Below are 72,089 nucleotides of genomic sequence, written 5' to 3'. Positions count from 1 at the left end.
CATACTGATTGATGGTGATAGACTTCTCTTTAAGTTCCGCTAACTTTGAGAACGGTGCAAGGACTCCACTCAACTCTTTCAGCTGGTTCTATTCACACGTGTTCAAAACCACATTCTCAAGTTTACGCTGCACATTTCTTTGAGGGCCTTGTGGTCAAGAGCTACGAGGGCCTGCACTTGTTTGAATGTGCTATTAAAGCGAGTAGCATTTGCTGCTGGAACAAATTTCCCCATGCCAAACACAGCCTCAAACCTGTCTTTAAATGGAGTTCTACTATGTAGCAGTGTACTGAATGAACCTTGATGTCTTGGTAATGGCTAATGAAATGACCTTGACTTCTTTCATCCCATCATGTATCACTAGCAGTAGGAAGTGAGCAAAACGGGAGAGTCGCCGTCTGGATCTCCGGAGGTTGATGTTCACCTCATCCCATGATACAACCTCCCATAGGTGTTCATCGTCCAGGTTCCCGTCTTTACTGTGCTCCTCCTGCTGTGGCAGCTTTACTTTGAATGCACATTTCATATTTCATGTGTTATCTGTGATAATAGGATACTTTATTTGTGATGTGATATTCATCTGTGATTTCATCAAAGCTATAGCTAGCTATTTTCTCTGCGCTATGCCGCCCAGTGTACCGCCTGCAATCTAGGAGGAAGGGACTCCAGCTCATTTCTATTTGGGTTTTACTGTGAGTGGTAACTCTGAAGAAAGAGCACAAGAATTTGGATGACGAATTTTCTGTGCAAATGCTGCCACACTTGGCTGTGCAGTATCTGGTGTCTGCTGTCCTGCCTTGTACTTCCTGAATCTGAAAATAAATTGAAAAAAATATTCTATACAATTTCTGGTAATATTAACATCAAATCTATGAACCTTAGCTAAAGTCGCAGCACCAATTTTAATCACACGTATTGCAACCGCATTGCATAAGTTGCAATAAACTGTTAAGTCACATAATGATGAACACATTACGCGAGAAGCAATGTTAATATATGTCTTAATTTAAAATGCAACTCTGGGCCCGAGGCAGAGATGGCGGAACAGAGTTTTGACTGGGGGTTCAGGATTGTTTTAAAGCCTAGTTTCGATATGTTTCTGTTTATTTCTGACATTTTGGTAGGCTATTTGTTTGTCAACTTGTCTATAATTAGATACTCTTCTGTCATTACTTGTTGCCCCAGAAGACTCATTATAAACTGTGTGGTACGAGCCATGAATGCTGATTGGCTGACAGCCGTGGTATATCAGACTGTATACCACGGGTAAGACAAAACATGTATTTGTATTGCTCTAATTACCTTGGTAACCAGTTTATACACTGAACTCAAATATAAACGCAACATGTAAAGTGTTGGTCCCATCTTTCATGAGCTGAAATAAAAGATCCCAGAAATTTTGCAGGAATGTCCAGCAGAACTGTTGACAGAGAATTGAATGTTCATTTCTCTACCGTAAGCCACCTCCAATGTCATTTCAAAGAGTTTGACAGCACGTCCTACCGGCCTCACAACCACAGACTGTGTATGACGTCATGTGGGTGAGCGGTTTGCTGATGTCAACGTTATGAACAGAGTGCCCCGTGGTTTTGGGATTATGGTATGGGAAGGCATAAACTACGGACAATGAAAACATTTACAATTAATCGATGGCAGTTTGAATGCACAGAGATACCATGACGAGATCTTGAGGCCCATTGTCGTGCCATTCATCCGCCGCCATCACCTCATGTTTCAGCATGATAATGCACAGCCCCATGTCTCAAGGATCTGTACACAATTCCTGGAAGCTGAAAATGTCTGTTCTTCTATGACCTGCATGCTCATCAGACAAGTCACCCATTGATCCTGTTTGGGATGCTCTAGATCGACGTGTACGACAGCATGTTCCCGCCAATATCCAGCAACTTTGCACAGCCATTGAAGAAGAATGGGACAACATTCCACAGTGCACAATCAACAGCCTGATCAACTCTATGTGAATGAGATGTGCCGCGCTGCATGAGGTAAATGGTGGTCACACCAGATACTAACTGTTTTTCTGATCCACGCCCCAAACTTTTTTAAAAGGTATTTGTGACCAATAGATGCATCAGTATTCCCAATCGTAAAATCCGTAGATTAGGGCCTAATTCATTTTTTGCAATTGACTGATTTCCTTATGTGAACTGTAACTCAATAAAAGTTTTGAAATTGATGCATGTTGTGTTAATTTTTGTTCAGTATCTTAGCAATAAGGCACCTCTGGGGTTTGCGGTATATGGCCAATATATCACGGCCGTGGTAAACTTGATTGCTGACAGTCCCAATTTTTTTTGCTTATGTCAACAATGGACTCATGAAACAAATACTAAAAGATTGTTTTTGGGTGCAGTTTTTCTTTAACAGTTTAACAATCCTTTAAATGGAACGCAGTCGTCAATGGTTTTAGCGGAACTGGGGGGGTCTCTTTTCCCCACAGCAGCAGGCTAATCGAACGCTCTGCACTTTACTGTGACATTTTCTATATCATGACCTATTGGCATGTAGCTTTGCAGGCTAGCTACATCTCCTTTGCTAGCTAACCAACTAAAGCTAGCACACAATGCACAATCACATCAAGCAACTGAAGTGACAGCAAACTATGAGCACTTTCGTTTGTTTTAACCTTTATTTCTATTGACATTTCTTTAGATATATCCATTTATAATGATCCTGATAAATGAATTCACCTGGCTCAGAGAAGCTGTCAGTCTCTTCACATTTATATGCATGGCACAGTGTAAATCGCAAAAAAACTGAAACATTGTTCCACAGGTGGGAGAGGCAGATGGCAAGGTTCAGACAAACACCAACTGTTGCAAACCAAACATTTATAAAAGTACCGCCATCAAAATGCTATATCATACACTACAGTTGGGTGAAACATGGGAAAGTTATGCTTCTTTAACATCTGAGAAGCTTGTTAACCCACTAGAGACAAGTAGGAGAAAAATGGTCACAAATGTTAGCCTAGTGGCATGGGACTATCTAATGGAACTGTTAACAGGCATTACCCGGAGAATACATGATTGTGGTGCTATAACTCCTTGCTATCTACCAATCAGAATCCTGGATTCAAACAACCTGTTTTATGATAATGGTTTTACAGGCTGCGGAGATGCATAACGCTGCTGTAAAAATGCATTGAACATTCACGTCTGATACTAGACTAGGCTACACATACAGTAAGCCTATACACAAATGTGGGTCACGGAGACATGGCCACGTGTAAATGTGCACATAGCCTACCTTCGCAGGGGGGGAGAAATACCTCAAAGGAATATTTTTAAAACTTCATATTCATCTACAGCACTACCCCAACACCAATGCATTTGAAAATGGTGCATTATCAGTAAACATTTTTGACATCATTTTACTAACCTATGCCAACTCATAGTTGGTTAAAATCCCAATAAAGGTTACAACAGATGATGTAAAAGTGATGTCTAAACTACTGGTAAAGCTTAAGTTATGACATACAGAAATCTGGTCTTCATAGAAATCCGCCGTTTTCACATATGATGAATATGAAGTTGACACGTTTTGGAATGTCAGAAGAACGTTGTTATTTAGTGTTAACAACAAACTCAAATCAAACAAAGAAAGAGAAATGTAAATGGAGTGAAGAGAAACCTGTTATCAAAATGATGAAGGCTAGCCTTACAGGGGAAACCCAACTGCCTTCAACTAGGTTAATTGGTTATTCATAAGAGGGCATCTCTTGTAACTCAGCAAGTAGCACTAAATAGCAGTACATGCAGTAACACATCTTACACAAGCACAATGGAGTGAATCGTCAGCAATTTTTCACTAATGAGATTTGGCACACACACATGATCTTTTCGCTTGACCGGCAGGCTTGCTAATCATGGTGAGGCCTTTTTAGATGAACAAAAAAACGATTTGTTCTCTGACTGTTTGTTCCATTTGCCTTGCACGTTAAACTAATAGAATACAGAGACGCATGCATGTGTTTCATCACGTGAAAGTTGTGGGGGGGGGGGATACTATTTTATAATTGTAGAACATTCCCACACCTCTCTATATTGTCCCTCTCCTTGTAGTTTTTCCGAACTTGGTGGACGTCATCCCAGCCAGTCTTCACGTCACTGTGATCTTCTTCTGCGTAGTGCTCATCTTCTTCTCCTCTGTGGCCACAGGCTTCTTTATGTACAATGCCTTTGGTAGTCCCTACGAGACCCTGCACGGACCCCTGGGACTCTACCTCTGGAACTTTGTCTGCTGTAAGCACAAAAAAAAAGTCATAATTTCATAACTCACATCACAGGTAGGCAAACAGCTCTCTTACACACGTGCATTCCATCTTCAGATATAAATAGCTCGCAGTATGCTACACAGGAACCACGTTTATTGGTTCTAACATGTCTCCTTATGTTCCGATCTTGTCCACATTATGATTGTGCCCACATTTGCAGACAGGTGTAGACAATTAAAAGATGCATTGTGATCTTATTGTGATCAGATCTTCCTGACCACCTCCGGATGTAGTCAGGCACGGATATGTGTAGCCGGATCTGGACATTGAAATCATTTAAATAATAATTCTCCCGCCCTCAAATCATTGACAGGTGGCACCATTGTGTCTTAAAACAAATAAATAAATATTATTTTCTAAGAAAAGCTGTCAAATAATTTGCATACAGGAAGGGATCAGGAATTCTGGTCACGATGTGGATACAGTGTGTAGACTCATTTCTGAAAATGTGGGCCCAATCAGAATGTGGGCAAGATCAGGATGCATGTTAAGCCCCAGGTATGAATGGGGCAATAGAGCAGTGGTTCTCGTACATTTTGACATTTTAGTCATTTAGCAGACACTTATCCAGAACCACTTATAGTATTGAGTGAAAACATTTTCATACTGGTCCCCCGTGGGAATGAAACCCACAATCCTGGCATTGCTAGAGCCATGCTCTACCAAATGAGCTACACGGGACAGCCGTACCCCTTGGGGGTACTTGGCCTATCCACAGAAGGTACTTGAGAAGACTCATGAGACCATACGCTTACTGGTAAAATGCACATGAAAGGGGTACTCTGGACAGAACAAAATGTACTTTGTTGTAAAGTAACCAAAACAAATTGAGAACCACTGCTATAGAGAACATGATTGGGTCCAACAAAAGTGTCCTTCAACACTTCAACATTAGTTAGAAATGCATATCAGAGACGTTCAAACACAACAGCCAAGCCATGAGTGGTTGGCTGTACGTCACTTTCCTTTTGCCTTTTTCAGCTTTAAAACCAGTATCCGGTAACCTACCATTTATTTAATCAGGACAGTGGGCTACTTGACCTCCCATCCAAATAATGGCACCAATTAAGAAACACAGCAACAGAGTTAAAGGAGTTATTTCTCAGTTATCTATAACTGAGACCCTACCTTTAGAGGGCCTATTAAATCGAAACCGCTTACCAGGTTTCAGGGGCAAAACTAAACAAACATTTTTATACACTAGAATGCAAGTTTGTATTCATCTGATCAGTGAACCTATATTTACGATGATGTAAAACATGTCACATGATAATTAATCTCTCGCAGCAGTGAATGACCAAAGCTGAATTGTTTTGGTAACCTGTTTGGGATTGCAACTACTGTAGCGTTCACATATTTCCTTTTAATGTGGCGTGGGCAGGAAGTAGTATTCTGCCTTATAGGAACAGGATCATTAGGCTGCCTTTGACTTCTTATTTGAACTCCCAGTGTTGTCAACTGTAATAGTGTAATATTGCCTGTCTGTCTGTCTGTCTGTGGGTCTGCCCATCTGTCTGAACAGGCCTCTGCAGCTGCCTGGTGATGATTCTGTTTGCCTCCGAGGTGAAGCTCCACCGGCTGTCCGACCACATCGCCAACTTCAACGAGAGCACGTTTGTGTACAAGACGCTCACAGAGCAATTTGACCACTCCTTCTGGCTCATCTTCCTCACCTTCCTCGTCCATGGCCTTAACATCCTGCTGATCCGTGTGGCCGGGATCCAGTTCCCCTTCCAGGAGGCCAAAGAGTCGGACGTGAACACCGGGGCATCAGATCTCATGTACTGACCAGGGCTTTTGTTTGTTTGTGTGGCCGCTTGCCGGGCCCCCCCACTATAGTGACACTGAGCCTCAGCTATTAGCGTGTCTCAATGGGAGACTTGGGGCCATAGCTTTTATGTGCCCATGTGCTGTTGAAAGGTCCAAGCAAATGTGACCCTCCTGAACCGCTTCTTTTCCGAAATCCAGTGACAAGCTGTCAGTCCTTCAGACGACAACTGGAGACGTGTCCCTGGATCTCTGTAAGGGAAGCTGTTTTGAAACTTTGAGTGAGTTGGGTCTTGTTTTTCTTTCCGTTGTTAATTGGTAGTATTTCGTTAGGTGGTGGGCCAATTAAAGGCCAGGATTTCACTCAGCTGTTGAAAAGCAGAGACTTGATTGGTTCCACTCCATCATGTTTTTACGTGCATTGGCAGTCCTTCCCTTGGCAGTCCAAAGCTTTATCAATGAAGGTGGACCGTTCAACAGTGTGTCACGATTGATTGACCAGAATAGGTACCATGTGTATTATGGATTGACGATATCGTAGCCTTTCAATTTTGCCCCCGAAATGTATTGAAAGACCACAGCTGTATAAAGTAAACCGAGCAGTTTCTTTAGCCCTTTAGCCCTGAATATTGGTTTTTACTTACTCAGATTAAGATGTTGCTTCATTGTTTGATCAGATGATGTATTCAGAATCATGTGATGTGCCAATTTTTATGATTTTAATGATGATCATTCCTAATACAACATTTATTTTATGAAATGTGTAGAGCTACTTAGATTTGTTGTAGATTTATATGCTGTTATTGGTGTAAGTCCGAGGTATATGTATTCTCTGTCGTAGGAAGAACAATTGTATACATGTCCATCTACAGTATCTGTGTAAATGTTCCTTGAAGTATAGCTATTTTTGATTGATTGATCAAGTCATTGTATTTCACTATTTAGCATCTTTCTAAGGCACTGAATATTCAAAAACAAATCAAATTTGTAAGTACATTTTATCAGAACTATGAGGTTCCAGATTATTCAAAATCAGTTGAGTTTCAGAAAATGACAAATGTCTTATTTCTTTCCCTTAATTCCACAATGTGGCAATATCTACATACACTATAAAGTACATCAGTAGACAGACCAAATCTTAAGTTAAAACTGAAAAGGGAATTTAACAAATAGGACAGTAAATTTGTACGACAACATCTACAGTGAAAGCAAAGGGTTGTTTTCTGTGTGTAATACAATACAGCACGAACATGTTGCATTGAAGCGCATTAAACATCATTGACATACATGAACACATTCAAAGAGAAGCCACTCCCATCAGTGCCAAACAGTGCAATAGTGTCCAAACAAAATTCAAACACCATTCAAAGTTGTCTTCTATGGGGGCTGTGGTTACGTGGTCATGAATATGCAACAGGTTCCCATAAAAACTGCCAGGTTACATTGGCCTTCTGACAGAAAACCTTCAAATGCTTCATTCAACTTGATTCTTCCCCAGCAACAAGCTTCTACAAAAGCAGCCCAAATAGACTGTCCTAGAGCCTTCCTCACCTAGCTGTTTTAAGTCTACATAGTAGCACTGTGACTCAAGGTAAGTTTTTCTTATTCTGAATTCAATTGTGTACAAGTGTCTCCCATGTTTAATTCATGGATGCTAAATTGCATCTTAATAGAGCCTAATCATTGCATTGACTTCATTGCACTTTAAAATTGAGCCGCATGAAGTGAATCAGATTTTTATGGTTGATTTTTACTTACTCTGATTTTGAGATATTCTGCATTAAACAACAGATTCAATAATTCAAGTAGTCTAATGTCAAGATGAATCCACGTACCAGCTATATGCCCATTTCCCCTCAACCCGAAATGAATGGAAAGATGAGCATAAAAAAGCATGTGGTGCTTATCTAATCCATTCATTTTGGATTGTGGGATGTGACTGGAGCTACTAAACAAACTGGGACGTCGACTTATCTCAACAGAAGACCACCTTTGAGGTCTGAAAACATCAGACAAACTTAGATTTTGGAGTGTAGCCTAATGGCATTTGAATTATGGTAATTCAACTAGGTAAGACAAAATTAAAGTGGTTGCAACTCCTCAAGAAAATTGTTGGAACTAAAACTCAAAACACTTCAACGTTTCAAGTGGAAATATAACACTGTACAGGCACTGGTCAGCTATCAAAGATTTCACACTATCTGACTTGATGGTTTTCAAAACAAATGTTTAGTTATATAATTTAGCGCAATAGCGTTTACTTGTTTTATTGGGTTACAAAATATTCCACATGTGGTAAAGGGACGAGGCACATCTTGTTATTTTTCTTGTTGCATTCACAAGTGCTTTGAATGCAATGACACTTCATCATACAGGGGTACTCCCACAGATCATGTTTAACAATAATATTTCATTAAGTTCTGCAGGTGCAAAACTCCAGTGACTGGTTCGTTCATTCAGTAAGAGGGGGGGTAGTGACAGAGAAGTCATTTCTGTTTCCTTTTTTAGCCTCACAAGACATTCTGTATTTACTTTCTAATTGGACAGGCTGGTAAGGTGTCTTACCTGAGGGGAGTGGTGGAGGCCTTAGCCAAGCAAACTGCTTTTAAGTCACAATCATGGTCTTCACTGTCCTCTGCAGTGGGGAGAAGATTTGCAGGGTTAAGAATTGTGCATCGTTTCAGAGTAACATGGGACATTGTCAACAGAATGTTCTGATAGCCTAGCAGTCTCGCAGGTGTCAAATGAGCCATTCTTGCCTGTGTAATAATTGCGTGCACAGCATGAGGCACATGGATGGTTAGGGGAGACATAGCCACAATATCAGAACATGCCAAAACAGACTCAGCAGCAGTCGCTACCGATCTCAAACAGGAAACCCTTCCCTTGAATCGTATAGAATAATAACCAAAAGGTCTATATCCCACACATCATGTGTCAAAACTGCTGACATAAACCCACCCGTCTCAGAAACAAACAGATGAAAAGGTTTTGTATGGTCTGGCAGGCCCAGGCAAGGGGCGGACATCAGAGTGTGTTTCAATTTTACCAATGCCGTCTCAGTCTCATCCGTCCAGACCACAATTTTACTCGCCTCTATCTTTCTCCCATAGTTCAAACATAACAGGATTGTATTTATCTCTGCATTGTCTTTCAACCAAGGACGGCAGTAACTAGCCACATCCAACAAAGACATCATGTAACAGGTTTAGGCAAAACTTGAATTGTCTCTAATCGATCTTTGGAGATGGTGCGACCTTCAAAAGTAATGTCATGACCTAAATAAGGCCCAGCATAACTGCATTTTAGTTGGGGAAACTTTACGACCATTTTCTGCTCAGAAAATCAACAATGCTCAAGTGTCCTCGTGAAATCTCTCCTCTGACTGTGAGCAAACCAACAAATCATCAACATATTGAACCAAAATGTTTACAACAGGGGCAACAAAACCCTCTTAGCTTCCAAGCCATTTCTTGGGCAAAGATCAATGGTGATTCAACATAATCCTGGGGCACTACCGTCCAAGTCAACGCAAGAAACGCAAACTAGAATTACTCCTGTGACTCTTCAGCCACAGGGATACTGAAAAAAATGAGTTGCCAAATCAATCAGTGAAAAACAACAACTACCTGGAGTCACCTGGGATAAAATGGTAACAGTGTTAGGCACCAGGGGTGCTCTAGCATGTACAGCATTGTTTACTATTCTAAGGTTTTGCACAACACGATAATCACCAGCTAGTTTCACAACAGGTAAAATTGGTGTGTTACAGGGTGAATTCAGACAGGGAATCAAAGCGACCTCTTTCAACTAACTCACTGTGAATTGGAGTAACACCCTTTTCAGCTTCTTTGCTGAGAGGGTACTGAGCTTTGTAAGACCTGTGGGTGCTTTTTGGAACGACCACAACTGGTGCAGTTCCGTTAACACCCACATCTTTCCATTGATTTCCAGGAGCTTTTGATAAGCTACAATGGGGAAGAGAGCCAGGGACTTCATACAGACTTCTCTTAGTATCTATCAACAACACTCCAGCTGCTACAAAGTCTTCTCCTCTGTATATCAAATTCATGGTTATCTCAACTTTCTCTTTTTGGTTTAACCATCTCTGTTGGTATTCAGGCTCGCTTCAAAATAAGGGAACAGCAGCAGTGCAATGTACAATGTTCAGAAACTTCCCAGTTAGCCTGCAGTGGTGAAGAGAGGGATTGCTCTCTCAGCTGTCCCTCAACATGTTGATCATTTACATGCTAAGTATAGTAACAGTTCATTAGGCAGAGGGAGATTCCATTTTCTCTCGATCCCAATGACAATCTTTCTTCAGTACATGCAACAGATAAATTAATTTTACACATTGAATCTCTTACTTATACATTCAGGCAGATGAATATAGGAATTGGTGTTTCCATTTCCACTCCCCCTAAGGTCAAACATTCTTCAGAGGGAATTCCAGACCCTCCAACTGTGCGCATTGTTTTCTTTGAGGGGAAAACAGATAGCCCCAGAAACCGTGGCCCCAGTGTCCACCAAAAATTACCTAAAATGTCAATCAGGAGGTTTTGGGTTGACATGGTGGTTAATTTGAACACTTGACAGGTTTCTTCTGCTTCTTCTTCATTGTTTTCTTCATTAGTGTCTTCTGTTTCCACCTCATCCTATGTTTGGTAGCCCCCTTGACCTCCTCTTCCAAATTTTATTTATTTATTTATTTAACCATTATTTAACCAGGTAGGCAAGTTGAGAACAAGTTCTCATTACAATTGCAACCTGGCCAAGATAAAGTAAAGCAGTTCGACACGAACAACAACACAGAGTTACACATGGTGTTATGCAGGTGAATGAGGACCCAAAAGCGACTTGGCGAAAACAGAGTCTTTAATCCAGTAAAGTAAATATACAATCATAAAGCACAATTCCACTCGTAATGACAAGAACAGACTGGAGACTCGATCATGAACTGCAGGTTGCCTCGGGAAGGCACTTGAACGTAGCAGACTCAGACACCTGCTCACCACGCAGCATCTGAGGGAAACACGACATGACAGGGCGATACACAGACACAGCACGGTGAACAATAGACAAGGATCCGACAGGGCAGAAACGGAAAACAAGGGGAGAAATAGGGACTCTAATCAGGGAAAAAGATAGGGAACAGGTGTGGGAAGACTAAATGATTGATTAGGGGAATAGGAACAGCTGGGAGCAGGAACGGAACGATAGAGAGAAGAGAGAGAGGAAGGGAGAGAGAAAAAGGGGAACGAACCTAAAAAGACCAGCAGGGGGAAAACGAACAGAGGGAAAAGCAAAATGACAAGACAATATAAGACAAAACATGACAGTACCCCCCCCCACTCACCGAGCGCCTCCTGGCGCACTCGAGGAGGAATCCTGGCGGCAACGGAGGAAATCATCAATAAGTGAACGGTCCAGCACGTCCCGAGACGGAACCCAACTCCTCTCCTCAGGACCGTAACCCTCCCAATCCACTAAGTATTGGTGACCCCGTCCCCGAGAACGCATGTCCATGATCCTACGTACCTTGTAAATAGGTGCGCTCTCGACAAGGACGGGAGGGGGGAGGGAAGACGAACGGGGTGCGAAGAAAGGGCTTGACACAGGAGACATGGAAGACAGGATGGACGCGACGAAGATGTCGCGGAAGAAGCAGTCGCACAGCGACAGGATTGACGACCTGGGAGACACGGAACGGACCAATGAACCGCGGAGTCAACTTACGAGAAGCTGTCGTAAGGGGAAGGTTGCGAGTGGAAAGCCACACTCTCTGGCCGCAACAATACCTTGGACTCTTAATCCTACGTTTATTGGCGGCTCTCACAGTCTGTGCCCTGTAACGGCAAAGTGCAGACCTCACCCTCCTCCAGGTGCGCTCACAACGTTGGACAAACGCTTGAGCGGAGGGAACGCTGGACTCGGCAAGCTGGGATGAGAACAGAGGAGGCTGGTAACCCAGACTACTCTGAAACGGAGATAACCCGGTAGCAGACGAAGGAAGCGAGTTGTGAGCGTATTCTGCCCAGGGGAGCTGTTCTGCCCAAGACGCAGGGTTTCTGAAAGAAAGGCTGCGTAGTATGCGACCAATCGTCTGATTGGCCCTCTCTGCTTGACCGTTAGACTGGGGATGAAACCCGGAAGAGAGACTGACGGACGCACCAATCAAACGACAGAACTCCCTCCAAAACTGTGACGTGAATTGCGGGCCTCTGTCTGAAACGGCGTCTAACGGGAGGCCATGAATTCTGAACACATTCTCGATGATGATTTGTGCCGTCTCCTTAGCGGAAGGAAGTTTAGCGAGGGGAATGAAATGTGCCGCCTTAGAGAACCTATCGACAACCGTAAGAATCACAGTCTTCCCCGCAGACAAAGGCAGAACGGTAATGAAGTCTAGGGCGATGTGAGACCATGGTCGAGAAGGAATGGGGAGCGGTCTGAGACGACCGGCAGGAGGAGAGTTACCTGACTTAGTCTGCGCGCAGTCCGAACAAGCAGCCACGAAACGGCGCGTGTCACGCTCCTGAGTCGGCCACCAAAAGCGCTGGCGAATAGAAGCAAGAGTGCCTCGAACACCGGGATGACCAGCTAACTTGGCAGAGTGAGCCCACTGAAGAACAGCCAGACGAGTGGAAACAGGAACGAAAAGAAGGTTACTAGGACAAGCGCGCGGCGACGCAGTGTGCGTGAGTGCTTGCTTAACCTGTCTTTCAATTCCCCAGACTGTCAACCCGACAACACGCCCATAAGGAAGAATCCCCTCGGGATCAGTAGAAGCCACAGAAGAACTAAAAAGACGGGATAAGGCATCAGGCTTGGTGTTCTTGCTACCCGGACGGTAAGAAATCACAAACTCGAAACGAGCGAAAAACAACGCCCAACGAGCTTGACGAGCATTAAGTCGTTTGGCAGAACGGATGTACTCAAGGTTCTTATGGTCTGTCCAAACGACAAAAGGAACGGTCGCCCCCTCCAACCACTGTCGCCATTCGCCTAGGGCTAAGCGGATGGCGAGCAGTTCGCGGTTACCCACATCATAGTTGCGTTCAGATGGCGACAGGCGATGAGAAAAATAAGCGTAAGGATGAACCTTGTCGTCAGACTGGAAGCGCTGGGATAGAATGGCTCCCACGCCTACCTCTGAAGCGTCAACCTCGACAATGAATTGTCTAGTGACGTCAGGAGTAACGAGGATAGGAGCGGACGTAAAACGTTCTTTTAGAAGATCAAAAGCTCCCTGGGCGGAACCGGACCACTTAAAACACGTCTTGACAGAAGTAAGAGCTGTGAGAGGGGCAGCAACTTGACCGAAATTACGAATGAAACGCCGATAGAAATTAGCGAAACCTAGAAAGCGCTGCAACTCGACACGTGACCTTGGAACGGGCCAATCACTGACAGCTTGGACCTTAGCGGAATCCATCTGAATGCCTTCAGCGGAAATAACGGAACCGAGAAAAGTAACGGAGGAGACATGAAAAGAGCACTTCTCAGCCTTCACGTAGAGACAATTCTCTAAAAGGCGCTGGAGAACACGTCGAACGTGCTGAACATGAATCTCGAGTGACGGTGAAAAAATCAGGATATCGTCAAGGTAGACAAAAACAAAGATGTTCAGCATGTCTCTCAGAACATCATTAACTAATGCCTGAAAAACAGCTGGCGCATTGGCGAGACCAAACGGCAGAACCCGGTACTCAAAATGCCCTAACGGAGTGTTAAACGCCGTTTTCCACTCGTCCCCCTCTCTGATGCGCACGAGATGGTAAGCATTACGAAGGTCCAACTTAGTAAAGCACCTGGCTCCCTGCAGAATCTCGAAGGCTGATGACATAAGGGGAAGCGGATAACGATTCTTAACCGTTATGTCATTCAGCCCTCGATAATCCACGCAGGGGCGCAGAGTACCGTCCTTTTTCTTAACAAAAAAACCCCGCCCCGGCCGGAGAGGAAGAAGGCACTATGGTACCGGCGTCAAGAGACACAGACAAATAATCCTCGAGAGCCTTACGTTCGGGAGCCGACAGAGAGTATAGTCTACCCCGAGGAGGAGTGGTCCCCGGAAGGAGATCAATACTACAATCATACGACCGGTGAGGAGGAAGGGAGTTGGCTCGGGACCGACTGAAGACCGTGCGCAGATCATGATATTCCTCCGGCACTCCTGTCAAATCGCCAGGTTCCTCCTGAGAAGTGGGGACAGAAGAAATGGGAGGGATGGCAGACATTAAACACTTCACATGACAAGAAACGTTCCAGGATAGGATAGAATTACTAGACCAATTAATAGAAGGATTATGACATACTAGCCAGGGATGACCCAAAACAACAGGTGTAAAAGGTGAACGAAAAATCAAAAAAGAAATAGTCTCACTGTGGTTACCAGATACTGTGAGGGTTAAAGGTAGTGTCTCAAATCTGATACTGGGATGATGACTACCATCTAAGGCGAACATGGGCGTAGGCTTGTCTAACTGTCTGAAAGGAATGTCATGTTTCCGAGCCCATGCTTCGTCCATGAAACAACCCTCAGCCCCAGAGTCTATCAAGGCACTGCATGTAGCACCCGAACCGGTCCAGCGTAGATGGACCGACATAGTAGTACAGGATCTAGATGGAGAGACCTGAGTAGTAGCGCTCACCAGTAGCCCTCCGCTTACTGATGAGCTCTGGCCTTTTACTGGACATGAATTGACAAAATGTCCATCAAATCCACAATAGAGGCACAGGCGGTTGGTGATCCTCCGTTCCCTCTCCTTAGTTGAGATGCGAATACCTCCCAGCTGCATGGGCTCAGTCTCTGAGCCAGAGGAGGGAGATGGTTGCGATGCGGAGCAGGGAAACACCGTTGACGCGAGCTCTCTACCACGAACCTGGTGACGAAGATCTACCCGTCGTTCTATGCGGATGGCGAGAGCAATCAAAGAGTCCACACTTGAAGGAACCTCCCGGGAGAGAATCTCATCTTTAACCACTGCGTGGAGTCCCTCCAGAAAACGAGCGAGCAGCGCCGGCTCGTTCCACTCACTAGAGGCAGCAAGAGTGCGAAACTCAATAGAGTAATCCGTTATGGATCGATCACCTTGGCATAGGGAAGCCAGGGCCCTAGAAGCCTCCCTATCAAAAACTGAACTGTCAAAAACCCGAATCATCTCCTCTTTAAAGTTCTGGTAATTGTTAGAGCAATCAGCCCTTGCCTCCCAGATAGCTGTGCCCCACTCTCGAGCCCGGCCAGTAAGGAGTGAAATGACGTAAGCAACCCGAGCTCTCTCTCTAGAGTATGTGTTGGGTTGGAGAGAGAACACAATATCACACTGGGTGAGAAAGGAGCGGCACTCCGTGGGCTGCCCGGAGTAGCAAGGTGGGTTATTAACCCTAGGTTCCGGAGGCTCGGCAGGCCAGGAAGTAACAGGTGGCACGAGACGAAGACTCTCTGGAACTGTCCAGAGAGGTCGGAAACCTGAGCGGCCAGGTTCTCCACGGCATGGCGAGCAGCAGACAATTCCTGCTCGTGTCTGCCGAGCATGGCTCCTTGGATCTCGACGGCAGTGTTACGAGCGTCTGTAGTCGCTGGGTCCATTCTTTGGTCGGATCCTTCTGTTATGCAGGTGAATGAGGACCCAAAAGCGACTTGGCGAAAACAGAGTCTTTAATCCAGTAAAGTAAATATACAATCATAAAGCACAATTCCACTCGTAATGACAAGAACAGACTGGAGACTCGATCATGAACTGCAGGTTGCCTCGGGAAGGCACTTGAACGTAGCAGACTCAGACACCTGCTCACCACGCAGCATCTGAGGGAAACACGACACGACAGGGCGATACACAGACACAGCACGGTGAACAATAGACAAGGATCCGACAGGGCAGAAATGGAAAACAAGGGGAGAAATAGGGACTCTAATCAGGGAAAAAGATAGGGAACAGGTGTGGGAAGACTAAATGATTGATTAGGGGAATAGGAACAGCTGGGAGCAGGAACGGAACGATAGAGAGAAGAGAGAGAGGAAGGGAGAGAGAAAAAGGGGAACGAACCTAAAAAGACCAGCAGGGGGAAAACGAACAGAGGGAAAAGCAAAATGACAAGACAATATAAGACAAAACATGACACATGGAGTAAAACAAACATACAGTCAATGATACAGTAGAAAAATGAGTCTATATACAATGTGAGCAAATGAGGTGAGATAAGGGAGGTAAAGGCAAAAAAAGGCCATGGTGGCGAAGTAAATACAACATAGCAACTAATAAAATAAACACTGGAATGGTAGATTTGCAGTGGAAGAATGTGCAAAGTAGAGATAGAAATAATGGGGGTGCAAAGGAGCTAAATAAATAAATACAGTAGGGGGAGAGGTAGTTGTTTGGGCTACATTAATAGATGGGCTATGTACAAATGGGTTGTACACCAACAGATGGGGAAGGCCAATCGTTTTGTTTTTCTCCTCCTTCAGGACAATCTCTTGAGAAATGCTTCCCACAGCTCCAGTCTATCGTTCCGTCAGCTCCAGCAGGGGCCCCTCTGCCTCTTCCTCTGCCTCTTCAGTGTCCACAGTTACCACAATTTCATTCTCTTCCTCTTCCAGAGTAGTACATCAGCTGTGCCTTCTTCTGTGTCTGTCCGTCCTTTAGTTTCATGTTCATTCAACTGTCTTTCTGAATGCATGATGTATGGCTTTACATCAGGCAGTGGTTTTGTTTCCCATTCGTTACAGATGTCTTCAAATCTTGTCTCCGTACTGTCACCACAACCTGGCACAATAGGCTGCTGTATTAGTCTTGGTCAGGCGTCAGGTATGAATGTCAGGTAAGACTGTCCCTACTCTTTCCATGTAGTCACTCAATTTTTCATCAGTTACCTGTTTGGTAGAATGGATTTTCTGCCACTCTGTGTGTTTAGGGAAAGCAGCCTTTATAGCTGTAAACACTGCATCCAGCTGGTCACCATGATCAGCCACTAATACATCGCAATCCCACATATGTTTATAGTCCTTCCATTTACATTTTTAACAGCGGCAGAGTATTTCTTCCATTTCTATGGTGGTGGGGTTGTACATGGAGATTATTGTTTTTACCTCTTCTTCGAACTTTACAGCATCAGCTGGGTCAGTGACATCACCCACTAGCTCTTTAATTTCATCAACATCCCAGTCTCTTCAGTTCCAACATGCCACCACCATCATCGTTTGGGTAGCATATTATCGGATATATTCCCAGGGGATGCTTTTTCTTCTTTCTCGTAACTTTCCAGTTTTTTCCTCATTGCTGTCCTCACTGCTGCTTGTTTCGTCTTTTTCGTATTGGCTACTTTCTTCTTGGCTGACATTCTTCCTGCTGCTTGCGCTTCTTAATTTGCGTTTTGTATTTCTACATTCTCTCTTCTCTTTTTGTCTCTTACATTTCTACAGTTCTCTTCTGAGGTACTTCAGTGCTTACTTCTTCACTCTCTCTCTCTTCCATTCCTGTTGTTTTTGTTGGTAGCCTTCTATCTTACGTTCCAGCACCCTCTCCAGCTCTTCCGACAGCTCCTAAACCTCCCGCTCCTCCACCAGGCACCTGACCACCCACAAATGTGTTCTGAAGGTGTGGGAGACCACAAACTCAGTCCGCTGGTGGAGGATTCGGCAGTGGTGGAAACCAGGGGGGCCCCACGAAAGGGTTCCCTTAGGAGAAGGGCTTCTTCTTCTCTTCATCCTCCTCTTTCCTCTCTGGTAGTTCCACTTGTTTTACCATCAGTCCTCTTACAGCTTTATCCTCTGCATTTTCTGCTTCCCTTGCCTGTAAACTTTGCCAAAATATTTCTAACTACTTTTGTAATACAACATTAGGTATTTTTAAGCGTTAATAATCGATCAAATTGTAGATGGGGCTATCTGTGTTTAATACAGCAAGTAAACAAACCATGCTCCTTTTTACGTCTTGCGCAACTCTCAATAGTGTAATGTTGTTCCAGGATGTGCTTCTTCTTTGTTGCACAAATGAATAACCTTAACCAAATTCCAAAGACTGTTGACATCCAGTGGAAGTGGTAAGAACTGAAAACAGGTTCATATGAAATATCTCTTGGCAAAGACAAGTCAGGGAACAGTCAGAGGCAAAAAATAATAATAATTCTGAACAGTTTGTCCTCTGGGTTTTTCTGTTATACTTACAGACATGATTCAAACAGTTTTAGAAACTTCAGAGTGTTTTCTATCCACATCTACTAATAATATGCATATCTTATATTCCTGGCATGAGTAGCAGGAAGTTGAAATTGGGCACGCTATTTATCCAAAAGTGAAAATGCTACTCCCTATACCTTAAGAGGTTTTAACAAAGTTCTTTCAAACACTAGTGTTCTATTCATACAGGTATTTAGATATCTAGACTATTTGGTCTCTTTAACAGCATATTTGGAATAGTAATCACTTCTTTCATAACTCCACATACATAATAACGTTATACATCAAACTCCACCGATGAAACATGTTATCCTCATGTAATCACAAAAAATGAGTCATGTTACCCTCAGAGATATGTTATCCTCATCACTAACGAGACATGTAATTCGAGACATCCTCTGAGACATGTTATCTCAAATGAGATTTTTGAGACATGTTATCCTCTACCTGTAGATAAGGTAGATAACCTTGTAGATCAGCTCACATAGAACTGGAAAAATCAGCTCACACAGAACTTGAAAACTCAGTTCATATCCTCTCCATATTCACACAACTTTCACATCCACATTCACTTAGTACTATTCCCAAACACTCTCTGTAATCTGCTTATTACCCTATGTGCATCATCAACGATTCTCTTGTCGCTACTTGCTACACATATACATAACACCCCGTACGAAAAAATACTGCAGACCACATAGACATTTCTTCTAAATGCCTAAAGACAGCTGCCAGTGGGGCTTTCCATGGTACCATTATGCCCTCGCTCTAGTCTTCTCTTAAAACTAGTGAATAGTCTTCTCTCTATAAGACTATGGGTACCTTTTTATGTGTTACACACTTTCATTTTTTTTGTCGTTTAAATTGACTTGCTGAAATTCAGAAGATATGTCCCTCAGAAGTTCGCATATCAGGTATCTTCCCCCAGGCAGCTCTCAGTTAAAGTCTGTTCTGGGCGGCTCCACGTAGTCTTTGGTCAGATGGGAATTTCCCTTACACTTTCCCACTAAGGAATGCTGCACCGGTGTCTCCCATGCAGACCTTCACTGGGATGCTCCACAGGTGGAATCACTGATCCTGTTTGTTGACGCCAAATTGTTGTGGAAATGATTATACGGGGACGCTCTAAGTCAATCTTAAATGAATCATCCTTTATTATCAGCTCACCGGAGAGGTTCCAACCAACACTATGCACCATAGTACACATGTCAATCAGACGCTCTACTGGGGCAGTCCCAGCAGTTGTCTTATATAAGGCAATACACAGACAATGTTTTTGCATGTTTTTGCATGATTTAGTATAAATCATTCACCATTACCATTGTGTTTCATTCATGTAACCGACCAATACAGGTTCATAACATGTGACAGACCAATACCTCACAAGGCTTCTTCTCTCTAAACTGAGATGTCTTTCGTACTCAAAACAAGGTCTGAGTGTACTGCCAAGGATTAGTTCAATCAGACCCTTGCATAAACACAGAAATTGGTTATTAGAACAGCACATGAATAGAACACAGAAATTAGTTATAAGAAAAGCACATGTATAACATTTCCATCCCAATATGATATACATGGAGTACACAGTGCAATGAAACACTTATGTAACGGATGTGAAACGGCTAGCTTAGTTAGCGGTGTGCGCTAAATAGCATTTCAATCGGTTACGTCACTTGCTCTGAGACCTTGAAGTAGTAGTTCCCCTTGCTCTGCAAGGGCCGCGGCTTTTGTGGAGCGATGGGTAACGATGCTTCGTGGGTGACTGTTGTTGATGTGTGCAGAAGGTCCCTGGTTCGCGCCCGGGTATGGGCGAGGGGACGGACGTAAAGTTATTCTGTTACATTGATGCTGTTGACCCGGATTACTGGTTGCTGCGGAAAAAGGAGGAAGGTCAAAAGGGGGGTGAGTGTAACGGATGTGAAACGGCTAGCTTAGTTAGCGGTGTGCGCTAAATAGCGTTTCAATCGGTTACGTCACTTACATTTACATTTACATTTAAGTCATTTAGCAGACGCTCTTATCCAGAGCGACTTACAAATTGATGCATTCACCTTATGACATCCAGTGGAACAGTCACTTTACAATAGTGCATCTAAATCTTAAATGGGGGGGTGAGAAGGATTACTTATCCTATCCTAGGTATTTCTTAAAGAGGTGGGGTTTCAGGTGTCTCCGGAAGGTGGTGATTGACTCCGCTGTCCTGGCGTCGTGAGGGGGTTTGTTCCACCATTGGGGGGCCAGAGCAGCAAACAGTTTTGACTGGGCTGAGCGGGAACTGTACTTCCTCAGTGGTAGGGAGGCGAGCAGGCCAGAGGTGGATGAACGCAGTGCCCTTATTTGGGTGTAGGGCCTGATCAGAGCCTGGAGGTACTGAGGTGCCGTTCTCCTCACAGCTCCGTAGGCAAGCACCATGGTCTTGTAGCGGATGCGAGCTTCAACTGGAAGCCAGTGGAGAGAGCGGAGGAGTGGGGTGACGTGAGAGAACTTGGGAAGGTTGAACACCAGACGGGCTGCGGCGTTCTGGATGAGTTGTAGGGGTTTAATGGCACAGGCAGGGAGCCCAGCCAACAGCGAGTTGCAGTAATCCAGACGGGAGATGAAAAGTGCCTGGATTAGGACCTGCGCCGCTTCCTGTGTGAGGCAGGGTCATACTCTGCGGATGTTGTAGAGCATGAACCTACAGGAACGGGCCACCGCCTTGATGTTAGTTGAGAACGACAGGGTGTTGTCCAGGATCACGCCAAGGTTCTTAGCGCTCTGGGAGGAGGACACAATGGAGTTGTCAACCGTGATGGCGAGATCATGGAACGGGCAGTCCTTCCCCGGGAGGAGGAGCAGCTCCGTCTTGCCGAGGTTCAGCTTGAGGTGGTGATCCGTCATCCACACTGATATGTCTGCCAGATATGCAGAGATGCGATTTGCCACCTGGTCATCAGAAGGGGGAAAGGAGAAGATTAATTGTGTGTCGTCTGCATAGCAATGATAGGAGAGACCATGTGAGGTTATGACAGAGCCAAGTGACTTGGTGTATAGCGAGAATAGGAGAGGGCCTAGAACAGAGCCCTGGGGGACACCAGTGGTGAGAGCGCGTGGTGAGGAGACAGATTCTCGCCACGCCACCTGGTAGGAGCGACCTGTCAGGTAGGACGCAATCCAAGCGTGGGCCGCGCCGGAGATGCCCAACTCGGAGAGGGTGGAGAGGAGGATCTGATGGTTCACAGTATCGAAGGCAGCCGATAGGTCTAGAAGGATGAGAGCAGAGGAGAGAGAGTTAGCTTTAGCGGTGCGGAGCGCCTCCGTGATACAGAGAAGAGCAGTCTCAGTTGAATGACTAGTCTTGAAACCTGACCGATTTGGATCAAGAAGGTCATTTTGAGAGAGATAGCGGGAGAGCTGGCCGAGGACGGCACGTTCAAGAGTTTTGGAGAGAAAAGAAAGAAGGGATACTGGTCTGTAGTTGTTGACATCGGAGGGATCGAGTGTAGGTTTTTTCAGAAGGGGTGCAACTCTCGCTCTCTTGAAGACGGAAGGGACGTAGCCAGCGGTCAGGGATGAGTTGATGAGCGAGGTGAGGTAAGGGAGAAGGTCTCCGGAAATGGTCTGGAGAAGAGAGGAGGGGATAGGGTCAAGCGGGCAGGTTGTTGGGCGGCCGGCCGTCACAAGACGCGAGATTTCATCTGGAGAGAGAGGGGAGAAAGAGGTCAGAGCACAGGGTAGGGCAGTGTGAGCAGAACCAGCGGTGTCGTTTGACTTAGCAAACGAGGATCGGATGTCGTCGACCTTCTTTTCAAAATGGTTGACGAAGTCATCTGCAGAGAGGGAGGAGGGGGGGGGGGGGGATTCAGGAGGGAGGAGAAGGTGGCAAAGAGCTTCCTAGGGTTAGAGGCAGAAGCTTGGAATTTAGAGTGGTAGAAAGTGGCTTTAGCAGCAGAGACAGAAGAGGAAAATATAGAGAGGAGGGAGCGAAAGGATGCCAGGTCCGCAGGGAGGCGAGTTTTCCTCCATTTCCGCTCGGCTGCCCGGAGCCCTGTTCTGTGAGCTCGCAATGAGTCGTCGAGCCACGGAGCGGGAGGGGAGGACCGAGCCGGCCTGGAGGATAGGGGGCATAGAGAGTCAAAGGATGCAGAAAGGGAGGAGAGGAGGGTTGAGGAGGCAGAATCAGGAGATAGGTTGGAGAAGGTTTGAGCAGAGGGAAGAAATGATAGGATGGAAGAGGAGAGAGTAGCGGGGGAGAGAGAGCGAAGGTTGGGACGGCGCGATACCATCCGAGTAGGGGCAGTGTGGGAAGTGTTGGATGAGAGCGAGAGGGAAAAGGATACAAGGTAGTGGTCGGAGACTTGGAGGGGAGTTGCAATGAGGTTAGTGGAAGAACAGCATCTAGTAAAGATGAGGTCGAGCGTATTGCCTGCCTTGTGAGTAGGGGGGAAGGTGAGAGGGTGAGGTCAAAAGAGGAGAGGAGTGGAAAGAAGGAGGCAGAGAGGAATGAGTCAAAGGTAGACGTGGGGAGGTTAAAGTCGCCCAGAACTGTGAGAGGTGAGCCGTCCTCAGGAAAGGAGCTTATCAAGGCATCAAGCTCATTGATGAACTCTCCGAGGGAACCTGGAGGGCGATAAATGATAAGGATGTTAAGCTTGAAAGGGTTGGTAACTGTGACAGCATGGAATTCAAAGGAGGCGATAGACAGATGGGTAAGGGGAGAAAGAGAGAATGACCACTTGGGAGAGATGAGGATCCCGGTGCCACCACCCCGCTGACCAGAAGCTCTCGGGGTGTGCGAGAACACGTGGGCGGACGAAGAGAGAGCAGTAGGAGTGGCAGTGTTATCTGTGGTGATCCATGTTTCCGTCAGTGCCAAGAAGTCGAGGGACTGGAGGGAGGCATAGGCTGAGATTAACTCTGCCTTGTTGGCCGCAGATCGGCAGTTCCAGAGGCTACCGGAGACCTGGAACTCCATGTGGGTCGTGTGCGCTGGGACCACCAGATTAGGGTGGCTGCGGCCACGCGGTGTGGAGCGTTTGTATGGTCTGTGCACTTGCTCTGAGACCTTGAAGTAGTAGTTCCCCTTGCTCTGCAAGGGCCACGGCTTTTGTGGAGCGATGGGTAACGATGCTTCGTGGGAGACTGTTGTTGATGTGTGCAGAAGGTCCCTGGTTCGCGCCCGGGTATGGGCGAGGGGACGGACGTAAAGTTATTCTGTTACATTGATGCTGTTGACCCGGATTACTGGTTGCTGCGGAAAAAGGAGGAAGGTCAAACGGGGGGTGAGTGTAACGGATGTGAAACCGCTAGCTTAGTTAGCGGTGTGCGCTAAATAGCGTTTCAATCGGTTACGTCACTTGCTCTGAGACCTTGAAGTAATAGTTCCCCTTGCTCTGCAAGGGCCGCGGCTTTTGTGGAGCGATGGGTAACGATGCTTCGAGGGTGACTGTTGTCGATGTGTGCAGAGGGTCCATGGTTCGCGCCCGGGTATGGGCGAGGGGGACGGACGTAAAGTTATTCTGTTACACTTACTTGCAGGTTAACCTCTCGACAATGCAAGAACAATAGAAAAGTAAGTAGCTATGTGAATAAAAAGAGTAATAAAATCAAATCTCAATGAAATAATTTCACCAATTCAATAGTGGGTCGTTTTTTTAAACGAATAGTTACATAACCTATATGGAAATAACTGTAGAGAAGGAGAGGAGGACCAAAGTGCAGCGTGGTAAGTACTCATAATACTTTTAATAAAGATGAATACTGAACAAAAACAATAAACCGACAAACGAACAGTGTTTTTTTTCTGTAAGGTGCAACAAAAACACTATACAGAAAATAACTACCCACAACCCATAATGGGAGAACAGGATGCCTAAGTATGGTTCTCAATCAGAGACAACGATTGCCAGCTGCCTCTGATTGGGAACCATACCAGGCCAAACACATAGAAATAGAAAACATAGAACACAAAACATAGAATGCCCACCCCAACTCACGCCCTGACCAAACTAAAATAGAGACATAAAAAAGGAACTAAGGTCAGGACGTGACAATAACAGACATTAGCCACGCATGTTTACCTTTAGAATGGATTAGGTTATAAGACCTCTATGATTAATTTTGTTTTGTCAGTTCTACATTGCTCATTTTAAAAAAGGGTAGGAAGCATGAGTTTTTACTCAACAAAAAAACAACACAATGTGTTGGCAAAGATTTAGAAATATCACGATCTGGTTACCTATAACAACAAACATAGTTACTGTTGTTTTTTTAACATATTTATTAACTTAAAGCCGGATGTCTTCAGAACTACCCCTAATGCACTATTTTTCAAGGTCATATGCCGGACCTGCTCTGTGCTATCGAGTTCATATGCTAGCTCGGTAGCTAGCTCAAACTGCCTAAAGTTAGCCACACGTCATGCTCTTCATGGACTTCATGGCTGTGTTATCTAATGGGAACCCATTAGCACTGCAGGCTCTGTTGCCTTCTTGCCGTGGGCGCAAAACAAAATAAAAAATCACACCTGCTTAAAACAAACATAAAAATCACACCTGCTTGCTCTAATTGTGTAATGGTGGTATCTCGTCTATTTTCCTTTTTGTTTTGTCAATTTCTCGGCATGTTCTCTGTGATGTAGGCTATGGGAGTTTTGTTACTTTTACACCTTAGCTTAATGCTAGCACGCTAGCTGACTGACATCTATTATGGATTTTTCTCACTATAGCTATTCGATTTTCCCTGACACTTACCCTGATGGTAACCGAGCCATTAATCTGTAAGTTTCTGCTCTTTTGATCTGTGGTTATTTTTTAGTTATGTTGTGTTCAAACTGGTCTCCAGTATTAGGGCTCTTGCATGCCAACCATAGCCTTGCTGGTTGGCAAGGTTGGCTAGGTTAATAGCTCCTAACGTTAGTTGACTAAAAAGCTAACATTAGCTGGCTGGCTAATATAACTGCATATTAAAGGTCTTCTCGGGTCCGTTCCAATTTCCTCCCAGGACCCTACCCAAATAAATAAAATTTTAAAATATGTAGACCCGAGGACAATCAGACAAAGGCACCCTTTTTAGACCCGGTCAGGTTCAGACCCAGTCTGATCCGATCCAAGAGAAGCAGCAGAAAATATATATTTTAACTACGTTATTAACTGAAGCTGTTAATGCATGCACCGTGGGAGAGAGGAACAAAGGAGCTAGCAGTAGGCACCATTCCTTGCGGTGTGTGTATGTGGCTGATGGTGCAAGTATGTACGGCAGTACCAAATCTGAAAGATAGATAGGTGTAAACCCATTTAATGCTTTGTAGGTTATCAGTACAGCCTTGAAATCAGCCCTAGCCTTAAATGTAAAATGATCAAATGTTTTGGTTCTAGTCAAGATTCTAGCAGCCGTGTTTAGCACTAACTGATGTTAATTTTATGCTTTGTCCGGGTAGCTGAAAAGGAGAGCATTGCATAGGCTAATCTAGAAGTGACAAAAGCATGGTTAAATAATTCCTGGTTAAATAAAGGTTCAATTTTAAAAAATTGACAATGTTCTCTCTCCCTCTCTCCTGCTGCAGTCGGGTTTATAATGTTATTACACATATCCATGACAATCAAATCAGATCCGACCCAGATCCGAGGGTCACCTACAGAATTTCAGGTCCCGGGTTTGGCCCCAGGTAATCGGGTTCGGGTGGACCCGTAAAGACCTCTACTGCATATACAGTGTATTCAGTCAGACCCCTTGACTTTTTCCACACTTGTGACTCACCACCTGGATTCGGTCTTATGTAGCAAGAAGTAGAGATTCAGAGCTACAAAATGGTATATCATACACTGCATTTGAGGAACAATGGGAAAGTAAATCACCTTTGAATGTTTTAGTATCTAGTGTAATGTAGCTCTTCTTTGTCTACATTCAGCGTCATTCACACCCTCTTAAGCTTTAGTCCCTCCGATCTCCTTTCGCTCTCGGAGCGCACACTTGGCACTCTGGCCGATGATTTGTTTACCTCTGGATTACACAAAAACAGCCCAACCAGCTCTGCTGGCAACAATTGGTATGCTTTTTTGCAGCCGTTTACTGACACCGTCCATATTCAACGGGTGTTGTACACACCTCATGTAACATTAGCTAACGACCCAGCCAGCTAACGTTAGCTAGTTAAGCAACAATGAACAAAGTGCCAACAATGCCACAGTGCTGGGAGCTAATCAACCAAGTTCAATGTTAGCTAGCTAACAATAGGCTCTAACTAGAAAATAAAATAAATAATAACGTCTGCTAGGGAGCCAGCCAGCTAACATTAAATAGCTAGCTAACTATCTAAGTATGATTCTCAATCAGAAACAACGATAGACAGCTGTCCCTGATTGAGAACCATACCCGGCCAAAAACAAAGAAATACAAAAACATAGAAAAAGGAACATAGAATGCCCACCCTAGTCACACCCTGGCCTAACCAAAATAGAGAATAAAAGCCTCTCTATGGCCAGGGCGTGACAGCTAGTGGGAAGGTTGCTACTTTTTCTGTGGCTTAACCATCAAGGCTTGTAATTATACAATTGTATTCATATTTACAGATGGCATACAAATTTGCTATTAAGGCACATGAATGTTTACATGTTCGAGAAGGCATTTCTGCCAAAAAAAAACACATTTTGATTTTAAAAATGTTTTACGTTCAAATGGCTCTCCTGTAAAGTCGTGACTTGTGACATATGCCTAGTTCCTGAATCGGGTCACATTTTGTTACGTTACAGCCTCTAAAATTGTTCAAATTGCTTTTTTCCCCTCATCAATCTGCACACAATACCTCATAATGACAAAGCAAAAACAATTTTTTGACATTTTGCACATGTATTAAAGATATATATTGACATAAGTATTCAGACCCTTTACACAGTACTTTGTTAAAGCACCTTTGCAAGCGATTACAGCCTCAAGTCTTCTTGGGCATGACGCTACAAGCTTGGCACATCTGTATTTGGGGAGTTTCTTTCATTTCATAAAAGTCAAGGGGTCTGAACACTTTCCGAAGTCACCATAGCCAACATTTTTTATATTTAGTTAGAAGTCGTTATCTATTTTCAAAACGTTGCTTATCTTAATGTAGCTGTAAGCTACAGTTAGGTTGGAGTCATTAAAACTTGTTTTTCAACCACTCCACAAATTTCTTGTTAACAAACTATAGTTTTGGCAAGTCGGTTAGCACATCTACTTTGTGCATGACACGTGTAATTTTTCCAACAATTGTTTACAGACAGATTCTGTCACAATTCCAGTGGGTCAGAGGTTTACATACACTATGTTGACTGTGCCTTTAAACAGCTTGAAAAATTCCATAAAATGATGTCATGGCTTTAGAATCATCTGAAAGGCTAATTGACATAATTTGAGTCAATTGGAGGTGTACCTGTGGATGTATTTCAAGGCCTACCTTCAAATTCAGTGCCTCCTTGCTTGACATCATGGGAAAACCAAGAGAAATCAGCCAAGACCTCAGAAAAAAATTGTAGACCTCCACAAGTCTGTTTCATCCTTGGGGAGCAATTTCCAAACGCCTGAAGGTATCACGTTCATCTGTACAAACAATAGTACGCAAGTATAAACACCATGGGACCACGCAGCCGTCATACAGCTCAGGAAAGCGACGCGGTCTGTCTCCTTGAGATTAACGTTCTTTGGTGCGAAAAGTGCAAATCAATCCAGGAACAACAGCAAAGGACCTTGTGAAGATGCTGGAGGAAACAGATACAAAAATATCAATATCCACAGTAAAACGAGTCCTATATCGACATAACCTGAGAGGCCGCTCGACAAGGAAGAAGCCACTGCTCCAAAACCGCCATAAAAAGCCAGACTACGATTTGCAACTGCACATGAGGACAACGATGGTACTTTTTGGAGAAATGTCCTCTGGTCTGATGAAACAAAAATATAACTGTTTGGCCATAATGACCACCATTATGTTTGGAAGAAAAATGGTGAGGCTTGCAAGCCAAAGAACACCCTCGCAACCGTGAAGCATGGGGGTGGCAGCATCATGTTGTGGGGGTGGCAGCATCATGTTGTGGGGGTGTTTTGCTGCAGGAGGAACTGGTGCACTTCACAAAATAGATGACATCCTGAGACAGGAAAGTTATGTGGATATATTGAAGCAACATCTCAAGACATCAGTCAGGAAGTCAAAGCTTGGTTGCAAATGGGTCTTCCAAATGGACAATTACCCCAAGCATACTTCCAAAGTTGTGGCAAAATGGTTTAAGGACAACAAAGTCAAGGTATATTGAAGCAGTATTTCAAGACATCAGTCAAGAAGTTAAAGCTTGGTCGCAAATGGACAATGCTTGGTCTTTCAAATGGACAATGACCCCAAGCATACTTCCAAAGTTGTGGCAAAATGGCTTAAGGACAACAAAGTCAAGGTATTGGAGTGGCCATCACAAAGCCCTGACCTAAATCCTATAGAACATTTGTTGGCAGAACTGAAAAAGCATGTGCGAGCAAGGCGGCCTACAAACCTGACTCAGTTACACCAGCGCTGTCAGGAGGAATGGGCCAAAATTCACCCAACTTATTGTGGGAAGCTTGTGGAAGGCTTCCCGAAACGTTTGACACAAGTTAAACAATTTAAAGGCAATGCTACCAAATACTAATTGAGTGTATGTAAACTTATGACCCACTAGGAATGTAATGAAATAAATAAAAGCTGTAATAAGTCATTCTCTCTACTATTATTCTGACATTTCACATTCTTAAAATAAAGTGGTGTTCCTAACTGACCTAAGATAGGGAATTTGTACTGGGATTAAATTAAATGTATTTGGCTAAGGTGTATGTAAACTTACGACTTCAACTGTATGTGTTGATAGCAACTGGATGACTTATTCAGCGTTAATGTAATGTTAGCAGGCTGGTAGTAAGGCTAACTTTAGTAGGCTAGTAGGGCCAACGTTAGCAGGCTAATTGGCAAGCAACTTTGCAAAGTTGATTTGTAAAAAAAATCATAAAGTATTTGCTTGTAAATTTGCTGAAAATGTCATTGAAACCAGTTGTCCTGAGTGCAAATTATTTGTTTTATTTTGAAATGTTGCTTTTTAAGTTATTTATGTTGGAGTTTATGTTATAGGCAATAAGGAAAAACATTTTCCGACGTGACTTCAGCATTCTTCAGAATTCTAATCGGTTTGATGTAATAACAAAAAAAAATGAAAAGTGAGGTGTAACTTTGCATTGCGACTTTTGAAGCGTATGCTAATGCAAATCCATATGTTACATGTGGTTACGTTTATGCTACCTACCCTTTAAATATTATGTTGTAGTTCAGCTTCAGTCAACATGAAAAAAGTTCTATCATCTCTTCGGTCTCAGCTAGCTAGCCAGCCAGTAGCTACCGATGTGGCTAGCCAGTCAAGCTAGCTACAGAAATTAAACCAATCAAATAGAACAAAATTTCAAGTATAATCTTGAGAATCCCGATTAAAATAGTCCAGAAGATTGACTCCTCTTCCTCAAAGTCATCCTCTGGAGCATATCTCTGCTTGGATATAAACACTTTCCTAATATCATGACTTACATCAACAACCCTAGCTTGCCCATTCACTGAATATACTGTTAAATAACTCTGAGTGACACACAAAAGCTTAAGGATGCTGAGCGCTAATGCTAGCTTATTAGCATTAGCCAACCTTTATGTTGAGGTCGACTAACTAGTTAGCTACCACCAACCCTGCACAAGCCTGTGGCTAACTCTGTTGCTTCTGCTGCACTTTGACTTTCTGACCATTATGCCCTCTCCACCTCATTCACTGCTGTCTCAACTTGCTCAACTTGCTCGCTTTTTTGCGACTGCTTTCGGAAGATGTTCCGAATATCCATATTTGCTCTGTGCTATATGCTCATCCAATCACAGCAGGCATCACTCCAGGGACTTCTTGCAGTGTCTGCTACTGCCTAGCGCAGTATGTTGTATTATTTATTTTTGTCATTAACGTGTAATACTGCATAGCGCAAGTGATGGAAACTCATCAGACGGAAATAAAAATGATAATTTTTTTGGGTACGAGGAAAGACTGAAGCCCTAGAAGCCCAGGCCTAATGATGTCACTGCTACTGACTAGATAACAGAAGCCATAGGGGGTCAAGATGGAGCACGGTCAATTGGCCTTTGCACACCTTTCTCGCTGCTGGCATTCTGGTCCCGTCAGTATAGAGGAACTCACACTAATGCCCTGGACCAGAGCAGCATTCTCCTAAATATTTCCCTCCAACATGTCAGGGTTCACAACTGGTTGCTTTATTATGTCCCTCGCTGCAGATGGAAATGGATCCCGACATTGTGAACCGCAACACCGAGCTGGATGACATCCTCAGACAAATATCAGAGCTGGACAAATGGAGAAACATCTTCAACTCCCGTGGGTAAGTTCGAGAAGTCAATTTCACCTTTCAAATGATTGTTTTCTTTGGTTCATTCCATAGGCCTGTGCAGTAATTATGAGAAGTCTATGCTGTTTTATAGCCTTAACACATCTAGTGCATAAAGATATATTCAAGCAAAACCATGCACATTACTTTAAACTTATCAGATCATATTTATTTACAGGTTGGAATTACAAGATTGTATCATTAAAGTAAGTTGTCTGTTTTCTTTTACATTAAATAACTTGAAAATGCCAAAATGAACTTTGGCTCATTCTTGAATCTGGATTTCATTCCCATAAAATGCCTTGGCATGGATTCATTGCTCACCAATGCAATGAATAGAAATGTGACTTTGTTGAATACATTGAAATACATAAAACAGTTTTAAAATGTTTTAGATATACACTGAATGTACAAAACATTAAGAACACCTGCTCTTTTCATGACAGACTGACCAGGTGACTACAGGTTAAAGCTAAGACCCCTTATTGATATCAGTGTAGATGAAGGGGAAGAGACAGGTTAAATAGGGATTTTTAAGCCTTGAGACAGTTGAGACATGGATTGTGTATGTGTGCCGTTCAGAGGTTGTATGGGCAAGACAACATATTTAAGTGCCTTTGAACAGGGTATGGAAGTAGGTGCCAGGCACATTGGTTTGCATCAAGAACTTTAACACTGCTGTGATTTTCACACTCAAGGCAGTTTCTCGTGTGTATCAAGAATGGTCCACCACCCGAAGGACATACAGACAACTTGACACAACTGTGGGAAGCACTGGAGTCAATGTTGGCCAACATCCCTGTGGAACGCTTTCGACACCTTGTAGAGTTCATGACCCAACGAATTGAGGCTGATCTGAGGGCAAAATGGGTGGAGTGTGCAACTCAATAAAAGGAAGGTGTTCTTAATGTTTTGTACACTCAGTAGCCTACTTATAAATACAAATCCATTTAAAAGAGATTCTTAGTTTTATGACATTCTCTTTGTGAATCCATAACCACATATTGTGACCATAAGCACTTGCACACCTGCATCTCCCATCTCACCTGCACTTCTTGCATAAGTCAGTTAGGCTAAAGCTTACATTTTCAGTGTGATAGCTGATCCTATGCAGATGCTCTTCTCAGATAACCGCATGTCACTCCTATCCAATCAGACAACGTGGTGCAGTGTGTGTGGAGGGGTGGGGTGGGGGGGAGGGCTTTTCGTCACTGAACCTGATCTGCCTCGGAAAGACCAGGAGCGGAGAGAGGAGAGAGAGAAGAGAAAGAGAGAGAACTGGGTGGGGCATATATGTTTACTGCTCACCCAGCAAGGCTTACTCTATCTCTCCCTCTGTCGTCTATTTCTCTCTGTATCCTTCGCTCTCTGCCTCTCCCTATTTTAATTTCCCCCTATATATCTCCCTGTCTACCACACCTCTTGGCGACTTCATGTGGAGAGTGTGTATAGTATAGGTATCGTCGTGCTGTAGTTAGGGTTAAGGGTGTCGAGGCCCCGTGGCGTGATGACAGACTACCAGGAGCTCCTACAGACCATCCGGGATCTGCAGCCCTCCAGACTTGGCTACATCGAGATCCTTCAAGAGGAGGTAAAGAGGAACCAGGATGTGAGTGATGACAAATACCTCCGGCAGTGTTGGAGCCAATTAGTTTCAGTTCAGAACACAAATTGGCAATAAAGTCCATTCAGGATGTGAATTGACGGAATTTAAATTAAATTGACTCCAAACCTGACCTCCACTATCCCTGTGCTGGTCCCCTCCAGAGCCAGCATAACTTTTCCACAACCTATTTGCCTCTATGTCTGTCCTTCTCTTTCTCCGCTTCCATTCCTTTCTCAGCATACCTTTTGGCAACTACATGTAGAGTGTGTATAGACTCCTAGAGAGTATGTGTATGGCCCCATCCAGTCACATGACAAAACAACAATATGCTATAGAACTGGGTCATTCAGTGCCTTCAGAAAGTATTCACACCCCTTAACTTATTCCATATGTTGTTACAGCCTGAATTCAAAATTGATTAAATATTTATTTTCTCACCCATCAACACACATTAAACCATAACGACAAAGTGAAAACATGTTTAGACATTGTTGCGGTAATTTCGCGTATAGTTTACAAACCACACACAAGTCAGAGTTCTATTTTAAAGTCCATCTTTAATAACATGAGCTTCACCATACCCTTTGACTCTCAGATCAATTCAGTGTCTATAAATGAATTCTCTGAGAGTACTTACAAAATAATACTTAGTATCTTTTATAGCCAAGATACACCCCTCTCAAATCACATGACGAACCACAGATCTTAGGAACTTCACAAAGGGCCTTTTACTTGAGAGAGGAGTATCCCATAGCCAGATAGCATTAGCTATAAATTATCATTCAGTTTGGTCTCTTAGACGAGGTTCTACTTCTCGTTCTTGGTACTTCATAGAACCAAAACATTACCTCATCCAATGGCATATATCAATTGTCAATTCTAGATACTACCATCTCAAATACACCCCCTCCTGGACAAGCTCACGGAGGGGAGTGGGCATCTAGGTCATATACTAGGTCAAGATACATGCAACATCAGAGGGGTAATACAATGGTTCCAGACACTGCCATACTCCTCCCCCCAATGGGAAAAGGAGGGAGTGACTGGAGTACAGACATGGTGGAGCCCTTCACATGGTTTAGGAATAGTTACAGACACATTCAAATATGAAGACAATGTTCAAACCTGACTTCTCCCTTTCTGATATTCTGCATATTACCAGACATGTAAAAGACAAGCCTGACCTCTCCCCTCTCTGGGCCCCAAGTGACTTTTCCCTGGAGAAGAAAGGAAAATGCAACTGCCAACAGTATAGTCCAAAAGAAGACATTCTAATGACAAGTATAAAGTAAATAAAACATCTTATTTATCTATGTTACCTAATTCTGATTCAGCTACGACAACATGGACTCCGGGTGAGTGTCATGAGGCGCAGGTGTGCGATCATTGTTGATCATTGCGAGACAACCATTTGTCACGACTTCCGCCAAAGTTGGTCCCTCTCCTTGTTTGGGCGGCTTTCGGTGGTCGAAGTCACCGACCTTCTAGCCATCGCTAATCCTCTTTTCATTTTCCTTTGGTTTTGTCTTGTCTTGTATGACACCTGGTTCCAACCCCATTCATTACATGTTGTGTATTTAACCCTCTGTTCCCTCTCACTGTCCTTGTCAGTGATTGTTTGTTTGTAAGCATTGTGCAAGATATGTTCTGGTGTGCAACAGGTTTTTCTACCCATTTGTATTATTTGTGTATTTTGGTTTTCTGAGTTTTCTAGCACTGCTCAGTTTTATACCAAGTTCGATATATATATATATATTTTACATTTCCAAAAACATAATTCCACTTTCACATTATGGAGTATTGTATTTAGGCCAGTGAACAAATCTAAATTTCATCTCTTTTAAATTCAGGCTGTAACACAACACAATGTGGAAAAGGTAAAGGGATGTGAATACTTTCTGAAGGCACTGTACATGTGCCACAGTGTCCAAACTGAATGGAAAACAAAACAGCCATGAGGGCAACTGTGTTGACAGCTGAGAGATGGAGACAGAGAGACACATGGCGGCAGAGAGTTTAACCATATGTTTACCGTCATCTCATTCATGTAACCTTATCATATTGCAGGTTCTTGTTGATTGGATTAATGTCAAGATTCAATTCAAGGAGTCTTATAGAGCAGCAAACTAGACTGCTGATAATGTACCCTTTGAAAGGTATTTTCCCAGAGATCGCAGTCACGGTAAAGGCTGTGCATGTCAGCTCAATTGTTATTTACCTTTAAAAGTCTGTTATAGGGTGCTGCGGATTGACACCTAGCCTGAACCTCTTTTAAAGAATGTGGGGCTTTCTCAAAGAAGAGGAATTGTGTGTTTTTGGAATATGTGGGACATTGTGAACGATAAGGTGGGATCTTTCTGAAGGTCTCTGTCACGTCTCTCTGCAGAGGCCTCTGGAGAGGACTAAGCTTGAGGAGGAAAGCGAGGATGGCACAGGCAGGCCACCGTCCACAGCACAGCCGCCTTGTGGAAACACCAACCTATCGACAGTGCCCTACTCTATCCCCCGGGCCCTGACTGTCTCTCCTAGCCTAGGAGGGCTCCCTATCACACCCGAGTTAGCTGGGGTGAGTCTGCACTAGCAACATGAGCTGGTCACTTGACACCTGCTGCTTCCAATTGCTGTGTTTGTGTGTTTCACTGTGTGTGAGTGTGTATGTGTGCGTGCCAGAGACAAAAGAGCAGCAATACGGAGACCTTATTTATTCATGGTCTTCTTAAGCAATGGATTGAGTTAGCAAGTGTGGTCATCTGAAAACAAGTTAACAAGGTCTTTTACTACAGCCAAATTATCTGGAAACTGTTTTTGAGTAGTTGTTTTCTGTACAGTCTCTGTTGACATCTGTCAAAACTAGGACTGTGGAGGTCATTACATTTTGTCAGCTGGTGATTGTCAAGCAAATAACTTCTGGTCTCACGGTAATTAACCATTAATTAACATAAACACATTTAACATCTCCTGGATTCCACGCATAGCCTACAAGCCACTGATGCTGACCTTTGAAACATCTACATTTCAAAAGGTAATAATAAATCCATGTAATAGACTACACCATCACAATAAACCCATTATTTATTTTAGACAGGGCTAAAGAAACACTATGATATGAAGAAAATGTTGTGTATTTCAGAAGAACAGAATAACATACTCTGAGTTGTCCTTATGTTAGGGCCTAATATGGCTTTGCCATGTGGCTGTGGGCTACACTAGTTCAATTAGCAAAAAAGATTTGATTAGAATTTTGTGGCATTATTTTATAGTATGAATAATACAATTAAACATAGCTGAATAAAAAAGAAATAATATATTCTCCAAACGATTTCCGAGGGAGTGTGCACGTGGCTATCCTGTGTTGAGCAGTTAACAAAGAAACACGTCCTCATATATGCTTAATTTAGAGTTATTTATGCAACTTTAGTTGCGATACAAACGTTGGGCTATGTGTTTTGATTTTTAATACATTCTAATGCATTCATGTCTGCATGATGCGATTCTAATGATGATTTGAAAAAAAGCAGCATGAAAGGCATAAGCTCTGCTCCTTGTGCAGGCTGCACACACTTCATCAGTTTCATCAGTTTCTCATTCACAATTTGACAAGCACTTGATAATATTCTCACCAGGCCTCAAATCTACTGGCGCATCCCCCTTGTGTGTCATGCCTTTTACAGCCAAAGTGGCCATTGTGCCCTTGGGCTGAATATAATAATTTTAATTCCCTTCTCCCAGCAGCCTGCTCCGAAGCACCTCTCACTCACAAGGCGCTCTCAGATATTTCAATTCTTATTAGCCAATACCGGTCACTTGATCGGGTCGTTCCCACAGCCATCTCACCTCCAAAGTAGGCTACAAGTGAAGACAATCAGGGACGCAACTGTGAGCGTCCCTATTATCGAATTCCAACGCGCATATTGAAGATGTTAGAAGCATTGTCCACATTTACATCACGAGACTACTATACCTTATAATACAAAAGTTGACCTATTCTATTGCTTAATTTGTCCTTCTGCGCGAAAAATAAATATTCCAAACATACTCTGGGACAGTCGTGGGATGCGATAGATCACCAATTAATACAACCACTCGCATCAAAAAAAACTTTCAAAGCAATGAGGCTGATACAACAGATCAGAACATTTAGCTTAAAATGTTGATAAACTGTTAGTCTATTTCTTCGTATTATAAACACAGTAATGCACACACGGCAGTAGGCTATAAGTGGAAACGTCCCAAAATGCAAAAAGAATTGTTCTCAAAAGTGACTGCAAATGCTTTATTATAAAGGTGCATTTTTATGGTGAAAATGATCTTCCCCAAACTTTAAACTGCTACGCTGCCTACGTATGCCAGTTAAGCTGTTATTTGGCCACATTAGTTTGATACAAACCTTATCAAATCATATAGGCCTATGAGCTTGGCTACATGAGGTGTGACTATGATTGGAAAAGTCGCAACAAAAGGCATGCACTGTTTCTAGCTTTACTGCACAAGCTGGGAATCATTCGCAAGTGATAACACATAATTCACAAGTGATAGCCTAATATTGTCACCGATCAGACTATAGCCTATTAAATAATATGCTGTATGTGTGATATTCGTTTTCAATGGACCATTATCATGCACGTGTCTCGGAACAGGGGCAAGGGGAAAAAAGTATTCACACCCCTTGACTTTTTCCACATTTTGTTACGTTACAGCCTTATTAAAAAATTAATTACATTTTGTTCCATCATCAATACCCCATAACTACAAAGCAAAACAGGTTTTTAGAAATTTTTGCAAATGTATAAATTTTATTTTTAAGTATTCAGACCCTTTACTCAGTACTTTATTGAAGCACTATTGGCAGCAATTACAGCCTTCTTGGGTATGACACTACAGGCTTGACACACCTGTATTTGGGGAGTTTCTCCCATTCTTCTCTGCAGATACTATCTAGCTTCGTCAGGTTGGATGGGGAGCGTAGCTGCACAGCTATTTTCAGGTCTCTCAAGAGACGTTAGATCGGGTTCAAGTCCGGCCGGGCCACTCAAGGACATTCAGAGAATTGTCCCGAAGCCACTCCTGCGTTGTCTTGGCTGTGTGCTTATGGTGAACCTTCACCTCAGTCTAAGGTCCTGAGCACTCTGGAGCAGGTTTTCATCAAGGATCTCTCTGTACTTTGCTCCGTTCATCTTTCCCTCCATCCTGACTAGTCTCGCAGTCCCTGCTGCTGAAAAGCATCCCCACAGCATGATGCTGCCACCACCATGCTTCACCGTAGGGATGGTGCCAGGTTTCCTCCAAACCGGATGCATGGCATTCAGGCTAAAGAGTTCAATCTTGGTTTCATCAGACCAGAGAATCTAGTTTCTCATTGGTCTGAGTCCTTTAGGTGACTTTGGCAAACTCCAAGCGGGCTGTCATGTGCCTTTTACTGAGGAGTGGCTTCCGTCTGGCCACTCTACCATAAAGGCCTGATTGGCAGAAGTGCTGCAGAGATGGTTGTCCTTCGGGAAGGTTCTCCCATCTCCACAGAGGAACTATGGAGCTCTACCAGAGTGTCTATAAAGTTTTTTTAGACTACTAATGACCATCAGCAGCATCAGAGCTTGGAGAAGCCTAGTTACCATGTGGAATTTGACTGTGGTCATGACTCGTGACCGCCAGTGTGGTGGTAATACGATCACCATAACAGCCCTAGTCTAAACGAATGTGAATCTTGCATGGACGGACAGGGACCAGAAAAAGGCCGGGCATTTCTAATAGGTCCATTTTTTTTGTCCTTAAAGCCACCACATTGGCCTATTTTCTTCCTTGACCCTAACACATTATTTGCCAAATAATGATACTTTCGCACAAAGACCCCAGTTGAGACAGGACCACTGGGCGAAAGATGGACCAGCCCATCTGACATTTGCCAAAACTGTCCTTTGCCTTTTGCCTCTCTAAATAAGTAGACATTTACCTAGAGTTGAATTACAGAGGTAGAGTTTAGATTAGAAATATATAAAATAGATGTCAAGCTCTGGTAGAGGATACGTTTTGTTTGTCTTTCAGAACCTCAGGAAGATTTTGTTCGGCAATACTTTTTACGTCTTCAACTATGAGTGGAAGAAGTCCTTCTTCAAATTCAGGGAGCCCTACTCCAACCTATCCTATGCCCTGGAGGCCGAAAGAGTGAGTAAACAAACAGTGTGTGTGTGTCTCAATCTCCCCTTGTGCACTCATTCAATATGAAGCAAACAAGTGCACACTTCAGAAGAAAGGACCGATTTATTGGGATTACAACCAGTGTTGAGGAGGGGAACTTTGAAACAGGGTGGAGAGACTTTGGTCAAGAGTAGCAGTGTGGACTTTTGATCATTGAAGGATAATTGACTTGAATAGACTAGTAAAACTTGCCCCTACAGAACCAAATCGTTTTTTAAAAACCCTATATGCTAATTATATATGTTTTTAAATTCATCATAGTGAAAATACTTGCATTTAATGAATTCAAGGTTGATGGTGTCAACAGTTGATGCTGTTCTTAGGAAGCTCTGTCTTCCCCAATGAATTCAATATCAACCGCAGTGTTTTCAGGTCCCCATAGACTTTACACTGGGCCAGTTTCTGCATGCCTAGCCAGTTATTGTTGATATGGTACACACTGCCCTTCCCATCAAAACAAATTATTTAAAGAGTATTGAAGGCATTAAAGGGGATAGTTCACTTTTTTAAAGTTAAGCAAATGTTTCGCATACCTCGGGTTTGGTTGCATCCAAACCATTTGAAATCCAATTGTTGATTTATCAAGCTGCGCCATAAATGCTAGCCAGGAGATTCTGGACGCTGCTAACTAACCAGCTAACAAACTTAGAGAAGGTATGAATGAAATGGCAGCACTGTATGTTGTTTACTATCATTCTAACCATGTAGAATTGTTACCTTTTTTACATATACCCACAAGAATCAAATGCGGTTATTTAAATAATTACAACAGCCGTAGGCAGCATTGTAGATGGTTTCATAAGGGCCTCATTAAGGTGATGAACTAATCACAACGGCACGCCCTGTATTTTTGCCCAATCTGAGTCTAATTTAAGAGATAGTTATACCTGTCAAATAAATGCGATGATGACACAGTTGTTATCTCAGACAGAGGATCAACTGTTGATATTCCTACAAGCTGAAAAGATAGTTCTGAAATAATGCCGCCCCCCTCCTTGTGACGCCTCAGTCCAAAGACCCATACTGCTACACGTACTGTTATGCAGGTGAATGAGGACCCAAAAGCAACTTGGCGAAAACAGAGTCTTTAATCCAGTAAAGTAAATCTACAATCATAAAGCATAATTCCACTCGTAATGACGAGAACAGACTGGAGACTCGATCATGAACTGCAGGTTGCCTCGGGAAGGCACTTGAACGTAGCAGACTCAGACACCTGCTCACCACGCAGCATCTGAGGGAAACACGACACGACAGGGCTATACACAGACACAGCACGGTGAACAATAGACAATGATCCGACAGGGCAGAAACGGAAAACAAGGGGAGAAATAGGGACTCTAATCAGGGAAAAAGATAGGGAACAGGTGTGGGAAGACTAAATGATTGATTAGGGGAATAGGAACAGCTGGGAGCAGGAACGGAGCGATAGAGAGAAGAGAGAGAGGGAGGAAGAGAGAAAGAGGGGAACGAACCTAAAAAGACCAGCAGGGGGAAAACGAACAGAGGGAAAAGCAAAATGACAAGACAAAATAAGACAAAACATGACAGTACCCCCCCACTCACCGAGCGCCTCCTGGCGCTCTCGAGGAGGAACACTGGCGGCAACGGAGGAAATCATAGATCACAAACGGTCCAGCACGTCCCGAGAAAGAACCCAACTCCTCTCCTCAGGACCGTAACGAAAAACGATAAAAAGGGAAACTAGGGTACTACTCTAAAAAAAAAAATGAGACACGGGTAGAGAACTGAAAGCTTTAGAGCAAACAGGACCAAACAGGCCAGGAGAGTAACAACTAGGGACAGACTGAGACACAGCAAGGGCAGGAACAAGAACAGGAGAGATGCGATGGCAGGGAACAGACTGAGACCCAGCAAGACCAGGAGCAGAAGCAGAAAAAAATTACCAGACTTCTTCTGCGCGCAGTCTGAACACGCAGCCACGAAACGGCGCGTGTCACGCTCCTGAGTAGGCCACCAAAACCGCTGGCGAATAGAAGCAAGCGTACCCCGAACGCCGGGATGGCCAGCTAACTTGGCAGAGTGAGCCCACTGAAGAACAGCCAGACGAGTAGAAACAGGAACGAAAAGAAGGTTACTAGGACAAGCGCGCGGCGACGCAGTGTGCGTGAGTGCTTGCTTAACCTGTCTCTCAATTCCCCAGACAGTCAACCCGACAACACGCCCAACAGGAAGGATCCCCTCGGGATCGGTAGAAGCCACAGAAGAACTAAAGAGACGGGATAAAGCATGAGGCTTGGTGTTCTTAGTACCCGGGCAATAAGAAATAACGAACTCGAAACGAGCGAAAAACAACGCCCAACGAGCATGACGCGCATTCAGTCGTTTGGCATAACGGATGTACTCAAGGTTCTTTTGGTCAGTCCAAACGACAAAAGGAACGGTCGCCCCCTCCAACCACTGTCGCCATTTGCCTATGGCTAAATGGATGGCGAGCAGTTTGCGGTTAGCCACATCATAGTTACGTTCCGACGGTGACAGGCGATGAGAAAAATACGCACAAGGGTGGACCCCATCGTCAGTATCGGAGCGCTGGGACAGAATGGCTCCCACGCCCACCCCCGACGCGTCAACCTCAACAATAAACTGTTTAGTGACGTCAGGTGCAACAAGGATAGAAGCGGATGCAAAACGCTTCTTGAAGAGATCAGAACAACAATCATACGACCGGTGAGGAGGAAGGGAGTTGGTTCTGGACCGACTGAAGACCGTGCGCAGACCATGATATTCCTCCGGCACTCCTGTCAAATCACCAGGTTCCTCCTGAGAAGAGGGGACAGAACAAACAGGAGAAATAGCAGACATTAAACACGTCACATGACAAGAAACGTTCCAGGAAAGGATAGAATTACTAGACCAATCAAAAGAAGGATTATGACACACTAGCCAGGGATGACCCAAAACAACAGGTGTAAAAGGTGAACAAAAAATCAAAAAGAAATGGTCTCACTATGGTTACCAGATACAGTGAGGGTTAAAGGTAGTGTTTCATATAATATACTGGGGAGAGGACTACCATCCAAGGCAAACATGACCGTGGGCTCCCTAACTGTCTGAGAGGAATGTCATGTTCCCGCGCCCAGGCTTCGTCCATAAAACAGCCCTCTGCCCCAGAGTCTATTAATGCACTGCAGGAAGCTGCCGATCCGGTCCAGCGTAGATGGACCGGTAAGGTAGTACATGTACTTGACGGAGAGGACCGTCTAGTAGCGCTTATCAGTCGCCCTCCGCTTACTGATGAGCTCTGGCCTTTAACTGGACATGAAATGACAAAATGACCAGCGGAACCGCAATAGAGACAGAGGCGGTTGGTGATTCTCCGTTCCCTCTCCTTAGTCGAGATGCGAATACCCCCAGCTGCATGGGCTCAACACCTGAGTCAGTGGGGAAAGACGGTAGTGTCGGAGAGAGGGGAGACACAGTTAACGCGAGCTCTCTTCTATGAGCTCGGTGACGAAGATCTACCCGTCGTTCAATGCCAATAGCGAGTTCAATCAAAGAATCCACGCTGGATGGAACCTCCCGAGAGAGAATCTCATCCTTAACCTTAGCGTGGAGTCCCTCCAGAAAACGAGCGAGCAACGCCTGCTCGTTCCAGTTACTGGAGGCAGCAAGAGTGCGAAACTCTATAGAGTAATCCGTTATGGATCGATTACCTTGACATAGGGAAGACAGGGACCAGGAAGCTTCTTTCCCAAAAACTGAGCGATCAAAAACCCTTATCATCTCCTCTTTAAAGTTCAGATAATTGTTAGTACACTCAGCGCTTGCCTCCCAGATAGCTGTGCCCCACTGCCGAGCCCGACCAGTAAGGAGTGATATGACGTAGGCAATCCGAGCTCTCTCTCTTGAGTATGTGTTGGGTTGGAGAGAGAACACTATATCACACTGGGTGAGAAAGGAGCGGCACTCAGTGGGCTGCCCAGAATAACATGGTGGGTTGTTAACCCTAGGTTCCGGAGGCTCGGAAGAACCGGAAGTAGCTGGTGACACGAGACGAAGACTCTGATACTGTCCTGAGAGGTCGGAGACCTGAGCGGCCAGGGTCTCAACGGCATGCCGAGCAGCAGACAATTCCTGCTCGTGTCTGCCGAGCATCGCTCCCTGGAACTCGAGAGTAGAGTAGAGAGAATCCATAGTCGCTGGGTCCATTCTTGGTCGGATCATTCTGTTATGCAGGTGAATGAGGACCCAAAAGCAACTTGGCGAAAACAGAGTCTTTAATCCAGTAAAGTAAATCTACAATCATAAAGCATAATTCCACTCGTAATGACGAGAACAGACTGGAGACTCGATCATGAACTGCAGGTTGCCTCGGGAAGGCACTTGAACGTAGCAGACTCAGACACCTGCTCACCACGCAGCATCTGAGGGAAACACGACACGACAGGGCGATACACAGACACAGCACGGTGAACAATAGACAATGATCCGACAGGGCAGAAACGGAAAACAAGGGGAGAAATAGGGACTCTAATCAGGGGGAAAGATAGGGAACAGGTGTGGGAAGACTAAATGATTGATTAGGGGAATAGGAACAGCTGGGAGCAGGAACGGAGCGATAGAGAGAAGAGAGAGAGGGAGGAAGAGAGAAAGAGGGGAACGAACCTAAAAAGACCAGCAGGGGGAAAACGAACAGAGGGAAAAGCAAAATGACAAGACAAAATAAGACAAAACATGACACGTACATGTCTTCATTAATCAAATGTAGCCCTACCCCTATCTCTTACTTAACTGTAGTAGGATTAGGAATAAACACACTCATTGGGTAATGGGGTATGTAACTTCTTTGTCCAATTTCAGTGAGTCGGATGTCGAGACCCTCTAGACTAGAGGTTAGCCCAAACCAATCAACTGAGATAGACCTGCTAAGCTGTTTTCTGGGTGTGAAATCATCAATCAGTTACACCATTAGCCAGTTGCTGTTAGACTTAATTATAGACCAGTGTCACCATTATCTCAGGATGTGTCAAGGTGTCTGGTCTCACATAATAAGGTGATTTAATGTTTAGTGTTAAATGTGACTTAATGTTAAACGGCTGCCCGTACAAGATTAGGAACGAGAATTAAACCATGACTCGGAAGGTAAATTAGCGATACTGTAAAGGATCTTCCTCAAACAGGGAACTCGTTGTAGGAAATGTTCCTAAAGTCATAATTCATTTATTTTTCCTTAAGGCCAAACTCAAGACATTTTGTTCAACAGTAGTTTTAATGAAACAGCATATTTTTTCTTTAGGGAGGATCCCGTGCCATTCAAATGGTGGTCCAAGCGAACATTATCAAATACTTGCTCTTCACCCGCCAGACCAACTCAGACTGTTGCAGACTGCAAAGGTGAGAAAATGGCTCACATTTGACCAAATCAAGTCAAATGAAACCCATTCGAACTTCACCCAACTAGAAACAGTCAAATTCATTTTCACACTATGCCTGCTCCTTGGACATGGATGGGTCGGAGGCCATAGTCTTAGCCCTGCGTCTCAATAGTCATTTTTTACCGTAGCAGGCACTTGTTCTCTTCCCTTAAAAGGAAAGGACTGATATAAGAAATATGGATGAAACTTGTCTTACACCAGTACAATGCATTTACAGTTGAAGTCGGAAGTTGACATACACCTTAGCCAAATACATTTAAACTCAGTTTCACAATTCCTGACAATTTATCCCAGTAAACAAACAAAAAAACACACAAAAAATAGCTGTTTTAGGTCAGTTAGGATCACCACTTTATTTTAAGAATGTGAAATGTCAGAATAATAGTAGAGAGAATGATTTATTACAGCTTTTATTAATTTCATCACATTCCCAGTGGGTCAGAAGTTTACATACACTCAATTAGTATTTGGTAGCAGCGCCTTTTAAATTGTTTAACTGGGTCAAATGTTTCGGTAGCCTTCCACAAGCTTCCCACAATAAGTTGGGTGAATTTTGGCCCATTCCTCCTGACAGAGCTGGTGTAACTGACTCAGGTTGTTACGCTCATTTAAAGATGAATTAGACCAAGGTGCAGCGTGGTAGGCGAACATCTTACTTTTATTAAAAATAAACACCAAAAAAAACAAGAAAAAACAAACAAAGTTCTGCAGGCTATACAGAAACTAACAAGATCAAGATCCCACAAACTAAGATGGAAAACAGGCTGCCTAAGTATGATCCCCAATCAAAGACAACGATAGACAGCTGCCTTTGATTGGGAACCATACCCGGCCAACAAAGAAATAGAACACATAGATTGCCCACCCAAGTCACACCCTGACCTAACCAAACATAGAGAATTAAAAGGATCTCTAAGGTCAGGGCGTGACACAGGTTTGTAGGCCTCCTTGCTCACACACGGGTTTTCAGTTCTGCCAACTTTGGAAGTATGCTTGGGGCCATTGTCCATTTGGAAGACCCATTTGCGACCAAGCTTTAACATCCTGACTGATGTCTTGAGATGTTGCTTCAATATATCCACATAATTTTCCTATCACATGATGCCATCTATTTTGTGAAGTGCACCAGTCCCTCCTGCAGCAAAGCACCCCCACAACATGATGCTGCCACACCCGTGCTTCACGGTTGGGATGTGGTTCTTCGGCTTGCAAGCTTCCCCCGTTTTCTTCCAAACATAACGATGGTCATTATGGCCAAACAGTTCTATTTTTGTTTCATCAGATCAGAGGACATTTCTCCAAAAAGTACGATCTTTGTCCCCATGTGTAGTTGCAAACTGTAGTCTGGCTTTTTTATGGCGGTTTTGGAGCAGTGGCTTCTTCCTTGCTGAGTGGCCTTTCAGGTTATGTCGATATAGGACTTGTTTTATTGTGGATATAGATAATGTTGTACCTGTTTCCTCCAGCATCTTCACAAGGTCCTTTGCTGTTGTTCTGGGATTGATTTGCACTTTTCGCACCAAAGTACGTTCAGCTCTAGGAGACAGAACGCGTCTCCTTCCTGAGTATTATGACGGCTGCGTGGTCCCATGATGTTTATACTTGCGTACTATTGTTTGTACAGATGAACGTGGTACCTTCAGGCATTAGGCTCCCAAGGATGAACCAGACTTGTGGAGGTCTACAATTTGTTTTCTGAGGTCTTGGCTGATTTCTTTTGATTTTCCCATGATGTCAAGCAAAGAGGCACTGAGTTTGAAGGTAGGCCTTGAAATACATCCACAGGTACACCTCCAATTGACTCAAATGATGTCAATTAGCCTATCAGAAGCTTCTAAACCCATGACATCATTTTATGGAATTTTCCACGCTGTTTAATTAAAGGCACAGTCATCTTAGTGTATGTAAACCTCTGACCCACTGGAACTGTGATACAGTGAATAAGTTAAATAATCTGTCTGTAAACAATTGTTGGTAAAATTACTTGTGTCATGCACAAAGTTGATGTCCTAACCGACTTGCCAAAACTATAGTTTGTTAACTCTTGGAACTACCCATCCCGGATCCGGGAGAATTGTCATCAACTACGCTAATTAGCATAGCGCACCGGTCAAAAAATATTACTTGAAATTATTTATATTCATGAAATCACAAGTGAAATATAGTGAAACACAGCTTAGCCTTTTGTTAATCACCCTGTCGTCTCAGATTTTGAAATTATGCTTTACAGCCAAAGCAAGACAAGTGTTTGTGTAAGTTTATCGATAGCCTAGCATAGCATTATGTCCAGCTAGCAGCAGGAAGCTTGGACACGAAAATCAGAAAAGCAATCAAATTAACCGTTTACCTTTGATGAGCTTCGGATGTTTTCACTCACAAGACTCCCAGTTAGACAGCAAATGTTCCTTTTGTTCCATAAAGATTATTTTTATACCCAAAACACCTCCGTTTGTTGGTCACGTTATGTTCAGAAATCCACTGGAAATAGCGGTCACAACAACGCAGAAAAAAAGTCCAAATTATATCCATAATATCGACAGAAACATGGCAAACGTTTTTTATAATCAATCCTCAAGGTGTTTTTCAAATATCTATTGGATAATATATCAACCGGGACAATTGGCTTTTCAGTAGGAGCGAGAGGAAAAATTACTACCTCTGTCTTTTACGCAAGAATCACTCTGAGAGCCCTCAGCTGGCCACTTACGCAATGTAGTCGTTTACGCTCATTCTTCAACATAAAAGCGTGAAACTACGTCAAAATGCTGTAGACACCTTAGGGAATACGCAGAAAAATGAATTTGGTTGATATCCCTTTCAATGGCTAATAGGGGTGCATAGGAACACAACGGTTTCAAAATAAGAGGCACTTCCTGATTGGATTTTCCTCAGGGTTTCGCCTGCAATATCAGTTCTGTTATACTCACAGACAATATTTTGACAGTTTTGGAAACTTTAGAGTGTTTCCTATCCTAAGCTGTCTATTATATGCATATTCTAGCATCTGGTCCTGAGAAATAGGCGGTTTACTTTGGGAACGTTATTTTTCCAAAAATAAAAATAGTGCCTCCTAGTTTCAAGAGGTTTTAACAAGAAATGTGTGGATTGGTTGAAAAACTAGTTTTAATGACTCCAACCTAAGTGTGTGTAAACTTCCGACTTCAACTGTAAATGTGTGAGGAGGAGTGAACGAGTGTACACTTGGGTGGAAAGGACAGACCATTAAGACAAAGGGGGGAAAAGTGAAGAGACTGTTGACTGTGCTCTCTCCCTCCGTCTCTGCTCCTGCCCAGTCTGAGTGAGGTGGGTGAGAAGGAGCAGGAGAGGGCCCTGGCCGTCGCTCTGACTGACATTCTGTGGGCAGCTGGTGAGGAAAGGAGCGCCACCATCTCCTTAGTGACATCAGACTACTGTTTCACCCCCCACCTGGACTACAAACTGGACAACTTCACTGAGAGAGTATGGCCTCCATCATAAGTTGCATGCCAGGGCATGATCCACAAAGCGTCTCAGAGTAGGAGTGCTGATGATAAGATCAGGTCCTCCCTCTTATTCATCATGATTTAAATGGCAACACTGATCCTAAATTGATTCTACTCCGAGACACTTTATGAATAGGGGTCCAGACCTGAAATAGCCTGTGGTCATCTAGGAATAAACACACTCATTGGGTAATGGGGTATGTAACTTCTTTGTCCAATTTCAGTGTGTCGGATGTCGAGACCCTCTAGACTAGATTCTAGCCCAAACCAATCAACTGAGATAGACTGCTAAGCTGTTTTCTGGCTGTGAAATCCTTTATTAATGTATCATGACAGTTCTAGTTTTCACCATCACTAAACCTTCTGCTGGACAATAGTTGACAAATGTCTCTAGTGTGTAGTGACATCCATCCTGTGTACTGAGAATTTGTTTTTCACTCTTTATTTCCAGCTACAGCTTTTTAGTTTCAACAAGAAAGAGGATGTCAAGAAATTTGTCCATGAGCACATTCAGTGTGTGAGTAAACAAGTAATTTTTAGCTAATATGTGGGTAACATTTCCTACTACTGGCTGCCCAGATTCCAGAGTTTCTGGACCAATACAAAAATGACCTGTTTTGGATGGTGTCATGTTTCTTTTTCCCCCCTCCTGCCTGCAGTTTGAAGATGAGGGGAGTCATGGAGTCATCTTGTTTCTCTACAGCTTAATCTTTTCAAGGACTATCACCAGGTATACAACCACCAGTCCAATACACCGGAGTTCCATCAATTGAAAGCAATTGATGGATTAGGAGAGACCGCAATCCACACTTTGGATTTGTTTACCTAGCCACTGTTTTTTACATTTATTTTTTCATTTAAAAAAATGTAACCTTTATTTAACTAGGCAAGTCAGTTAAGAACAAATTCTTATTTTCAATGACGGCCTAGGAACAGTGGGTTAACTGCCTTGTTCGGGGGCAGAACAACAGATTTTTACTTTGTCAGCTTGGGGATTCGATCTTGCAACATTTAGGTTACTGGTCTAACCACTAGGCTACCTGCCTCCCCACTGTTACCAACCACCAGTGCTTGACTTTGAATGAAATATGTGCTGGTACTCATTTTGGTGGCCGGTACTGTTTATATTTAGGTGCAGGAGCTCCACAATAATGTTGTGCTAATATTTTATGAGATGTGCAGGAGCTCAAGCAGTAAAACATTTGAGGTGCCGGTACTCAGTACCGGTGAGCTCCTGCCCAAGTCAAGCACTGCCAACCACTGACTATAGAATTTTCTAACCAAAACCCATTGGAATGTACCCAATATTGGCAAGTGAAACAATTCAAACCCAAAGAGTGGATTACACTCTTGGCTCTATTTTAACAAACCTAACGCGATGGTAAATCTTAGTGCTGGTGGTAGCGTTATAGGTTCGGGGGTGTATCAGATTATTATTATCTATTTTCACAACCTGAATTATGGGTGCATTAGCTGGCAGTGGCACGAAAGTGCTTGGTTTTGATGGGGGGAAAAGTTGTGGGTGTGTCGAGGCTTGACCCCTCACTGACTAATCAGAACATACTCCATGGCTAAATATGTGGTTGCTTCAAGTTGTCTTTCATGTATTTCTTTTTTCATTTAACCTTTATTTAACTAGGAAAGTATTGCGGTGGCATCGACTACAATTCGAAATAACAAAATGTAGGCCTATCCCATATTTGCTAAATATTTTGAATGTTGTTTGCAGTCCATTGTTCTAAATAATTGCATGGCTTCATGATGGAAATATGCTGTTAAACATAGCATTCCCACTCAGGGGCAAAAGTCTGAGAGGGGAAAGAGTATGTGGTGATGGCTGGGCGGGTTGAAATTGGAGAATTTTGCATTTTTCAAACACCTGAAACCACTTTTTCCTGAAATCTAGAGTCATAATTATTATGCTTAATTATATGTAAACAAAAATCTGTATATTTCTCTACATATCTAAGCATACCTCTTGAGCTGGCTGGTTTTTCTAAATATGGTTCTCCGCATCTCTGCTAATGTCTGGGCAAAAGATTGAAAGGACATTTAGTACATTTAGTAATTGCTTGCTTTTCTAAAGTGTACTAACCTTGCCAACCTTGCCAGGAAATAAAGACGTTACGCGCTTGGCGCCGACAGAGATGGTCGCCCAGCTTCAGGTCATTAGAAAACTATGCAGTTATTTAATGTATTATTTAATGTATTATTTCTTACATTGTTAGCCCAGGAAATCTCAAGTGTTATTACATACATCCAGGAAGAACTATTGGATATAAAAGCGATGACAACTTACCAACATTACGACCAGGAATACGTCTTTCCCGAAGCGGATCCTTTGTCCGGGACCTCCACCCTGGACATGCAATCTTATCCCAACGCGGTCACCGCAGGAGAGGCAGACGGAGCGGCCTACTGGTCAGACTCAGAAGGCGAGCACACCATCCACCGCTCCCGAGCATATTTCCCGCCAATGTCCAAACTCTAGATAACAAGGTGGACAACATTAGGGCACGAGTTGCCTTCCAGAGAGACATCAGAGATTGCAACATTCTCTGTTTCACAGAAACTTGGCTCACTTGTGATATGTTGTCAGTCAGTACAGCCACCCTGTTTCTTCATGCATGCAAACATCTCTCTGGTAAGAAGGAGGGCGGGGGTGTATGCCTTATGATTAACGACTCATGGTGTAATCACAACAACCTCGTTGGCCCTGAAAGAACTTCACTGGACTCTACGTAAACTGGAAACCATACATCCTGAGGCTGCATTTATTGTAGCCGGGGATTTTAACAAAGCTAACCTGAGAATGAGACTTCCTAAATTCTATCAGCATATCGAATGCGCGACACAGGCTGCTAGGATTCTGGATAATTGCTATTCTAACTTCCGCAATGCATACAAAGCCCTCCCCCGCCCTGCCTTCGGCAAATCGGACCATGACTCCATTTTGTTGCTCCCAGCCTATAGACAGAAAATAAAATAGGAAACGCTCAGGTCTGTCCAACTATAGTCTGACCAATCGATACCATGCTTCAGGATTGCTTCGATCACATGGACTGGGATATGTTCCGGACAGCCTCAGACAACAACATTGATGTATACTCTGACTCGGTGAGCGAGTTTATTAGCAAGTCCATTGGAGATGTCGTACCCACTGTGACTATTAAAACATTTTCTAACCAGAAACCGTGGATTGCTGGCAGCATGCGAGCAAAACTGAAAGCGCGAACCACCGCTCTTAATCATGGCAAGGCGACTGGAAATCTGACCTAATACAAACAATGCAGCTATTCCCTCTACAAGGCAATAAAACAAGCAAAGCATCAGTATAGAGACGAAGTAGAGTTGCAATTCAACGGCTCAAACACAGTCTACAGTCAATCACGGATTACAAAAAGAAAACCAGCCCCGTCGCGGACATCGATTAAACAACTTCTTTGATCGCTTTGAGGACAATTCAGTGCCACTGACACGGCCTGCTACCAATGCCTGTGGGCTCTCCTTCTCTGTAGCCAACATGAGTAAAACATTTAAAAGTGTTAACCCTCGCAAGGCTGCCGGCCCAGACAGCATCCCTAGCCGTGTCTTCAGATCATGCGCAGACCAGCTGGCACGTGTGTTTACGGACATATTCAATCAATCCCTATCCCAGTCTGCTGTCCACACATGCATCAAGATGGCCACCATTGTTCCTGTTGCCAAGAAAGCTAAGGTAACTGAACTAAACGACTATCGCCCCATAGCACTCACTTCTGTCATCATTAAGTGCTTTGAGATACTAGTCAAGGAGCATATCACCTCCACCTTACCTGATACTCTAGACACTTCCAATTAGCTTATCACCCCAATAGGTCCACTGACGATGCAATCGCCATCACACTGCACACTGCCCTATCCCATCTGGACAAGAGGAATACCTATGTAAGAATGGTGTTCATTGACCAGAGCTCAGCATTTAATACCATAGTACACTCCAAACTCGTCATTGAGCTCGAGACCCTAGGTCTCCATCCCGCCCTGTGCAACTGAGTCCTGGACTTTCTGACGAGCCGCCTCCAGGTGGTGAAGGTAGGAAACAACATCTCCACCCCTCTGATCCTCAACACTGGGGCCTCACAAGGGTGCGATCTCAGCCCTCTCCTGTACTCCCTGTTCACCCATGACTGCATGGCCATGCACTCTTCAAACTCAATCATCAAGTTTGTAGACGACACTACAGTGGTAGGCTTGATTACCAACAACGACGAGTCAGCCTACAGGGAGGAGATGAGGGCCCTCGGAGTGTGGTGTCAGGAAAATAACCTCTCATTCAACATCAACAAAACAAAGTAGATGATTGTGGACTTCAGGAAACAGCAGAGGGAGCACCCCCCCATCCACATCGACGGGACAGCAGTGGAGAAGGTGGAACATTTTAAGTTCCTCGACATACACATCAAGGACAAACTGAAATGGTTCACCCACACAGACAGTGTGGTGAAGAAGGAGCAACAGCAATTTGTCTTGTCACATACTCACAAACTTTTACAGATGCACAATTGAGAGCATCCTGTTGGGCTGTATCACCGCCTGGTAAGGCAACTGCACCGCCCTCAACCGCAAAACTTTCCAGAGGATAGTGCGGTCTGCACAACTCATCACCGGGGGCAAACTACCTGCCCTCCAGGACACCTACAGCACCTGATGTCACAGGAAGGCCAAAAAGATAATCAAGGATAACAACCACCTGAGCCACTGCCTGTTCACCCTGCTACCATCCAGAAGGTGAGGTCAGTACAGGTGCATCAAAGCTGCGACCGAGAGACTGAAAAACAGCTTCTATCTCAAGGCCATCAGACTGTTAAACAGCCATCACTAACATAGAGAGGCTGCTGTCAACATACAGACTCAAATCTCTGGCCACTTTAATAAATGGACTTAATAAAGGTATCACTAGTCACCTTAAATAATGCCACTTTAATAATGTTTACATATCCTACATTACCATATCATTACTCATCATATTTATATACTGTTCTCTTCCATCTACTGCATCTTGCCTATGCCGCACGGCCATCACTCACCCATATATTTATATGTACATATTCTCATTCACCCCTTTAGATTTGTGTGTATTAGGTAGTTATTGTAAATTTGTTAGATTACTTGTTAGATAGTACTGCATTGTTGGAACTAGAAGCACAAGCATTTCGCTACACTAGCATTAACATCTGCTAACCATGTGTATGTGACCAATAAAATGTTATTTGATTTAAGATAGTGTAGCTGGTCTGTCTAACTAACTTGATCGATAGCCTGAAATATCTTCTTGGAGGCTGGGAGAATGGGAACCTATCTGGGCTAACTAAAGCCAACTTCATAAAATTGCTAGGTGGCTAGTAGTATTAGAGATAAACAACACATGTAGTGTGTGTGTGTGTGTGTGTGTGTGTGTGTGTGTGTGTGTGTGTGTGTGTGTGTGTGTGTGTGTGTACACACACACACACACACACACACACACACACACACACACACACACACACACACACACACACACACACACACACACACACACACACACACACACACACACACGACCGATCAAACGTTTTAGAACACCTACTCATTCCAGGGTTTTTCTTTATTTTTACTATTTTCTAGATTGTAGAATAATAGTGAAGACGTCAAAATTATGAAATAACACATATGGAATCATGTAGTAACCCATTATTGTTTTTTTACAAATCATATATGTTATCTTTGAGATTCTTCAAAGCCTTTATGACAGCTTTGCACACTCTTGGCATTCTCTCAACCAGCTTCATGAGGTAGTTACCTGGAATGCATTTCAATTAACAGGTGTGCCTTCTTAAAAGTTAATTTGTGGAATTTATTTCCTTCTTAGTGCGTTTGAGCCAATCAGTGTCAGTGTTGTGACAAGGTAGGGGGGTATACAGAAGATAACAGACCAAGTCTATATTATGGCAAGAACAGAACAAATAAGCAAAGAGAAACGACAGTCCATCATTATTTTAGGACATGAAGGTCAGTCAATACGGAACATTTCAATAACTTTGAAAGTTTCTTCAAGTGCAGCAGCAAAAACCACCAAGTGCTATGATGAAACTGGCTCCCATGAGGACCGCCACAGGAAAGGAAGACCCAGAGTTACCTCTGCTGCAGAGGATAAGTTCATTAGAGTTACCAGCCTCAGAAATTGCAGCCCAAATAAATGCTTCACAGAGTTCAAGTAACAGACACATATCAACATCCACTGTTCAGTGGAGACTGTGTGAATCAGGCCTTCATGGTCAAATTGCTGCAAAGAAACCACTACTAAAGGACACCAATAAGAAGAAGAGTCTTGGTGGGGCAAGAAACACGAGCAATGGACATTAGACATTTTGGACATGGACATTTTTGGTTCCAGCCGCCGTGTCTTCGTGAGACGCGGTGTGGTTGAACGGTTGATCTCTGCATGTGTATTTACCACTGTAAAGCATGGAGGAGGAGGTGTTATGCTGTGGGGGTGCTTTGCTGGTGACACTGTCTATGATTTACAGTGGGGCAAAAAAGTATTTAGTCATCCACCAATTGTGCAAGTTCTCCCACTTAAAAATATGAGAGAGGCCTGTAATTTAATCATAGATACACTTCAACTATGACAGACAAAATGAGAAAAGAAAATCCAGAAAATCACATTGTGGGATTTTTAATGAATTTATTTGCAAATTATGGTGGAAAATAAGTATCTGGTCAATAACAACAGTTTATCTCAATACTTTGTTATATACCCTTTGTTGGCAATGACAGAGGTCAAATGTTTTCTGTAAGTCTTCACAAGGTTTTCACACACTGTTGCTGGTATTTTGGCCCATTCCTCCATGCAGATCTCCTCTAGAGCAGTGATGTTTTGGGGCTGTTGCTGGGCAACACAGACTTTCAACTCCCTCCAAAGATTTTCTATGGGGTTGAGATCTGGAGACTGGCTAGGCCCCTCCAGGACCTTGAAATGCTTCTTACGAAGCCACTCCTTCGTTTGATCATTGTCATGCTGAAAGACCCAGCCACCTTTCATCTTCAATTCCCTTGCTGATGGAAGGAGGTTTTCACTCAAAATCTCACGATACATGGCCCCATTCATTCTTTCCTTTACACGGATCAGTCGTCCTGGTCCCTTTGCAGAAAAACAGCCCCAAAGCATGATGTTGTTCCCAAGTGGTCATTCTCTCTTTCTCCCCTTACCCATCTGTCTATCGCCTCCTTTGAATTTCATGCTGTCACAGTTACCAGCCCTTTCAAGCTTAACATCCTTATCATTTATCGCCCTCCAGGTCCCCTCGGAGAGTTCATCAATGAGCTTGATGCCTTGATAAGCTCCTTTCCTGAGGACGGCTCACCTCTCACAGTTCTGGGCGACTTTAACCTTCCCACGTCTACCTTTGACTCATTCCTCTCTGCCTCCTTCTTTCCACTCCTCTCCTCTTTTGACCTCACCCTCTCACCTTCCCCCCCTACTCACAAGGCAGGCAATACGCTCGACCTCATCTTTACTAGATGCTGTTCTTCCACTAACCTCATTGCAACTCCCCTCCAAGTCTCCGACCACTACCTTGTATCCTTTTCCCTCTCGCTCTCATCCAACACTTCCCACACTGCCCCTACGCGGATGGTATCGCGCCGTCCCAACCTTCGCTCTCTCTCCCCCGCTACTCTCTCCTCTTCCATCCTATCATCTTTTCCCTCTGCTCAAACCTTCTCCAACCTATCTCCTGATTCTGCCTCCTCAACCCTCCTCTCCTCCCTTTCTGCATCCTTTGACTCTCTATGTCCCCTATCTTCCAGGCCGGCTCGGTCCTCCCCTCCCGCTCCGTGGCTTGACGACTCATTGCGAGCTCACAGAACAGGGCTCCGGGCAGCTGAGCGGAAATGGAGGAAAACTCGCCTCCCTGCGGACCTGGCATCCTTTCACTCCCTCCTCTCTACATTTTCCTCCTCTGTCTCTGCTGCTAAAGCCACTTTCTACCACTCTAAATTCCAAGCATCTGCCTCTAACCCTAGGAAGCTCTTTGCCACCTTCTCCTCCCTCCTGAATCCTCCTGCCCCCCTCCTCCCTCTCTGCAGATGACTTCGTCAACCATTTTGAAAAGAAGGTCGACGACATCCGATCCTCGTTTGCTAAGTCAAACGACACCGCTGGTTCTGCTCACACTGCCCTACCCTGTGCTCTGACCTCTTTCTCACCTCTCTCTCCAGATGAAGTCTCGCGTCTTGTGACGGCCGGCCGCCCAACAACCTGCCCGCTCGACCCTATCCCCTCCTCTCTTCTCCAGACCATTTCCGGAGACCTTCTCCCTTACCTCACCTCGCTCATCAACTTATCCCTGACCGCTGGCTACGTCCCTTCCGTCTTCAAGAGAGTGAGAGTTGCACCCCTTCTGAAAAAACCTACACTCGATCCCTCCGATGTCAACAACTACAGACCAGTATCCCTTCTTTATTTTCTCTCCAAAACTCTTGAACGTGCCGTCCTTGGTCAGCTCTCCCGCTATCTCTCTCAGAATGACCTTCTTGATCCAAATCAGTCAGGTTTCAAGACTAGTCATTCAATTGAGACTGCTCTTCTCTGTATCACGGAGGCGCTCCGCACCGCTAAAGCTAACTCTCTCTCCTCTGCTCTCATCCTTCTAGACCTATCGGCTGCCTTCGATACTGTGAACCATCAGATCCTCCTCTCCACCCTCTCCGAGTTGGGCATCTCCGGCGCGGCCCACGCTTGGATTGCGTCCTACCTGACAGGTCGCTCCTACCAGGTGGCGTGGCGAGAATCTGTCTCCTCACCACGCGCTCTCACCACTGGTGTCCCCCAGGGCTCTGTTCTAGGCCCTCTCCTATTCTCGCTATACACCAAGTCACTTGGCTCTGTCATAACCTCACATGGTCTCTCCTATCATTGCTATGCAGACGACACACAATTAATCTTCTCCTTTCCCCCTTCTGATGACCAGGTGGCGAATCGCATCTCTGCATGTCTGGCAGACATATCAGTGTGGATGACGGATCACCACTTCAAGCTGAACTTCGGCAAGACGGAGCTGCTCTTCCTCCCGGGGAAGGACTGCCCGTTCCATGATCTCGCCATCACGGTTGACAACTCCATTGTGTCCTCCTCCCAGAGCGCTAAGAACCTTGGCGTGATCCTGGACAACACCCTGTCGTTCTCAACTAACATCAAGGCGGTGGCCCGTTCCTGTAGGTTCATGCTCTACAACATCCGCAGAGTACGAACCTGCCTCACACAGGAAGCGGCGCAGGTCCTAATCCAGGCACTTGTCATCTCCCGTCTGGATTACTGCAACTCGCTGTTGGCTGGGCTCCCTGCCTGTGCCATTAAACCCCTACAACTCATCCAGAACGCCGCAGCCCGTCTAGTGTTCAACCTTCCCAAGTTCTCTCACGTCACCCCGCTCCTCCGCTCTCTCCACTGGCTTCCAGTTGAAGCTCGCATCCGCTACAAGACCATGGTGCTTGCCTACGGAGCTGTGAGGGGAACGGCACCTCAGTACCTCCAGGCTCTGATCAGGCCCTACACCCAAATAAGGGCACTGCGTTCATCCACCTCTGGCCTGCTCGCCTCCCTACCACTGAGGAAGTACAGTTCCCGCTCAGCCCAGTCAAAACTGTTCGCTGCTCTGGCTCCCCAATGGTGGAACAAACTCCCTCACGACGCCAGGACAGCGGAGTCAATCACCACTTTCCGGAGACACCTGAAACCCCACCTCTTTAAGGAATACCTAGGATAGGATAAAGTAATCCTTCTCACCCCCCCCCCCCCTTAAAAGATTTAGATGCACTATTGTAAAGTGGCTGTTCCACTGGATGTCATAAGGTGAATGCACCAATTTGTAAGTCGCTCTGGATAAGAGCGTCTGCTAAATTACTTAAATGTAATGTAAATGTAATGTTTCCACCCCCATGCTTCACAGTAGGTATGGTGTTCTTTGGATGCAACTCAGCATTCTTTGTCCTCCAAACACGTCAAGTTGAGTTTTTACCAAAAAGCTCTATTTTGGTTTCATCTGACCATATGACATTCTCCCAATCTTCTTCTGGATCATCCAAATGCTCTCTAGCAAACTTCAGACGGGCCTGGACATGTACTGGCTTAAGCAGGGGGACACATCTGGCACTGCAGGATTTGAGTCCTTGGCGGCGTAGTGTGTTGCTGATGGTAGGATTTGTTACTTTGGTCCCAGCTCTCTGCAGGTCATTCACTAGGTCCCCCCGTGTGGTTCTGGGATTTTTGCTCACCGTTCTTGTGATCATTTTGACCCCACGGGGTGAGATCTTGCGTGGAGCCCCAGATCGAGGGAGATTATCAGTGGTCTTGTATGTCTTCCATTTCCTAATAATTGCTCCCACAGTTGATTTCTTCAAACCAAGCTGCTTACCTATTGCAGATTCAGTCTTCCCAGCCTGGTGCAGGTCTACAATTTTGTTTCTGGTGTCCTTTGACAGCTCTTTGGTCTTGGCCATTGTGAAGTTTGGAGTGTGACTGTTTGAGGTTGTGAACAGGTGTCTTTTATACTGATACCAAGTTCAAACAGGTGCCATTAATACAGGTAACGAGTGGAGGACAGAGGAGCCTCTTAAAGAAGAAGTTACAGGTCTGTGAGAGCCAGAAATCTTGCTTGTTTGTAGGTGACCAAATACTTATTTTCCACCATAATTTGCAAATAGATTCATAAAAAATTCTACAATATGATTTTCTGGATTTTTCTTCTCTCATTTTGTCTGTCATAGTTGAAGTGTACCTATGATGAAAATTACAGGCCTCTCTAATCGTTTTAAGTGGGAGAACTTGCACAATTGGTGGCTGACTAAATACTCTTTTGCCCCACTGTATTTAGAATTCAAGTCTGTGATGGCTCTGAATTTGCCAGAACCGTCTCAGTGCTTCTCCTTCCAATAGGGCGCTTCCCCTTTAATTCCCAATTAAATAGCCAGCACCAGCTGCACAAAAAGTGGGGTTGCGATGGAGACGCTAATGAGGATGTGTTCAACTCTCACTTCTAAAGCTTCTTTACTCCGTTTGTTTTGTTATATTTAAAGTGTGCTTTGTAGCTTGTCTCAAGTTTAAACAGGATCGGATCCACTCATTGTTTCCTTTTAACTACACATCTCAGTTGTTCTCCGCTGGTTCTTCATGGCCTTTCTCCTCTGTTGGCGGATTGGGTTGTCTGATCGACCACAACTTTTTTTGCATACGGTATTTCATTTGTTTTAGTGTGATGTATACCGTGATCATTTATGCGGTCAGTTGAAGTTGAAAACTTATTGAGATTTGATACGTTTTATGCTTGTGTGGTAAAATAGTTGATATTTTGATTGTATGATTGAGACTGGGTTTTCGCCACTCTTTCATGAACGGACAAACATTGCGTGACAAAAGTCACTTGAGTTCCCTGAACTCCTTTCCCGGGCTGGACTCTTTTAGGCCCAAGGTACAGAACTTTTCTGGAGGAACCAGAGTTCATTATTTGTTATATTATTGTGTGTGTGATCATTTATGTTGCTAATACAACCCAGTTATTTCCAATGTTTTAAGGGTTTGTTAAAAGTGTATGTCCATCCTGACTTTTTTTTACATGAGTCCTTTGTATTGGTGTAGACTTGACGGACCAGACGAGACTCATTCCCTTCCAAACCAAAAGGAGAAATTAATATTTTCTCTGGTAGGCACAACCTGCCTGGCACCCCTATAAACAATAAACTCAAGTCAAAACCGTTACAAGGCACACTTAACCAGCATGGTTACCACAGCATTCTGCAGCAATATGCCAGCCCATCTGGTTTGGGCTTAGTGGGACTATAATTTGTTTTTCAACAGGACAATGACCCAACACACCTCCAGGCTGTGTAACAGCTATTTTACCAAGGAGGAGAGTGATGGACTGCTGCATCAGATGACCTGACCTCCACAATCCCCCGACCTCAACCCAAATGAGATAGTTTGGGATGAGTCGGACTGCAGAGTGAAGGAAAAGCAAGTGCTCAGCATATGTGGGAACTCCTTCAAGACTATTGGAAAAGCATTCCAGGTGAAGCTGGTTGAGAAAATGCCAAGAGTGTGCAAAGCTGTTAGCTACCCTTTGCCTTGATATTTGAAGAATCTCAAATATAAAATATATTTTGATTTGTTTAACACTTTTTGGTTAGTACATTATTCCATGTGTAGAACATGTAGTACATTATTCCACAATGTAGAAAATTGTAAAAAATAAACTCTTGAATGAGTAGGTGCTCTAAAGCTTTTGAGTGTGTGTGTGTGTGTGTGTGTATTTTAACAGGACAAACCTGCACGTGCTCCTGTGCCCATTTTAGGCATGTTGCCTCTGTTTGCACTGATTATAGGCCTTACTGTAAAATATATTATGTCTGAGCCATGGCCATGCCCAACTTCAATTAGCAAGATTAAATTCACTATTAATAAAACCTAAAAAGACAATCATTCACTAATAAAATTTACATTTACATTTACATTTACATTTAAGTCATTTAGCAGATGCTCTTATCCAAACAACTTGTTAAATAGGCTATGTCTAAATACAGTTACAGGCACCATATTGGCTCCCCGTGGGCATATGATATTAAGACAACTTAGTCTATGGTGGGTTTTACGCACATCCATACTTTTCACAGGAGGTGGAAAAATATCCAATACCTAAATATCCCTAGTTGTGCTGACTGTTAATTATTGCCACCTCAAATATTTCCAAGTTTCTTCTTAGCCTAAAGATAAAGGGGTAATGTACACACCATTATACTGCTCCCAAATAAATATACAGTATGTCTATAGCCTGCCATCGGAATTGATATGGCTAGTATGACTTTTCCACATGAAAGGTAAACAAGAAAATATAGCCTATAAGTGGATGCAGCACCACAGCCATCGGAATTCCCACGATTTGACAGTTACTGTAGGTCCGAAAGTGGAAGACGCATTTGTTTTTACAAAATGATAAATGACAAACAATTAGCAGTCTTTTTAAATAACTTGATGTTCCTGAACAGGCTTCTTATAGTGCAGTCACTGACACCTTTCATACAATGGGTGTCACACATAATGACTCCAAACTTTTCACAGAAGCTGGACAAAAATGAATGTCCAATATAAATGAAAAAGGTAAATGCAAACTGTTTTGCTGCTCGTGATATTTTTATAAAATACTGGTGAGGTACATAAGGCTACTGTATGCGCCTCCTCTGGCAAAATCAATGCCTTAACATGGCCCTCTGCTTGACCGGAATTGCGCGTCAACGGAGGCCATGAATTCTGAACACATTCTCGATGATGATTTGTGCCGTCTCCTTAGCGGAAGGAAGTTTAGCCCGAAGTCTGGCAGACAAAGCAGACCGGTAATGAACAAGCCCGACCAGGAGGAGAGTTACCCGACTAGTCTGCGCGCAGTCCGTGTCAGTTTACCACTAACACCAGCTTTTGGTCGACCTTAAATATCCCTAGTTGTGCTGACTGAAATTGGCATATTAGCGCACATTTTTAAGGTCACACCTCAAATATTTCCAAGTTTCTTCTTAAGTATAGAGTTAAGAATACTTTTTTTTTTCTTAAGGTTTTGTGAATCTGGGCCCTGATGTTACGGTTAAATTGCCGAGCCTGGTGTAAGGGTTGAAAAATGTTAGTGTGCCAGTTTTTACATGATGAAATTGCAAACTAACGTGTGTTTGACACTTGCGACTCCTTAGCGACAGCCACAATGCACCAACCATTTAATGATAGGTGCATTGTGGTTTGTGAATAATTCAGGAAATGTAAAGACAGTTAATACAGTATGTTCTATGTAAGAAAATACTTTGTGGTGTTACACACCATCCTGACAACAATATAATTGAATCATCTGGACATTTTCTATTCATCTCATTTTTGGAGAGAAAAGATTAACTCACTAACTAAATCAAGGCATCTTTTTTTGGAAGGTTGAGGGAGGATCTTGACTGTACCACCTCCCATTTGCTTCATTTGAGCCTTGGCAACTTTGTGTGTCGTCAGGTAAGTGTGAGGAGTGTTTCTTTGTGGGCCATATTCTTGCTTGTGGGCTTCATGCACAAACAGCACCTTGCTTTATCAACAGTTGCTATAGCAGCAACGCCTTACTTTACCAACAGTTGCTATAGCAGCAGGCAGCACAGCAGTTTAAAAGAGCGTGCTTTATGCCCTCCCTCAAGATAGACCTCCTGGCACAAATGTGTTATTGTGCAAAAACAGATTCCATTATATCATTATATACAGTAAATAGCTATTGCTTTGTATTGGAATATGGCTTAGCCATTACACAAGAATCATGCGTCTGCTGTGTCTCTATGTATTCACCAGGCACTGATGAATCTTCTGCTAACTGGCCGAGCCAGTCCCAATGTATTCAATGGAACTCTGCAGTGTGGTGATGACGGCAGCCCTCTGGAGAAGCCTCTACACGGGGTCCTGGCTCGCAGCGCCGTAGGCTACCTGCACTGGAGCCGCGAGCTGCTGGAACGTACAAAGCTGCCCATGGTACAGTAACAGTGCCTTCTTGTCTTTTTGTAACTGCTGCTAATCTCAGCACCCAGAACCGAATCTCGTGCGCACTCGCCAGCTAATTATTAATTTTGTCATGAGACAATAACCTGCTGCTGACCCTGCATCTACTGCATCTACAGCTCTACATTCTATCTGTTCGTCTGTCTGCCTGCCTGTCAATCTTTGATCTGTTGATCAGCATCACTCTTCCAAAGTTATCATGGTGGTCCCACAGGCACTAAACTCTCCATACTTTCTCAGCCCGTCCTTTGATCTTTCATTAGTCATTTAAGGGCTGAGGCTGAGCTACTAGAAATGACTCGATAGATCTCCTTGATCAGTATTTCTCTATCCTTGGTCCATGGCCCAGCACCGGTCCTTAGGATGTTGCTAATCGGAACCCCAGATGCTTAGTTAACACTGATTTTGTCAGTTCTACAGTGTTCATTTTGATCTGCAGTCCTCCAAAGAGGCAGGATCATAGCATGCTGGTCCCTTGTATCAAAAAAGGATGAGTTGCACTGCTCTGGGCCGATATCCATAAAGCGTCGCATAGCAGGAGTGCTGATCGAGGATCAAGTTTGCCTTTTAGACCAAGTCTCCCCAATTTTAACAAAGCTTAAGACTACATGGACATGGGGGACCTGATCCTAGATTAGCACTCCTACTCTAAAACGCTTTGTAAATATTGGGTCCAGGTGTAGATCTCATCTGTGCCCTATGGCGCCCTCTAGGTTGGAAGCATGCTGAAAACACCAAAGTTGCCCATTTGGGTGTGCAGTATCAATGGCACCTACAGCGTCCTCTTCAGTCCCAACCGCTCCCTGCTCTCTGACTGGAAGATGGAGCACCTGTTCCACATGTACTTCTACAATGGCCAGCCATCGCAACAAAGCACAGCCCTGCTGACCATTGGTAGGATGGACTACATGCACCTGTATCTCTGACTATCATTTGATATATTCACATATATTTACCCCTCAGTCTCAATATTGAGTATAATATAATGTATCATGTGCATTTTATTGCATCTTAATAATCTATAGGTCTAATTGATTACACTTTTGCTTATCAAAGCTAAATGATGGCTTGACTGTCATCTCACAAGTAACAATGGGCATAGGGCCCAGAATGATTCCCTGCTTACACTTATTCAACCCTCTCAGATCTACACAAGTGCCAAAAGGTTAGGGGCTAGGGGTTGATTTGGGATTCAGCACTCATGTCTTTACTGTTAATTAACACCTCTCTTGTTCCAGACACTCACTCCCACCACTGGGAGGTAGGGATCAAGGACACCCAGGGAGACCCAGAGAAGAGGTTTCCCTCTGTAGAGATGGCCATTAGGACCAAATGGGAGGGAGCTGCCATCGACTGGAACGGAACCATGCCTTTTTTCTGACCAGGGAGGATACTTGATGATCGTAATGTTCTGGATTCCTAATCATTTTTGTTACGCATCCGTTTGTCTGGTTTGAAGGCGCCCTTATGCTACCAACCACAAAAAGTGTGTTTGCAACTTTTACAGCTTAGGCCGGGATTCAATCCCATCATGCTTTGCGGAAATGCACCATTTAATGGCTATATTCCTGCGTTCACAGTAAACACAGCATATACAGTATGTCAGCTCAATCGGAAATGACCTTTAAATGGAGCATTATCGATAAAATGTGATCGGATCCCGGTCAAAGAAAGATAAGAGGTCAATGTAAAGAATTTCTTACTGTGTAATATTTGTCAGGCATTCTATTGTACTTTTTTTATAAGATGTTCTGTAAAATAGGCCTATACTTTAATGTTGTTGAGCCATCATAGGATAGCCACGTTATTCAAAAAACAATACCTGCAGAATTACATTTATTGACAGTTTGAGAAGCTGTTTAATTGAGTGAGTATATTTACATGTCTTTTCAATACAGCATAACTATTTCTAGTATTTGTGGCGCAGCCTACATTTGTCAGTTTTGGCTGTATTTTCTTGGTGTCATCGTTAGCCTAATATTTTGATAAGAAAACTTGGGTTCGTAGGCTTATTTGAAAATTGAAATTGAAAAAAAATAGATATATGCCTATTATAGCCCCAAACCTTTTCCAGGCATATATGAAATTTGGTTTTGCGGTCATTGTAATCTATAGGGATTTTACAGTGCCTTCGGAAAGTATTCAAACCCCTTGACCTATTCCATAATTTGTTACGTTACAGGTTTACCCTAAAATTGAGTGTTTTTTTCCTCATCTACACACAATACCCCATAATGACAAAGAAAAAAACTTTTATTTTTTTATTTTTGCAAATAAAAATAAAATAAAGAACTGAAATAAACATTTACATAGGTATTCAGACCCTTTACTCAGTACTTTGTTGAAGCACCTTTGGCAGCGATTACAGCCTTGAGGCTTCTTGGGTATGGCACTACAAGCTTGGCAAACCTGTATTCGCAGAGTTTCTCCCGTTGTTCTCTGTCTCTGTTCTCAAGCTCTGTCAGGTTGGATGGGGAGTGTTGCTGCACAGCTATTTTCAGGTCAAGTCCAGGCTCTGGCTGGGCCACTCAAGGACATGCTTCACCGTAGGGATGGTGCCAGCTTTCCTCCCATCTCCACAGAGGAACTCTAGATCTCTGTAAGAGTGACCATTGGGTTCTTGTTCACCTCCTTGAACAAGACCCTTCTCCCCAATTGTCCAGTTTGGCCGGGTGGCCATCTCTAGAAAGAGTCTTGGTGGTTCCTAACTTATTCCATTTAAGAATGGAGGCCACTGTGTTCTTGGGGACCTTCAATGCTGCATCATTTTTTGGTACCCTTCCCCAGATCTGTGCCTCTACACAATCCTGTCTCGGAGCTCTACGGACGATTCTTTCGACCTCATGGATTTTGCTGTGACATGCACTGTCAACTGTGGGACCTTTTTATAGACAGTTGTGTCTATAAAAATTGTCTAATAAATTTAATTTACCTATTTTTTTATTTACTTTTCTCTTCTATTTAACCTTTATTTAACTGTACTCCAATCAAGTTGTAGAAACATCTCAAGGACGATTAATTTCAAGTCTCATAGCAAAGAGTTTAATATTTGTAATACATTTGGTAAAATGTCTAAAAGCCTGTTTTCACTTTGTCATTATGTGGTATATTGTCTGTAGATTGATGAGGATTTTTTTTAAATCAATTTTAGAATAATGTGTAATGTAACAAAAGTTGGAGAAAGTCAAGGGGTCTGAATACTTTCCGAAGGCACTGTATGTTAAAGTTATATTTAAAAAATGAGATGTGGTTGTAGGGTATACTGTATGTGTACTATGTTCCCCTTATCCAGTCTTGTCAGACAGTGAATCTGACCATATTTGCAATGTTGTTACTCTGTATGACAATAGGTCTATAACCAGGCAACAAAATATTGAAACAAAATTATCCCTTACTTTGCAATTTTACATTACATTTCATTACACAAACACAATAAGGCATAAGTGTTGTTTTCATTAGCTATGAATCAATCAATAAACAAGTAAACAAGGTGACATTTTATGGCGGAGGGTAGCCTTGAGGTTAGAGAGGCGGACCAGTAACCTTAGGTTGCCGGTCAGAATCCCAGGGATGACTAGAGAGATCTGGCGTGATGTGAGCTGCCTATCTACTATATAAAACAAACAGGACGTTTAGGTTTTGCCACAAATGTTCTTTAAACTTACTGTTGGGGCAACCTTACAATTACCACCTGGAGTAGAACTGAACTGAAATCGTCCTATAGAGTCTCTACACCACATTTGGTACTGTATTCATATGCTACTGTATCCATAGGCTGCTGTAACTGGAGGGGGCAGTAGTAGTGTAGTTTATGGGCAGGGGCTGGACAGACAAACTATAGGCCTACATTCTTGTGTAATCCTCGCACCGTGGGTTATGTTTACACAGGCAGCCTAATTCAGATCTTTTTTGTCCGCTATTTGGTCTTTTGACCAATCAAATCAGATTTTTTGACACCAGATGTTTTTCAGGTTTGATCTAACCGGTCAAAAGAGCAATTAGTAATTGGGAATTAAATGTGTCCACCATAATCATGAGAGAGATGACGATATTGACGAAATTAGACGCTATTGCAAAATAATTTTGTCCTTGGTGATTTTAATAAGGAATCGTGCAGCTGAGTAGGTGATATCAGTAGTCTCCTGACTGTTGAAAATTTACATCTTAGAGATATTCATGGCTGTCAGCCAAATCAGTAGTAAATTTGGGAGTTCCGATCTTTTACCAACGATGAGTAGCCCGTCCATTATAGTACCCGGTGCCAAGATCTGCATCAAATAGCATCTCTCGCCCTCACCGGCCACCCAGACCTCCCTGACGATACAACCAAATGGCAACCTCGGCTGGCCTCATCCTGATGAGGAGGATGAACAGAATGAATGTTCAATGCATTTGTGTTTTGCATTTGTTCTTCTATTAGTATTTTGAGGTACAGTGGAATTGCAACAATAACAGCAATGAATGATTCCTGATAGTGATAATAGTGTGATCAACAAGTGTTGACCCCAGAGGGGAATACTACAAAGCAGGATTAATGACTCAACCAGCAAACTTGCTAAATATTCTGAAATAGTGAGCTTGAAATTGACATGGTCTAATTGACTCATCAACCAAAGACACATAAGTCTAGCTTTCTTATTGAACCCGAAAATAAATGGTTATTTCTGGTGGTTTACCAAAGATGGTTGGCTAACTCATTGATCCTGTTTTGTCTTATACCCCTCGGGTCTACTCTGCACTCCACTAGAGTGTATTAGCCCACTGAGCTAAAGCCTGAAGGCATTAACTTGGGGAGATGAAACAAGTCTTCGGGGAAATTTAAATTGTCACACAAGTGTGGTTCTCAACCATTCCTGGTTATAATGGAATAACGTGAGCTTAATAAGTGGGCTCCCGAGTGGTGCAGCGGTCTAAGGCACTGCATCTCAGTGCTAGAGGCATTACTACAGACCCTGGTTTGTTTCCAGGTTGTTTCACAACCGACCGTGATTGGGAGTCCCATAGTGCGATGCACAATTGGTCCAGCGTCATCTGGGTTAGGGTTTGGCCGGGAAAGGCCGTCATTGTAAATAAGAATTTGTTCTTAACTGACTTGCCCAGTTAAATAAATAAAAATGAAAGGTGAAAGGTATAAACACTGTAAACATCAGTAGACTGCCCAACTGGCCTAACCTATGGCTACAGTAGCCTACTGTTCTGTGTGCTGTGCAAGATGAAAAGGAGATAGTTACGATGATGGCATGACAAATTAAATCCACCAAATTAGAGACCAAATTCTATCTATTCTGCTTTGCAACTGGAGTTAACGTTGGTTGTATTGTACCAGAACATTGAGCTTTGTCCAACAGCTGATAAAACTAGCACTGTAAAAGTGTGATTTTTTTTTGCTGTTGATCCATTTTATTTCTTGACACAGGACCTTCTAATCAGCAGGTTTGCATGTGCGAGAGTTTTGTCTTGCGTGGTGATCAATGTGTTAATATTGATCAACGGAGGGTCAGAGGCAAATTGGTTCATAGAACAATAAAAGTTCCAAACCTCTCTGCTAATAACAGCTAGTTTTCAGTTTTCCCTCCCCTCTCAGACCACTCCCAGACAGTCTTTCTTTTTTCAATTTGAATGGAAAACTGTTACAGTTTATTACATTAAGATACTCAAGAAAGCGAAGGTAACAAAACAAAATTAATTTCGCCCCATATCACTCACTTCTGTCATCATGAAGTGCTTTGAGAGGCTAGTTAAGGAGTATGTCACCTCCACCTTTCCCGACACCCTAGACCCACTTCAATTTGCATACCGCTCCAATAGATCCACGCACAATGCAATCGCCATCGAGCTGTACACTGCCCTATCCCACCTGGACAAGAGGAATACCTATGTAAGAATGCCTTTTCATTGACTACAGCTCAGCCTTCAACACCATAGTACCCTTCAAGCTCATCATTAAGTTCGGGGCCCTGGGTCTGAACCCCGCCCTGTGCAACTGGGTCCTGGACTTTGGGCCGCCTTCATGTGGTGAAGGTAGGCAATAACACCTACACTACGCTCATCCCACAAGGGAGCTTACTCAGCCCCCTCCTGCACCCCCTGTTCACCCATGACTGCGTGGCCCCGCACGTGTCCAACTCAATCATCAAGTTTGCAGACGACACAACAGTGGTAGGCCTGATTACCAAGAATGAGACAGCCTACAGTGAAGAGATGAGGGCCCTGGCAGAGTGGTGCCAGGAAAATAATCTTTCCCTCAACAAAACAAAGGAGCAGATCGTTGACTTCAAGAGGGAGCACGCCCCCATCCACATCGACGGGGCCACAGTGGAGAAGGTGAAAAGCATCAACTTTTGTTCTGTACACATCACTGACAATCTGAAATGGTCCAACCACACAGACAGTGTGGTGAAGAAGGTGCAACAGTGCCTCTTCAACCTCAGGAGGCTGAAGAAATTTGGATTGGCCCCTAAGACACTCACAAACTTTTTATGATTATTTATTTTAATTGAGCGCCCTCCAGTTTCACCGGAGGGGTTTTAAAGGCTTGTAAGTAAGCATTTCACTGTAAGGTCTACACCTGTTGTATTCGGCGCATGTGACAAATAACATTTGATTTGATATCCGTAAGGAGACAGTCACTTTGTGCGGGACACCTTGCCCTAAGAAGTTTTTAACCCAAAATAGGTTTACTCCAATTGCGGCATTATTTTTTTAAATGGCATATGGACAAAAAAAATTGACACATCTTGATTTTAGAATATAGTTTTTACCAAGTAATCCGTAACTAAAACATACACCGTTACACAGAAATGTTCAGAGAAATGTCAAGTTATTAAATTGACAGATTCTTGGCTAATTTAAGACAAAAACGTCAACTGTTACTTTATTTGGCACTTACTATAGTAATGTATTTATTTAACTTACTAAACATCTTGAGTTCAGAATTTTTTTTTATTAAAGGGAAATTTCATCCTGGGGGAATCTGGGCTTGTTTCCATCATGTCCGAGGCATTTCTAGGTCAGTTTCACACATAATTGCCAAGTAGAAAGGCAGGTCTGGGCTTCACGCGCTGAATGATACACTCTATGATGGCTTCCAGTGTATTGGGGAGAGATCTGATAATACATGGGGGGTCTTCTGTAGCTCAGTTGGTAGAGCATGGCGCTTGTAACACCAGGGTAGTGGGTTCGATCCCCGGGACCACCCATACGTAGAATGTATGCACACATGACTGTAAGTCGCTTTGGATAAAAGCGTCTGCTAAATGGCATATATTATTATATTATTATTTATATATTACATCTAGGACTGCTTTGTGGCATTTCATTAAGGCTCTATCTATGTTATACTGATCGCACTAGATATTTTTGTCAAATCAAATTTTATTGGTCACATACACATATTCAGCACATGTTATTGCGGGTGTAGCGAAATGCTTGTTTTCCTAGCTCCAATAGTGAAGTAATATCTAACAATTCACAACAATACACACAAATCTTAAAGTAAAAGAATGGAGTTAAGAAATATATACAGTTGAAGTCAGATGTTTACCTACATCTTAGCCAAATACATTTAAACTCAAGAATGGGAAATGTCAGAATAATAGTAGAGAGAATGATTTCTTTCAGATTTGATTTCTTTCATCACATTCCCAGTGGGTCAGAAGTTTACATACACTCAATTAGTATTTGGTCGCATTGCCTTTAAATTGTTCAACTTGGGTCAAACATTTTGGGTAGCCTTCCAAAAGCTTCCCACAATAAGTTGGGTGAATTTTGGCCCATTCCTCCTGACAGAGCTGGTGTAACTGAGTCAGGTTTGTTGGCCTCCTTGCTCGCACGTGCTTTTTCAGTTCTGCCAACAAATTCTCTATAGGATTGAGACCAGGGCTTTGTGATGGTCACTCCAATACCTTGACTTTGTTCTTAAGCTATTTTGCCACAACTTTGGAAGTATGCTTGGGGACATTGTCCATTTGGAAGACCCATTTGCAACCAAGCTTTAACTTCCTGACTGATGTCTTGAGATTTTGCTTCAATATATGCACATAATTTTCGTCCCTCATGATGCCATCTATTTTGTGAAGTGCACCAGTCCCTCCTGCAGCAAAGCACACCCAAAACATGATGCTGCCACCCCAGTAATTCACGGTTGGGATGGTGATCTTCACCTTGCAAGCCTCCCCCATTTTCCTCCAAACATAAAGATGGTCATTGTGGCCGAACAGTTATATTTTTCTTTCATCAGACCAGAGGGCATTTCTCCAAAAAGTATGATCTTTGTCCCCATGTGCAGTTGCAAACCGTAGTCTTTGCACACTCTTAGAATTCTCTCAACCAACTTCATGAGGTAGTTACCTGGAATGCATTTCAATTAACAAGTGTGCCTTCTTAAAAGTTCATTTGTGGAATTTCTTTCCTTCTTAATGCGTTTGAGCCAATCAGTTGTGTTGTGACAAGGTAGGGGTAAAAGACCAAGTCTATATTATGTCAAGAACAGCTCAAACAAGCAAAGAGAAACGACAGTCCATCATTACTTTAAGACATGAAGGCAAGTCAATACGGAACATTTCAAGAACTTTGAAAGTTTCTAAAAGGGCAGTTGCAAAACCATAAAGCGCGATGATGAAACTGGCTCTCATGAGGACCGCCACAGGAAAGGAAGACCCAGAGTTGCCTCTGCTGCAGAGGATACGTTCTTTAAAGTTACCAGCCTCAGAAATTGCAACCCAAAAACATGCTTCACAGAGTTCAAGTAACAGACACATCTCAACATCAACTGTTCAGTGGAGGCTGTGTGAATCAAGCATCCGTGGTCGAATTGCTGCAAAGAAACCACTACTGAAGGACACCAATATGAAGAAGAGACCTGCTTGGGCCAAGAAACACGAGCAATGGACATTAGACCTGTGGACATTTGTCCTTTCGTCTGGAGTCCATATTTGAGATTTTTGGTTCCAACCGCTGTGTCTTTGTGAGACGCGGTGTGGGTGAACGGATGATCTCTACATGTATATTTCCCACTGTAAAGCATGGAGGAGGAGATGGTATGGTGTGGGGGTGCTTTGCTGGTGACACTGTCTGTGATTTATTTAGAATTCAAGGCACACTTAACCAGCAATTCTGCAGCCATCCCATCTGGTTTGGGCTTCGTGGGACTATCATATGTTGTTCAACAGCAAAATGACCCAACACAGGCGGTGTAAGGGCTATTTTACAAAGAAGGAGTGATGCATCAGATGACCTGGCCTCCACGATCCCCCGACCTCAACCAAATTGAGATGGTTTGGGATGAGTCGGACCGCAGAGTGAAGGAAAAGCAGTCAACAAGTTCTCAGCATATGTGGGAACTCTTTCAAGACTGTTGGAAAAGCATTCCAGTTGACGCTTGCTGAGAGAATGCCAAGAGTGTGCAAAGCTGTCATCAAGGCAAAGGGTGGCTATTTGAAGAATCTCAAATATAAAATACATTTAGATTTATTTTAAACATTTGTTTGATTAGTACATGATTCCATATGTGTTATTTCATAGTTTTTCTGTCTTTACTATTATTCTACAATGTAGAAAATTGTATAAATAAAGAAAAACCCTTGAATGAGTAGGTGTTCTAAAACTTTTGATCTGTAGTGTAGGACTCTTTTTTTACTGTGGATATAGACCTGTTTCCTCCAGCACCTTCACAAGGTTCTTTGCTTTTGTTCTGGGATTGATTTGCACTTTTTGCAACAAAGTACGTTCATCTCTAGGAGACAGAACGCGTCTCCTACCTGAGCGGTATGATAGCTGCGTGGTCTCATGGTGTTTATACTTGCATACTATTATTTGCACAGATTAACGTGGTACCTTCAGATGTTTGGAAAATGTTCCCAAGGATGAACCAGACTTGTGGAGATTTACAATTTATTTTCTGAGGTCTTGGATGATTTCCCCATGATGTCAAGCAAAGAGGCACTGAGTTTGAAGGTAGGCCTTGAAATACATCCACGGGTACAGCTCCAATTGACTCAAATTATGTCAATTAGCCTATCAGAAGCTGCTAAAGCCATGACATAATTTTCTGGAATTTTCCAAGCTGTTTAAAGGCACAGTCAACATATAGTGGATGTAAACTTCTGACCCACTGGAATTGTGATACAGTGAAATAATTGTATGTAAACAATTGTTAGGAAAATTACTTGTGTCATCCACAAAGTAGAT

General features: G+C 43.5%; 2 protein-coding genes across 5 annotated transcripts in view; both read left to right on the top strand.

The window, feature by feature from the left end:
* The window catches only part of clrn1 (clarin 1), a 20,090-nt gene extending 12,543 nt beyond the window's left edge, over positions 1–7,547 (top strand). The window contains exons 3-4 of one of the 4 annotated variants that reach the window (XM_046294968.1): positions 4,182–4,265; positions 5,820–7,547. In XM_046294968.1, the coding sequence (XP_046150924.1) occupies positions 4,182–4,265; positions 5,820–6,085 (350 nt within the window). In that variant the 3' untranslated portion in view covers positions 6,086–7,547. Of the gene's footprint in view, positions 1–4,085; positions 4,266–5,819 lie in introns of all 4 variants that reach the window. The other 3 variants (XM_046294965.1, XM_046294967.1, XM_046294964.1) reach the window with 3 other exon arrangements.
* A 22,987-nt stretch (positions 7,548–30,534) lies between these two features.
* On the top strand, positions 30,535–64,216 carry mindy4b (MINDY family member 4B). Its single transcript, XM_046296491.1, has 12 exons — positions 30,535–30,632; positions 30,817–30,844; positions 34,631–34,810; positions 38,284–38,403; positions 43,697–43,794; positions 47,129–47,294; positions 47,769–47,834; positions 47,977–48,047; positions 61,301–61,373; positions 61,698–61,874; positions 62,615–62,795; positions 63,140–64,216. Exons 1-12 carry the CDS (start codon positions 30,535–30,537, stop codon positions 63,280–63,282), a joined length of 1,401 nt encoding a protein of 466 aa, XP_046152447.1. The 3' UTR covers positions 63,283–64,216.
* Positions 64,217–72,089: the final 7,873 nt, after the last annotated feature.

Source organism: Oncorhynchus gorbuscha, linkage group LG13, assembly GCF_021184085.1.
Source record: "Oncorhynchus gorbuscha isolate QuinsamMale2020 ecotype Even-year linkage group LG13, OgorEven_v1.0, whole genome shotgun sequence".
Classification (NCBI taxonomy): Eukaryota; Metazoa; Chordata; class Actinopteri; order Salmoniformes; family Salmonidae; genus Oncorhynchus; species Oncorhynchus gorbuscha.
This window is presented reverse-complemented; position numbering and strand designations above follow the sequence as displayed.

Coding starts and splice junctions, on each gene's coding strand:
- mindy4b (XM_046296491.1), top strand. CDS start 30,535: ATGGATCCCGACATTGTGAACCGCAACACCGAGCTGGATGACATCCTC. Junction 48,048..61,300: donor TTTTCAAGGACTATCACCAG/GTATACAACCAC, acceptor TTTTTTTGGAAG/GTTGAGGGAGGATCTTGACT. Junction 61,875..62,614: donor AACGTACAAAGCTGCCCATG/GTACAGTAACAG, acceptor GGCGCCCTCTAG/GTTGGAAGCATGCTGAAAAC.